This window comes from Suncus etruscus, chromosome 8 (genome assembly GCF_024139225.1).
Source record: "Suncus etruscus isolate mSunEtr1 chromosome 8, mSunEtr1.pri.cur, whole genome shotgun sequence".
In the NCBI taxonomy this organism is placed as follows: domain Eukaryota; kingdom Metazoa; phylum Chordata; class Mammalia; order Eulipotyphla; family Soricidae; genus Suncus; species Suncus etruscus.
In genome coordinates, this window is record NC_064855.1 from 44,640,685 (window position 1) to 44,712,773 (window position 72,089).

The 72,089-nt window shown below is 44.6% G+C and overlaps 2 protein-coding genes and 1 pseudogene across 4 annotated transcripts in view; 2 read left to right on the top strand and 1 right to left on the bottom strand.

Moving 5' to 3' along the window:
* Positions 1-2,380, top strand: part of MTUS2 (microtubule associated scaffold protein 2) — a 584,178-nt gene extending 581,798 nt beyond the window's left edge. For all 3 annotated transcript variants that reach the window (XM_049778747.1, XM_049778748.1, XM_049778749.1), the window contains one exon: positions 195-2,380. In XM_049778747.1, the coding sequence (XP_049634704.1) occupies positions 195-408 (214 nt within the window). In that variant the 3' untranslated portion in view covers positions 409-2,380. The remainder of the gene's footprint in view (positions 1-194) is intronic.
* A 3,186-nt stretch (positions 2,381-5,566) lies between these two features.
* Positions 5,567-39,233, bottom strand: SLC7A1 (solute carrier family 7 member 1). Its single transcript, XM_049778896.1, has 13 exons — positions 39,139-39,233; positions 34,518-34,671; positions 27,363-27,750; positions 24,371-24,529; positions 21,079-21,253; positions 17,120-17,241; positions 16,334-16,556; positions 15,534-15,673; positions 13,240-13,342; positions 11,233-11,450; positions 10,805-10,971; positions 10,095-10,203; positions 5,567-9,326 (listed from the first exon to the last, which is right to left on the bottom strand). Exons 3-13 carry the CDS (start codon positions 27,730-27,732, stop codon positions 9,223-9,225), a joined length of 1,890 nt encoding a protein of 629 aa, XP_049634853.1. The 5' UTR covers positions 27,733-27,750; positions 34,518-34,671; positions 39,139-39,233; the 3' UTR covers positions 5,567-9,222.
* Positions 39,234-41,854: 2,621 nt separating this feature from the next.
* Positions 41,855-43,070, top strand: LOC126015922 (guanine nucleotide-binding protein-like 3-like protein; annotated as a pseudogene).
* The last annotated feature ends 29,019 nt before the right edge of the window (positions 43,071-72,089 follow it).

Consider the following 72,089-nt stretch of genomic DNA (forward strand, 5'->3'; position numbering starts at 1 on the left):
CCCCCTGATTGGAAGACACCCCCCAATAGGTTCCAAAATGATACTGAGGTGAGATCTTGGAAATGATGTCAGTCCAGATTGCAGGTGATTGAGGCTCCAAGAGTTCCTGGTTCCCTGCCTCTACCTCTTTGGATCTAGTGAAAGTATTTTGAGCCATGATTGTTCCTTGATTATTTCTTCTTCACCTCTTTCAGACAACTTTCTGAGGAAAATGCTAATCTCCAGGAATATGTGGAAAAAGAAACCCAGGAAAAGAAGAGACTGAGCCGGACCAACGAAGAGCTGCTTTGGAAGCTCCAAACTGGAGACCCAACCAGTCCCATTAAACTCTCTCCCACGTCTCCAGTTTACCGGGGCTCCTCCTCAGGGCCCTCGTCTCCAGCCAGAGTCAGCACGACGCCCAGATGACGACGCCACTGCTAGCCTAAAGGAGTTGCGGCTCCTCCAGCTCCAGCCGGCCCTGCAGTCGTTGTCAGTCTCCAGGAGACAGACTGGGGCAGGCCGGGCCCGCGCGCATGCTCAGTAGCTGCAGAGCCACCTCCCGGGCGGAGTCCTTCCTGGTCCCTGTCCTAGACTGTTCTGATGTTGGTTGGCACTTAGGAGAGTAACAGTAGTGTCTGGAGTGCAAACGCTTGGCTGTAGATAGTCAAAAGCAAAAGCAAAAACAAAAAACCGAAACCCCACTTGTTCTTGAGCAATGAACTTTCACTGCAGAATTTCAGGTTAGTTACAAAGAGCTCAGTTTTAAGTCTACATTGAATAATTTATTGTGTACTGCACCGCTGTGTGTGTATCATTGGATAGACGCACGCGGCCGATCGGAATTGCATTTTTTTATACCATGAGGTGCTGACATTATTTTGGTAAAGGTCAGCATTTTTTTCTAACTTGTGCCTACGAATTATTGGGAAATGAAAATGCACTTCTATCTAGCTTCCCAGGAATATTTCTACCCAAAATAGAAAAAATGTTTAAAAAAAAAAAAGCAAACAAAAAAGAAGCGCCTTTCAACCTGCCACCAACTGGTGGTACTCTATTTAACACAAGCACCAGCGATTTGTGAACAGTAACTGTCTTTGGAACAATCAACTTCTTAGTCAACATGATGTGAGGTCACTATTATTCCATTTGCAAGTTTTAATTATTAATAATCCTGTCATGAACAGATAAGAGAGCAGTGGGGAGCCTAAAGGGCAGTAGTTTTGCAGATGCTCCTCACATCAGTGAATCGTCTATAATCTCGTAAACAGAAATTTTGCTTTTTTTCCTAAAAGGCATATTGGGATCCATCATTAAGAGCACCTCAGAAAACCATGGACAAGCATGACCTTAGAGGGAAGATAAGGGACCCAGGGGGTTGGCCAAGTCCATGGGTGCTAGCTCCACATTCAAGAAAGAAAATTGATGAGGGTCTGGATTTTGAGCAGTCTGGCAGCATTTTCCACTTGGTCTGCTCTGATGTGGCACTGTAAATGGTAAAACCATCAAAACCACAACCCAACCTCTCCATGCCACAAGTACCACCCCCCTTTACTTTGGTTCTGTAACTCAAGCTCATCCTTATGTATTGAGATAACTCAGGGGTTCTAGCAGGCGCTTCTAGAACAACTTCTTGCATGGTTCTGAGCTGTGTAAGACCATCATATGCCCTCTCAGAAAACCAGGCCTATTTTTCTGATGGATAAGCAAGCAGTGCGTGCCACAGCAAACAGGGGTCCTGCAGACCCAGGAGAGGCTCTACACGGGGAGTCCAGTGAAACAACCCCCCAAGCAGTCTTGGCTAGCGGGCTAAGCTTGTGAGTGAAATGGTAGAATTAGGATGTAAAAGGTTTTCCTATAGTGCTGTGGCTGAGTAGGAGCATGAAACCCACAAAGAAAAAGTAGTCTTAACAATTAATAATGTGGATGGTCCCGATGCTGTTGTTTCCTGTTTATGACAAAGACTCTGCACTTTGCCCCCACGGCCCTTTGAAATGACCCTGCGCTGGGCTGCTTTGGAGCAAACTCAAAGAAGGGCAAAGCACACGGGATGCTCTGTGTGCCAGAGGTGAGGCAAAGGACTGAGACGCCCAGCAGTGGCTCACTGGGGATGGATGTGACCACTCGGCTGATGAGTCAGTGCCACCCTCCAATCTCAGGTGCATCTCAGCCCTAGCATCCTCCTCCAGGGTCTTTGCCAGACATACACAATAGACACACATTGAAGAAACATGTTTATTTCTTTCTTATTTTTGTTTTTCTTTAGAGGCTCTGCATGATGCTATGGTCCCAAGCTGAGCATTTCATTAGATTAGATCATGCCACGTTGACTAAACACACGATTAGTTATTCTCTTAGCAGCCCTCCCCCCAACCCTGTAAACCTGAGTAGGGACAACAGCAATGAGGGCTACTTCCCTCATGACACCTGCTGGATGCAGTGACATAGCAATACAGAGTTCAGTGTTACCTTAGGATGTGGTTAGTGTGTTAGCCTATTGCGGTCCAAGTCATTGTGATTGTTAGAGCTAAGTACCCCCTACCTCTGTGGACCTGAGCCTCACCCTCACTGGCCCTGACCCGCCAACCTGGGCACATTCCCAGCCTCAGGCACGTTTCTACCTTGTCCACGATACCCAACACACCCGCTCCTAGTCCCAACTGAGTGGCACTGGCAGCCCTCCCCACACTCTCGCCCACACCCGGGGCCCTCAGCCTCTGTGGAACCCTGTCCTGACACTACCTTCCCTGGAGTTGTTTCCATATGCAGATGCTGCAACTGGCCTCCTGCAGACCTGGCAAACTTCATCCACCTCAAGTTGGGATCTGGGAGACTGGGGCGGGGGAGTGTCAGGACCTGGAGGGGTGGGGTGGCGGACTGGCACACTTGGTGACTATGTAGATGGGGCACATTTTGATGGCAATTTGTGTTACATATTTGTGTTTGCAGCATATTAAAATGAACTTGAGGAACATTCTGTGAGAACTTGATATGGCTTGACCTGGGGGTTGGGTCTTTTTGCAGCAAGGGGTTCTGACCAGGGAGGAGTCTCTGGCTGTTAATAAATCTCATTTCCCAGACTCTAAAGTTTGGTTTCCTGGGGACTCCAGGAGTGTGGGCCGGACCGCAGCACACAGCATCTCCATGCCAGCTCGGTAGATAGTCCTAAATCAGCCTGGAAAGGTTACTGAAGACAGAGCTCAATCTCTTCACCCCAAATCCAGATTCAGGCCTTGCCGGTGAGGATTTCTACCCCAGAGAAAACTTGTTTTCTCCTCGTTTTGGATGGGATTCTGGGTCTTAAGACTGGACCATGTGCCCATCCCTGTGATTGCTACTGACTTTCTGACTCTATAGCTGGCACTGCTGGCCCACAGGGGTCTATGGCTCAGCAGCGATAACTGTCCCAGTCTCGACTGGGCCTATTAGCAGTCCAAAGGCTGCCTTCCTCTGCCCTGCCCCTGGACAAAAGAAAGGGCACAGGTGAACTTGGAGGAGGAACAAATTAGTGACTCCACTTCTTTCTCACAGGGATGGTGGCACCTCCATTTAACTATATTTATTTACTTATTTTGCAGGCCATCTAGGACTCACTTGGGGCTCAAGCCCTTTGAAAGTCAAGTTATATTCTTTCTCACATGAGCGCCAAAGTAAATTTGCTCAGGGGGATCACAAAGCTAGTTTAAGTCATCTCCACGCTACCTAGCACTTTGCAGCTCAAATCCCATACTTGGGGGATAGAGGAGCTGTGCAGCTGTTTGGTCAGTGATTTGCAGCCCTGGATTCCCCCTCCCTTTGCACAGCTGCGAATGATTCATTGTCTAACTGCACCCCTTTTCCTTTTGTACTGCGGTGCTGCTTGTGACTATTGTTTTCAGGAGTCAGCATTTATTTATATATATATATATATATATATATATATATATATATTGTTTTTTCGGGCCACACCCATTTGGTGCTCAGGGGTTACTCCTGGCTAAGCGCTCAGAAATCGCCCCTGGCTTGGGGGACCATATGGGACGCCGGGGTGGGGGTCGAACCACGGTCCTTCCTTGGCTAGCACTTGCAAGGCAGACACCTTACCTCTAGCGCCACTTCACCGGCCCCAAGGAGTCAGCATTTAAATAGCATCCGCAGGAAAGCCAGGTTCCCTGCTACTGGTTCCATGGGCTGAAGCTCTTGCCAGTAGGCAAGCAACTCAGACTCACTTGCTCAGTTTAGGGCACCTAAATTAGGGCACCCTAAATCTCTATTACTTTCTTGTTTGGATGCCTTTCTTTGTTGGTTAGCTTAATCTGGTCAGACTAAACGGATCCAGTTTGAAAAGGGACACAGGGTAATCCAGGGTTGGCATTCTGAGGCTTGAACACAACCCCTTAGGATTTGGGGGCTTACACAGGCTTATTGCAAGTTTGGGGACTGCTTGAGGACCGAGTCTGGGGGACTGCAGGTGTTTCCTACCAAGCCTGGGGAAAATGTGTTCCCAGATAAGTGACCCCCTCAAGCCTCAAGTTTGGACTCCCCCTCCCCTGCTGGGCAGTCCAGTGGGAACGTAGGGCAACTGGTCTTGCACGCTGCTGACTCAGATTTGAAGTTCAGCATCACATCTAAACCCCCGAGTCCCTCCAGGAGTGATCTCTGAGGGTTCCCTAATGAGGCCGCCAAGATCAATTAAAAATAAAGAGATAAATAGACAAATAAATAAAGACTGCAACCCCTGAAGTTGCTGAGGTGGAGAAGTACCACACTGTCCCACTAGGTGGCAGTGTGCCGCTGCGGGAACGGGGTTCCGAAAGCCTCGCCGCAAACGAAGGCCGCAGCCCCGCACTGCGCCGACATCGGTTCCCAGTTCTGGGGCCCAGTGAGGTCTCCGAGGCGAAGAGATGGACTTCAGGCTCTCCTGAAGATTCGCTGGCGCCCTGCAACAGTCGGCCTTGGGGGTGACTCGGGGATGGAGGCGGGTGTCCGCACAGCACACACTGCATAGGCCTGCCGGTGGCTTAAGCCTGGGAGCTTGCATAGCTCCGTGTTCTGGACCGCAAGGCCGGCTCAAAGGTAGTGGAGCATCGTGTGTCTCCCTACTTAATTCCTTCTCTTAATTCCGTGATCCCGAGAAACCAAACCAAAGCTCTACATTCACAACCCCACATCTCCGTCCTAAGGCCCACACAACTGAACTTCCAGGGCCAAAACAAGCTTTTCTCGAGGAGGAAGAGACCCTACAGGATCACAACTTCCCTCCTTCTACCAGCATCTCCGGGGCTGTGGGCCACTTAAGACATTATTAGCACCCTAAATGCGCAGAGATTGAGGGGGGCTAGCTGCACCACACACACCCCCAATTCTTCCACCAAGAGCATTTAGCAGGTGTCAAGTACCTCTGGGGCTCAAATGCAAGTGAGTCTCAAATAGAAGAGGGGTCTCAGGGCACTCTGGTTGAGAGACCTTTAGAACAGATGGCAGGCATAATGGAGTATTTTCAGCTTTGGGAACCCAGGAAGAGACTGAAGAAACAAAGGGACTCCCTTCATGGGCATCCCCCACCCCAACCTGGGAGTGCTGCTGTAAATCTTGAGGCACAGGCGCATGAAAGGCAGATAGAATTTATTAGAACTCGCAGAGGCATGGGATACTGTACCACAAAAAAATTGATTTAACAACGTAAATTTTGCAACATGTCTGCAAATATGGGATACGAGTTTCACAGTTTTTAAAGACTATGAACATCTATGCTTACTCTGAAAACAAAATACAAACGGAGCAGCAGAAATCAACCTGATCGGCATTTAGCATCAGAAATCTAAATTGAGTAGTACAAGTATAAGAAACTAAGAAAACTATTAGAAAAATAGAACAAGCAAAAAAATTACACAATTTACATAATAAAAAATCCACTCAATTCTTTTAATAACAGCTCCATGTTCAGGAGAAGAAATGCTGACTTCCAAAACCCACAGCTATTCAGGTTTGACAATAAACCATCCCTCAGGGACCATCATGCTTGTGCTCCTCAGACCCGTTGACTTTAAAAGGCACAACTTAAAGCAGGAAATTTATTTAAATATATACATATATATCTAACAACATTTCAGATAAGAAAATGAGTCCCAAACATAAAGGCTTGTCATTAAGAATCATGAATTATTCATATACCCTGTTAATAAATTAACAAAGTCTGAAAGCATCTTTGTGGCACTGCTACCTGCATTGGTGAGCAGTTCAGACCCTGCGGACATCCTGCTGGACTTCAGAGCTCAGTCAAAGGCTCTTCCGGTGGGCTTCAGCCAAGCAGCCCACTCTCGGGGAGCTGTAGAAGGGCTGCACCCGGACACTCCTCTCCCTCCCTCCCACCCTCCCTCCAGAGAACACTGCCACTCAGTGAAGCACCAGGCTCAAAGACTCTGGGCTAGAAAGAATACAAAAATCAGGTTATTTTCTTGCCTTATAAGTACATAAGGCATGAAAGCAATAAGGAAATATGAAGTGTAGCTTTTCAAAAAGTATTTCATTGTAAAAAAAAATCCACAACTTATTTCCATGTAAATCTGACAAAAATGTACATAGAGCTCACTCACCCTAGTCTCACATACAAAACTCAGTTTTATGGCAAATGTACACTTTAAATGATGCAGAACAATTAAACGGAACCAACATAGCTCCATCTCATTAACTCAGAACAGTCCGACACAGCAGCATCGACCCTCATGGCAGAGGGTGGCTGTGCCACATCCTGCAACATCCATCCTAGACCACCTAGGGAATCGGCATGACCTGGAGACCCCTCACTACCATCGTCAGTGGTAGTTCTTGGATGCCAATGGGGCCATCTGCTCTGAATGTGCCAACGTGGGGCCCAACAGAGCCAGGTGGGTTTTTTCGACTAAAGTTGCCCTGGCAAAGTCAAGGAAGGCGTGCCCAGGATGAACAGCACAAAAGGAAATGCTGTGGGCATTGGGGCTCTGTGGCAGGGACTTAAGTTTGAGTGTAGCATGGTGGGAGGTCAGCTGAGTGGTGAAAGATCTGCAGCAGCAAACCCCAAGTCTGGGGATTTGAAACTGTTGGAGCATGGCACATTTTAAGCATCTCTCTTGGATGGACCAGAGAACACGGAATCTCTCACTTCTTCCTCTTGGCTCAAAAAAGCAAATATGGCCAAAGCCAGGCTGAGGAGGTATGAGTAGGTGGGGTGGGGTATACAGAGGGTCCACCAAGATGAGACTCCCCTCACCCCTTTTTCTTCAGTGGAGATTCAGCTTTTGCTTGAGTTTTCATACAAGGTGTGGGGTCATGGAAGCCAGAAAGAGGTGAAAAGGGGTCCTTCCACTAAGAGTCTTTCGTTTGGGAACACAGACATGAAACTATTAAAGGGTGTGTTCTTAGAAATGTGGAACCTCTAATGGTGAAGAAAAACACTGGCCAAGCTGTGAAAGAGAATCCTATTCCTATCTGGGGAAGAGGCTGTTAGGGTGAAGCCAATAGATGCACAAGCATGGGGCAACTTGGGTGCAAGTGTGTGAGGCCATGGGGGTGGGGGTGGGGTAGATTAGTAGCGGGAAAGATGGGTCAAGAGTCCAAACAAAATTCTACCCTACCCTGATATGTGCAAGCAAAGAGCCCTGGGGCAAGCATATGAAAAGCACTGAATGAAAGCATGTCAGCAGGGCTACTGCTTGCCACATTCCCCCCATGCATCCTCTGCTCAGTAGGGTTCTTACTGGGCTCTGGTTGCAGTATAATTGCTGCTGCTTGCTGAAATGTCAACTGTAAACAATCTGCTGGCTGCCATCTTACAGGGAAATTGCAGCCACGAAGAGAAAGTGATAAAGAATTGAAGCTTCTGCTCCTCCACTGCTCTTGGACATAGCCTTCCCCTCAGGCTCTCTTTACCGAGGAAGAAAAAATATCAAGAATATTGAGCAAACAAACGTTAACAGGCAACCAAAGCCATCCCAAAATAAGTTAAGTGTTTGTCAAAATATTGTACAGCACCACTCTGCATAAATTTAATACCTTTCTTTGGGAATCTAAGCTTTGGGTTCTGATTACCTCCCTCTGGAAGATACACCGATTCTGCTGAGAAGGAAGCTTTCAGCAAGGTGATCAGACTGCAGGGAGGGCCAGGCCCCTGGCACTAGTGCATCCACCTACTAATGGCTGATCAGCAGCTTCCTGGCATCTCTGCAAGAACTCTCTGAGAAAGGGAGACATCAGTGCCATCATGGCCTTGAGCTGCTTCCCATCCTTCAATTCCAATGTCTTAGGGGGCTGAAATTCAGCTCAGGTGTTGTCAGGGGCATCCACACACCCATCGCCTCCCAGTCCCTGAGTTTCACTCTGCCCAGAGACTGGACACTTGACTGTTCCTCCGTCTTTCTCCTAGGGCTATAGGCTTTTATTAGCCTCCAGCTCAGGACAACAGTGTGTCAGAAAGTGGCTGAAAACCTAGTTATCCTCACCTCTGACCTAGGGGTCCCAGATACCTTGGAGAACCATGTGTGGGGGCGATGAGCCATAGGAAATGAGTGGTGCTTCCAAGGCTGCCTTGCAGCCTCCCCTCACTCCTCTTCCAAAGACAGAGTCATATTATGGCGAAGATGAAAGCAGCGAGAGCGGGGGTGGGGGGTTTGGGAGAGAGGAAATGTGGGCACAGGAGCCCACCTCCCCAAGCTCAGGCAGGAAGGAGCAGAGGCAGAAACAGACGCCTCATGGGAACACCTGTTCTAGCCCTAAGGTTAAGCCCTGCCTGCAAAGGGAGGGGGAGCACAGTCCCCCCACCTCTGACAAGTCCCAGCGAGGTGAAGCACCCAAGTTCCCCTCTGTGAGGACAGTTGTGTCAAGGACCAGTGTTCTGTGAACATCTTGCACAACAGGCAGCTGTCTGGGGCCAAGCCTCACTGGGCTGAGTCTGGAGTGTGCCGGGGAAGCCTGCAGAAAAGGGGTTCCTTCCTGCCATAGTTTCCGAGCCGGTGAGTAGATCGGAGCAGCTGTTGTCCTGTGTCCAAGAAGAGTGTGGAGAGTGGCCTGGGAGTTGGGGGGTGGTGGTGGTGGTGGTGGCAGACCACTGTGGTCCCCTGTGGAGTGACTCTGAGTGGGACACAGGGCTGTGAGCTAAGCTGCTGCTCACATAGGGGTGTCTGCCACGGTCCCCAAACTGGGCGGGGGTGACCAGGCACCCATAGAGCTTCTGGACAAAGGCAAGGCCCCACCGGGTTTGCTGGCACCACCAGGTCCCAGTGCCGTGGGTCACTTGCAGCGATCCAGATTGTCGTCAGGAGTCCGTGCTGGGTCGGCGGCCAGCGATGCCTCCACACTGTGCCACAGCCCATAGCCAAAGTAAATGGAGAAGCCTGTGAATGAGGAAGAGGTGTGAGAAAAGCAAGCTGGGTGGCAAATCCATGGGCCACTGTCTCCACATTGCATCTACGTGTACCAAGCAGGGAGACAGGACACTCCAGACATCACTGTTCCCTACCAGTGAGGGATTCTCAATGGGCTTGAGGTTCCTACCAGCATTCAGAGCACTGGACATGTCCTAATTGTTTCCTTCCAAGTAACCACCAGATGCAGAAGGCACTGAAACCACAAGGTACTACTGAAGTGCCAAGAATCTAATCTGGGGTCAGGTATTGCAAAGAAGGTGCAGTCCCAGATCTGTGCTGCCACTCCCCACAGCCCCCCATGAGCTGCATGCAGGAGACTGAGCCTTACTGGAAGGTCACACAGAGCCCCAGAGGAAGCACCCCAGAAAGAAACCAGAAGACAGCATGGCGGTCCTCTAGACAAGCTTGGGTGAGAAACAATCAAAGAGGAGCACAGATGATGAAAGTTGGAAACACAGGCTGAGTTGGGGGCTCAGTCAGATTTCCCATTGGGATAAAATCACCAGGCCACATAGATGGTCAACTCAATCTGTTCTCACCCCATGAAATAACTCGCTCAGACAAGATGCTGTGAGAATGAAAGAATTTCACCTTCTCTCTTGGGCAGCAAAAATCAAAAATGAGGACAGTGAGCCACACACTTCCCCTACAGGTAGACGAAGGAGCAGCACAGGAACTGAGTGGATTGGGGGAGAGGAGCTGCCATGAGCCCCCACCATCCTAAACCTGACATACCCATCAGCATCCACACAGCAAAGCGGACCCAGGTGCCACGGTCGAGCTGCATCATGAGGTAGACATTGACGAAGATGCTGAGGACGGGCAGCACTGGCAGGAAGGGCACCTAAGAGGCAGGGGGTGGCAGTGTTTAGAAGTGAGGGTATTACGGGAATTCAGCTGCCTCGTTAGCATGATGATGCCCCAGGAGAAGACATTTCACTCCAAAGAGACCCAGACTTTCAGGGGCAAATGGAGTGAAGGGTGGGTGCCATCTCTGCCACCACAAAACATATAGGCCCTACCCCGGAAAAGCCCGAGATTGAGTCACACTAGCATCTTCCCAAAGGCGAATAACCCTGACCCTAAACTCTCTAGATTCTCCCACTCAAGAAAGCACAGGAGGTGACAGTTCATGGAGGTGCAAGAAAAACTCAATGCAGTAGGAACCTTGGGTGCAATTAGGTGACACTGGGCAAAATCAGGCTGGGACCTCCACAAAATGCACTTAAAAAATGAAGGCACCTCAGTCACTCCCAGGCTTGGGAATGATATGTGATCCACTTGGGTGGACTTAAGGAAAGCCTCAGGGCATGAGATGCCACATACCATCTGAGGACCAGGGTCCAGCTTCCTGAACAGGGGCTGGGGTGGGCCCTATCCACATTTGCCAAGGTGGGCTGGCTGACAGGTCCCTCCCCACAGGCCTGCATGGCCCTGTGACTCACCTTGAATGAGAGCTTGGTCTTGCTCTCAGGCTGCCTCCAGATGATGATGGTGACCATCGAACAGAGAAGGACAGATCCTGCCAGCATAAGGATGGCCCACCACTCGCCTTGGCTCAGAGCATTTCCGCCAAGCACAGCCACAATGCAGAAAGTAATGATAAGAATCGCTGAGAGGATAAGATAGAAGGGAAAAAGAGAAAAATAGAGGATGAAAGAGATTAATCAACTCACTCATTTCTCAAGTTTCCACAAATAACCCCAGTTCTCACCAAAAGGATGTTTCTGGGGAAGGAAGTGTTTTCTGTAGGCATCGCTACAGTCCAGATAAGAGTAACTGATGCCACTATTGTCTCACAGTCCCCCTTGATGCCTCATAGGCCAAAAACCACCCATTTCTATCCCAAACACTTAGAAGTGTATGCTCTTACCAATGAGGCTGGTTGAAATGTTGACAATTAGCCCGGAGAATTTGGTAGGCTCCTTGTTTTGGGGCGAAAGTATCATTTTCAGAGAACAGTTCTGTACTTCTGGTAAGAAGCCAGTCTGGGAATCACTTGTGCTCACCAGTTCATTCTGATCCACTTGATCTATCTCATCAGTGGTTCTGGCCATCTGGTAAACCAGGTTAGGTTGCTCTGGTTGATACCTATAAGAAAGTGTATTTCATGAGCACCAGACTTTTCCTAAACTAAGTGTAACAATATGTTCTTGTTTTGGGGCTATGCCTAGCAAATGCTTAGAGCTTATTCCTAACTCTGTGATTAGGGATCACAACTGGCAGTACTCTCAGAGAGCCATATGGATCGCTGGGGATAGAACTCAGGTCAGCAACATGCATAGCAAAAGCCTGACCTGCTGTACTATCACTCCATCCCTGAGGAACTCAAGTTCTTAGTAGGCCTCTAAAATTCAGTTGGCCAGGACACAGGGATAACTTAGGTAGAATGAAAGTATCAGTGCATTCCATAGCCAGGAAGACATAGAGGAGGTCATCTCTTCTGCTGACCCTGCTTCTAAGCAATAATCTCCTTGATGCTTTTGTTTTGAGCCAACATGAACATAAATTAGCCCAGAGGAATGTTCTAAAACAGGTTTTCTTGCTCTGTCCATTCTAAGAATGCTGAGGATACCAAATATTTCCAATAAAGCTGTTGATGTGAGGATCATCTACAAGGTCAGAAATAGAAAGCAGTAATAATATCTGGTTCCTATTTGGTGCAGAGCAAAAACAAATATGTTTCCAGGTTGATACTGTGTGACTTAGTTAGATCGATTTATTTTTAAAGCTCAGAGTGCCTTGAAATAAATAACTACAGAGTTGAAAGAAAGATGTTGCCTAAAGCATGGTTTCCGAGACACAAGCTTCAAGGAAACCTTTCATTTCAAAGGAGGCTCCTTATCTTCCCACCCCAGGTGAACAAAGGTCAAATCTTTTCCAGCAGCTCTGAAACAGAGTGCTTTATAAATTATTTTACACAAAATGACTACTACAAGTAAGTCTAAGTATATTCAACCATGTTTTTCAGATTCATTTGTGTGATATTATTCAATCCATTTTGAAAGGGGAGTCCTCAGAGGAGAATCCTGTGTTAGGCCCTGGGGAAAGTGATCAAGTGCTCAGGAAACAACCATTAATACCAAAATTACTGAGCCTCGATTAAGACTCAGCCACGCTTTAGCCATAAATTAGCTGCTGGTCACATTAGAAATGGAGACTCTGGCCTTGCAAGAATAAAGTACCCAAAAAGATATAAGAAGGCTCTTGCTAGGTGGTTAGCATTCTCTCCATGAGCACATATTCTCATAAAAAATACTAAATGTTTTTCTGGGTCATCCCCAAGAGAGAACTGGAGCTATGGGGTGATGGTCTGCTTGGGAGGCAGGTAGTACCTCTGAGTCCCAGAACACAAAGGCAAAGAACAGCTTTATTACAACTGACCACAGGCCTTGGCCTGCTCCAACAAGGCTAAAACAAAATGTAAAAGGCCTTCCCTCCCTTACATGGCCACTTAGTGCCCTACAAGAAGCATCACAGAAATCTGCCTCACAGTTGATCACAATGAACTTTGTTTCTTTTGGCCATCCCCATTTCTACCTGGGCCATTTCCCAGTACACTTTGTACTAAGATTAGAAACAGATTGTAATGATGACTCTAAGCCTTCAAAAATTCTGATCTCAAGATCTAGGTCCTATAGTTGAGTTGAGAATCTATCTTTACCCTCCTAACTGCAGCCAGAAAGATGAGACAGAAAGCCTTCACAGAGAGTGAGACCACTGCAGGCCCACTTTGAGGATGCGGTTGATCACAAGATCTGCCCTGTGGCAGTTTCACCAACCTGAAAAATCACACATCATGGAAACTGCTAACTTAAAATGAAAAAGGTCAGCAAGGGGCATTTGTACTTGTGAATGAACCCTGAGAAGTTGTACATACCGTAAGACCAACACACAGGCAGCCACTAAAGAATAAGCCAGGAGAGTGCCAATGGACATGAGGTCGACTAAGTCTTTCAGGTCAAAGAGGAAAGCCATCACCGCTGGGAGAAAACAAAAACCAGATCCATGAGTATCACTCAACACCCCAAAGTAGAGTCACCCCCTCACCACTGACTCAAGTCATTCAAGAACTCAAAAGATGCTGATTTTTACTTGACCCTTTACTCCTTCTTCTGTTTTTGGGTCACACCTGGCAGTGCTCAGGGTTTACTACTGGCTCTGTGCTCAGAGAACACTCTGGGTAGGGCAGAGGGAACAACTGCCATGCTGAGGATTGAACCCAGTTGGCTGCATGCAAGGCAAGTACTACACACTGTACTATACTCTAGCTCCCAAGACCTCATTTCTAGAAAATAAAATTAAGCATAGTATCTAATTGGAAAATCCTTTGTAATTTGACTGAGTATATGTGTGTCTTTTTAATGTGAGTGTTTATATGTCAACTTTCCCATTAGAAAATTAACTTGGTAAACCTACTTTGGAATATATTTAAGTCCCATATGATCCACACAAAATATATAAATACAAAACCATTACACATTCCACAATGACCCCAAGAACCTATAGTTCTCTGCACCCAAAATAAATTTAAATTGAGAAAAAAATAAAGGACTAAAGAACAAGGACCTTCTGTAGAATTAGAACAGTGTCCAAGTGTGCAGGCCACAGATGCTATAGTACCACTCACAGAGGAACTTGAGACAAATTCTCTGCCTGTAAAGTGATCTCAGAAAGCCAAAGACTGATTGACCATTCCCATCAAATGAAAAGATAAGGAAGGGTAAATCCCTGATTTATTGAATGCAGGTATTTTATGGACACTTTAAAGATCATAGCTTAATCTCCTTAATCAACATAGGAAATACGATCAAATGACATGTAAATACTAATGGAAAAAAACTATTTCAATTCCTTAACATCTAAAACATAATTACGTTTTGACATACAGCATTCCATAAACTGATGACTTGCAGTCACTCTTGAAAAGACAGAATCGTGCAGCCAATCCATACAAAATGTTCATTTATAAAACAGGTACTGTTTGCTAAGGGCATAACTACTACTGACAATAATTGATCCATTTACATGGTCAAGTATCTTACCAATGGCAACTTGACAGGTCCCTGTGGTACAAAACAATGGCTGGAATCAAGTGACCCTATTAACCACAAAGACCCACTGCTCTGTGGACACCCTGGAAGGAACCAGCTGTACTGAGAGTCTGCTTGTAGCTTGCTTGTTTGCCCCTTTCTATATGCTCTCTGAGCCTCCACTGCACATCTGTTTTCTGGAAAAATAGTTGCTACCACCTGAGGTTATAAAATCACCTAAGAAGGAAATGTAGAAAACAAATGACAGGTGCGTGTGCATGTTTTCAGACATTGTGGGTCCCTTTCTCTTTAACTGGTGGGTTCTGAAAACCACACAGCTCAAAGTAATCTTCTATCCACTGGTCTCATTGGTCAAAATTGGCTTCTTGTGGAGGAAACATTTAAGTACAGATTTAAAATCATTTTACAACCAGTGATAACCCTCCACTGTTCTGCATTCATCAACTCGGGCTTCCTCAGAAACCCGTTTGACAGCTCCTAGAAAAGTGCAGTCTATGGAATACTGATCAGATGGGTTCTTGGTTACTAGATAAGCCAAGTACGAGGCTACATGGACAAAGAATTTCCAGTCATGACAAAATTTGCCTCTCTTGGCTGGTGTCATACACGAGGATGTCAAGAATGTCACCTAATCTAAGTCTACTCAGGCAAATATTTAGAAAAGGGGAAAAAAAGGGCTGGAGCAATAGTATAGGGGTAGGGTGCTTACCTTTCACAGACAATTAGGATTCAATCCCCAACTTAGGGAATACCATGTGATTCCCTAAGTACCACCAGAAGTGATTCTTGAGAGCAGAACCCTGAGTACCATTGGGCATGGCCCAAAAACAAAACACAAAAACAAAAAACAAAAAATAGAGTGTGATGGGGACAAAGGACTCTGAAGGACTGATGTATATTATATGTCCTCTTCAATGAGATAAAAAGAGAGTTCTCAGAGTGCCTTCTGTGGTCCCTAGGAAAACTGTCTTTCATTTGCAATAAACCAGGTCCCAGTATAAAAAAAAGTTTGAAGGAGACCACATACAACAGTACTTAAGAGATTGGCACAGGTCAAGTTCTATTCTTCAGGAAATATTAGCTCAGTCATTAAAATAACAGCATTTCTTCTATTTCTTACCGGCAATGATCCCAGAAGTTATTGTGGCAATTACTGGAGTCTTGGTTCTATTGTTGATTTTAGCCAAAAACTTAAAAAGCAGCCCATCTTCAGCCATGGCATAAATGACACGAGGCATGGGAAACATGGAGCCTAAAAGACTAGAATGGGAAGCAAAGGAAATTAATTACAAAACCAGATCATAGCTGTAACTCATACTTTTGGACAGGGAACCTCCAATTTTCACCGGATCCTTCCACCTCCTCCAAACTGTGTGAAGCCTAAGACTAAAGATTTCAGAACTGTACAGACCAGCTAGCTCCAAGAATAGTTTACTGTATATATGCAGTGAGAATATTGGTGATGTGATTCATAAACTAGCATGGAATTCTAGTCTTCAGTTTGAGGAAAAGGGAATTCTCCTTTTATTCTTATAATCACTTCTAGCTGAAAACAAGAAATAAAATGCATTCTTTGCCCTTGAGGATTTCTTTGGGATAAGTCAATAGTTAGCAAATATTTCCTGTTTATACAGGCTAAAGGAAATAATAAAAGACATGATATTACCACTCGTCTTTCAAGGTAGCCTTCAGCCTTATTGTCAAACTCAAAACAGTCTTCAGAGAGGCATAGCCCTCTGACCAACACCAGGGACAGAAAATCCACCCAAATCGTCTCTTGACATAACTGAGAGCAACAGCAAAGGAAACCACCCATCAGGGCTTGTTGTAGTCCAAGTGTTTTAATAAGGTCCCAGTAACCACACTCAGCTTTCTGTGGCCCTGACCCACATCTCCCTTCAATAGCCTTAGACTTCTCACCTGGTAGAAAGGGCGCAGAGGGAGCCCACAGCCACTGCATACTTGGCTCCATCCCAGCCCACATGTTTGAAGGCATCAGGTAGTGGACTGTCCTTGTCCAGGCAGAAGTATGGCGTCATGAGCGTGAGGGCGGCTGACACCCCAAAGTAAGCTACGAAGCAGATCAAGAGGGATGCCACGATCCCCACAGGGATTGCCTTCTGAGGGTTCTTGACTTCCTCACCTGCAAACAGCAAGAAGTCATGGAAAGACCACAGGCATCCATAGGGCATCCATAGCAGCCTCACAGACCAGGGTCCTGCAGGCAGACCAGGACTTCCAGGCTGCAACATGGCCCTGAAGGACCAACCACAGGATGCGCGCACCCAGGAACAAAACTCTCTAACCCACCATAATGCTTCAGCCAGGGGAAATAACACATTTACTCTGGCAGAGAAAATCATGGAAGCTCTGTGGTGAGTGACTGCCCCCTGTCAGCCTTCTGACAGTATTTATTCTTTCTTGTCTTCTGCATGTCTTCTGGGGTGACCCTCAGACATGAGCTTGAGTTTTCAGTAGCATTCCCTTTGGCAGCAGACACATTAGTCAGAGCATGGCAGTTTCCTGTCATAAACTGCCAGTTCGGAAGTGATAAAAGGAGGAAAAGACTGGCAGAAAGCTACAAATGACACATCAGCCAAGCATGGAAGAGTGACAACTGGCATATGCCAGAGGAAGGAAATGCATGGCTTATGGTGAAGATGCCCCATCTATTTGGGAGAGTGAAGGGCACATATATGGCCGCACCTGTGGTGGCGATGCAGTCAAAGCCCACAAAGGCATAGAAGCAGGTTGCTGCCCCTGACAGGACACCAGAGAAGCCAAAGGGCATGAATCCTCCAGCACCAGGATCCCCAACTTGAGTGTCACTAGACAAAAACATAAAAACAACAACAACAAAAAAAAACAGTTAAATATCACAGCTCTAACAAGATGCCATTGCAAACATACTCATCCCACTAGGTCCTGGCTTCAGGACCGTAGTCACATCTGACACCTGCCATTTTTGTGGTCCAGAACCAGTAGATCCCTAGAAGCAGTCTCTAAACATAGACAACGCAGGGGCTAAGTGGGGGGAGGAGGATAAAATGTCCAAGAAAAGAGTGGGAAACCCAGGTAATGTGGCTTCTGCCCCAGGATCCCCAGAAAGCTGTCACTACAATGGTCCCTTCCCCTAAATTCTAACAGTGATCACCAGAAACTCAAGTCTCAAACAATGCCAAAGATATGAGGTTGAAACATAAATTCTTTGTTGTTGATATTTTTGTATATTTCGTTTTGTTATTTTATTTATTTATTTATTTATGGTTTTGCTTGGTTTTAAGTCACACCAGTGGTGTCAGGACTTACTCTTGGTTCTGCTCAAAGATATCACTCCTAGTGGGCTTGGAATACCTTTACTAGTGCTGGGGGATTGGTTGTGTCATCCCCCTAAAATTATTGGTCAACCAGACCAGGGGTTCAATTGTAGGCCCAGGGATACAGACCAGCCCTATAATGTTCTGAACCTCCAGGTATATGCTGGTGGTACTTGGGGGGGGGGGGGGGCTTGGTACTTGGTAACTTTGTCATTTCAGGGATCAAACTGGGACAGTGCAAATTCTCTATGCCATTTATCATCTCCCTGGGCACTACAGATACTTCTATGAGCTCTACTGTCTCTGGTCAGATTGGGCATGTCCCCTATAAAGTTATGCATACAGACGGGGTTGTGAGCAGGCTGAAGCACCTAGTGAGTATGGCCCTGACAAGAAGAGCTGGCATTTGTCCTGGTCCACTCCCTACAGCCTGTAATACTCCCTAGAACTGCATACATTCAGCTCCAGTTCGACAGTGTAAGAACAGAAATGAAGGAGCAGCAGAGACAGCATTTCTCAGGCTCAGCTTTCCCCACAGTCTTGTAACTTCTTTACCTGCCACCCACAAAGAGAACATTTGTTGTCTCCTACAGATGCAACATAGAAGGGATAGCAACACTCTGGAGGAGGCACTAGGCCGCGGAGAATACACTTTTATTTCTTGGATGCTAGAGCTCCAAGGAGTAGACATAGTGCATGTCTCCCAAGAAATCCTTCTAATGCATTGAGGAGGCTGAGAGTCATCACCTGGGAACTCAGGTGGCTTAAGAAGTATGGGTCCTGGCCACAGCTGCTAGAGACTTGTCTCACAGAGTGCCAGGTGAGAAGAGCCACCAGTTACACTGCCTGCCTGCTGTGATGCCTGAAGAGAATTTAGCTTTAACTTGTAGAAGCCAACACTATCTGAGATATCCACCCTGCCCAACTGGCACCAGCTGACACCATGTTCTTAGGAGGATGCTGTATAAAACAGATGCTTCCCTCTGATTCTGAGAATGGCCAGTTTATGGGACACTGTGTAGGAAAGCTAGGCATGCCAGGAGAGACTTGTGAGACTTGTTGGCCAGCCACAAAAATGGGCAGCCATACACCACCGCTCTGTGGCCACAGAAACACCTCAGAATCCACCCAGCCTGAGTCCACATGTGGATGGGGTGGGAGGAAATGCCACTATCTCAGAGGGACAGCAATTTCATGTAGGACTTTCAGAAACACATGTTTATGGATAGAAGAAGGGTAGGGAGAAAAAAAAGCAGTTCAGGGTTTCATAAAATCAAAAAGGAAGGTAAGCCCAGTCATGTGATTCTAAAATAGATCTGCTAATTGGAGAGGTAATGCCCCTAAGGTAGAGGCAACTGTAAGCAAAAGGGTCTCACTGAAAATCTGGGAGCCAAGCCACAAATGCCACTCCTCTGGGTGACCAGTCTTGTTCTTCATCACTAGGCCATGATGCCTGAGCACCCAGAAAAGCAAAATATCCTCAGGTGGAAAATCTCTTTATTAAAATAATAAAATCAGATCTCTGCCAGCAGCCAGGAAACAAGAAATGCCCTCTAGCATGAAGCCTGCTCTATAAAAAGAAACCAGTAAAACAGGCCCCGAGGTTTCAAGGGGACTTCAAAGCACACTTTGAATTGGCTTGACTCCAGACACCAAGAAATGTAGAAGAAATAGAACTGGTAAAGGCTTGTGACAGGACGGTGTACCAATACTGTGCTGAAATAAGAGTTTTGTCCCCTAAAGGAAATGACCATTTTGTTTGAGTTGTTAACTGCATGGGATTGAGAGGCTGTAGGCTTTTTGGTCACAAGTTTTATCTTTGCCTCCTAGTGGTGACACATCTGCATGTGATCAGACCAGAAGCTCCTAAACTGGCACGTGACCATCTGGTAATCCCGGATGTAGAACTCTCACTTCTCAGCCTCTCTCAGAGGCATCTGTGGCTCCTCCAGGATTATGGCTGGGAGAATCCAGGCAGAGAGAGTACATGCTCTTACATCCTCCATCCTGTTCTTTTCCTTCCTGGGAAAGTGGAACCAGCTCCACGCACACAGCCTGCACTGTGTGACCTAGTGGATGCAGGAACAACCAAGTGGACAACTAGGTCCCTCTCATCCCAGGACCAGTGACAGCAATCAAAAGTCACTACACTGGAGTGCTCTCTTTATCAGCACCATCAAACCTTTAGCCAGTTAAAAATCCAGGATGCTTTGGGGTCGGAATGGTAGTATAGGGCTTGCCTTGCAAATGACTGACCCAGGTTTGATTCCCAGCACCAGACACAATTTTTTGAGCATGGTCAGGAGTGATCCCTGAGGAAAGATGAGTGTGACCTTCAAGATAAAAAACTCAGCACCCCAGTTTTAAATTTAATTCATCTGAAATGCTGGTAAAGGGTACCAAAGAATTGTTTGGTCTTTACTTCCTAGATAATCTAAGCCTGACCTTGAAAGTTTGTGGTGAAGTACAGGTTGGCAGGCTGTGGGCACCTGCTATTCAGTCAAGGTGCTTTTCCAAGCTAGAGACATAGGGTGACAGGATGTCTACTTTTCATGGCTGAAACAGCCCAAATCTGTGGTTGCCAAGTCTGCCCAAGAAAATAGCCAAAGTCTGCCTGAGAAAAAGTAAACATTAGCACCATCAAGCTATGTTGATACTAGTAGTAGTTCTACAATCCTTCTATTAAAGTCTGCCGAAAGTTTCACATGGTTCTTCTAAGTTATCCAATAGAAATTTCACACTTTAAAATAAAGTGATCACCATAGTATAGAAGAAAAAAAGTGCCTCCAAATACAGAATTTTGAGTTTGGTTATGAAATTTTAAAAAAATGAAAAAAAAAAGGGCTGAATTTAGTGAATCTAATTAGTAACCCTAAATTATATACAATTTTAGATTCAGAATGAGGAGACTTTTCCAGAATACTAGAATACTTTCCTTTGTGATATGAAATTCTGACTGGTTAAGGGCAATAACATAACAAAAACATTCTTACATACTTCAGGGTAAAATAATTTTCCTTTCATGGTTCAGATTATCTTCTTTGATTATGTGGCCTCCCAAGAGGAATGCGGGGAAACCTGATGACCCCTCCTAGCTTCACCCAGTGACCCAAATGAATAGAAACACAAGAGCCCCAGGATGCATCTGATCAGGCCCTGTGCTCCTGGGGAACTGTATACTGCTAGGGATTGAAGTGGTGTCAGCACATACAAAATGAGTACCTAAGTCCTGGACTCCAATCCTCTCCTAGGATCACTGTTTTAGCCAAGGCACATCTTCAGTAGACATGAACGAAGTGCCAGGTCTGACTAAAGGATGGCTGCTACAAAGAGAGTGAAGCTACTCACTTGTTAGAGCAGAACCGACTGGAGCCATTCAGGAAATCTTCTTCTGAGAACTGCCAGTTCTTAAGGGTGCCTTTCACAAACCCTGACACCATGATGAAGCCCAAGACCAAGACATTCACGCAAGTAAAGATCTTACTGACCATGGCTGATTCCTTCACACCAAAAGTTAGAAGACCTAAAAAGGTATAAAAAGAGAAAATCCATCTGAGTTAAACTCATACAAGGCAAGGGAGTGGGGGTGGGAGGGAATGTCACATTAACCCAAGTAGCAAAATCTTTAGGACGTTTCTGAAAGGGGGCTGGACTCATTCTCCTTTCAGGGGCGAGGACAGAAATAAGTCTTGTCCACAGGGCCTTGAACTCAAAGCTACCCAAACTGAGGACATGATCTTGGGGCCACTGGTGAGGACAACAGGCACAAGGATTCAGAAGCTACCTCCCTCTAGGGCAGGGGTCTTCAAATTACGGCCCGCGGGCCACATGCGGCCCACAGAGGAGTCTGATCCAGCCCGCCAGCAGTGAGCGCTGTTTGGTTGCCAAGATACCTGCCAGCATATACACTCAATGTATATCCAAATATCAGGAACCATGCACTCAAAATGGTAACCATCTTTGGTAGCACTTATGACTGTGAACAGACTTTTTCAAGAATGAAACATCTGAAATCTCCAACCAGATCAAGATTAACTGATGCCCACTTGCATCACTTGTTACAGCTGGCAGTGACAAATATGGAACCGGACATTGACCATCTCATTAGCCAAAAGCAGGCCCACAGTTCCCATTGAAATACTGGTGCGTGATCTGTTTATTTATAAATGGCTTTCATTTTATTTATATAAGATATGTGCAGTGTGAGTAGGAATTAGTAGCTCATATAGTCCGGCCCTCCATCTCTCTAAGGGACCATAATCCGGCCCCCACTTTAAAAAGTTTGAAGACCCCTGCTCTAGGGGGAAGAGAGCCACTTGTACCCCAAGCTTCACTAAAGCACAAACTGGGCTTTAAGGCAGAATTTATTATTCCCTCCAAGAAAGAGAGAAATAAAATTTACTTTCTCCATAAATGTGCTTTTTTTCTCTCAGTAAAATGGGAATTTTTAGGTTGGAATGTTATTTAGATTCACACAGAATAATAGAAACATCAGCCATAACAATTATGCTCTGTTGACAATGGCCCCTCTCATTGTCTGAATGACCTTGTCCATGAAGTCTTGAATTGAGGCATGTGAAAGCACTTGCCGTTCAGAAGGAATGCCTCTGGTAAAAACAAAATAGATGGAATGAAGGGGCTGGAAAAGGGAGGGTGCCCGGCATAATCTCTAGGGGAAGAATATTATGGGAGAAAAGTGGCCTTGCATGCCTTGACTTGCGATCCTAAGGAGTGGGGGGACATTAAACAAAGGAACAGGTGTCCTGTAAGTATTCTGCTTTGTTGAGTTCTTATAAATAGAGTGCTTGTCTTTCAGTAAATTGCTGTATGCTGGACATGACAATCTCCCCTCTGATTTGAATACATACATGTTCCAGTTCTTGAATCCACTAGAGATTCACAACTGGAGCCACAAAGAGGGACCTAAAGGAAACTCATACAACGAGGGATGGTGTTGGCTGTGAGTTTACCGGAAGGGGTCAAAAGAATTCCCTGGAGTGAATAAATACAGGAATTCCAGATGGGAGTCTCTACTTCTCTTTCCACTTTTGCTTTGCTTTTTAAACATTTCCTTGCTGAGCATGGTTAGAAGATGCCCCATGCAAAACTTACTGATCGTCAAAATCACTAGAGATTGACAATACACCTTTCTTGGACACATTAAACAAGGTCTGACTTAGCTTAGTTCTTGCATTTAAAACAGAAACAAGAGTAAGCAATAAAAAAATTCATAGAAACACAAGGCAACACTTATCTCTGTGGCTTATGCCATTTGGGTAAATACCATTTGGGGACTTTCATGGTGAAAGGAGATGCTGCCCACTACGTAAGATTTAAGAGTACTACTCTACTACCAGTCATGCACATGTTTTATAAACCATTAAATCAAAGATGCTTACAAATGCAGATGTTTTGTGTGCTGCAGGTTAGGTCCAATTTCTGGACCAAACAGTCCAGGCACAGCACAAGGAATAGCCCTTGAAAGTTAGGTATCCCACTCCTAAAATCCCAATGCTCTCCAAAATAGCTTGAGCTCTGAAATATAGTCGTCTGGAAAGAACTGAGCAATTAATTACAGGGAGCAACACCTCATGCTTCAATGTGCCTTCCCACTGGCATTCTTTCCTCTCATGTTTACGACAAACTCAACAGTTGAAACTTACTTTCTGATACTTGTTCCTGCCAACTGACCATAAATACTGCTCACAGTAACCTCTACATATTAACTGCAATTACGTGATGCATAAAACAAGGCCTCTCCATTTGAAAGCTCACCCACAATGCTCTATCATCAAAGGAGAAATATTTGCATTCAACTTAATGTTTGTAACCCTGAAAATGTCACATAAAACAAAGCCCCTATCCTTGTGACTGAAACAAACAAACAAACAAAAACCCCAGGTCACAAAGAAGCCACTGAACTTCTCAAATTCCATAACTATAATCTTCCTCTGAAACATAGTTGATGTCTTGAAGGCTTTTTGATGTTTGATATCTTGGTGTTCGTCTACTTAATCTGTAGCCCTCCTAGATGGCTGTGATATTCAAGTGCAGGTTGGGGTCTAGTTAGGCCTTATTACTTACTTACTCCACATCTTCCTGGCTCATGAACCATAACCTTTTTTTTTTTCCTAAATACCATCCACTGAGAACTGGATCCCAAAGAAATTAAATTTCTTTTTTTTTTTGGTTTTTGGGCCACACCCGGCGGTGCTCAGGGGTTACTCCTGGCTATCTACTCAGAAATAGCTCCTGGCAGGCACGGATTCGAACCAACCACCTTTGGTCCTGGATCGGCTGCTTGCAAGGCAAACGCCGCTGTGCTATCTCTCCGGGCCCTTAAATTTCTAATGAACAGGAAGACTGAAATTTTATCAAACCCTCACCTCAAAAATCTAAGTGTCTCATTTAATTAAATGGTATATGACTCAACAACTATTAAAGTTTCCAGCCCCTCATAAATCTGTAAAATCCAATCAGATACAAAGGATGAATATATTCATTATAAAAAAAAAAAAAAAACTAGGTGAAGGGGGGGATGAGAAAGAAAAAAAGAGGAAGAAATCACCTTAATGGAAGCCCATCACATATATTGTACTTTGCCCTCTAACCTGATATTTTTTTCCATGTGTGACTTTACCTGTTAAGATAAGAATTATAATCACAGCAAATATGTCTGGGGTTTCAGCCAGCACTCCAGGGGCATTCAGTGTCATGTGTCTTCGAGAAAATTCTCCAATAGGCTTGCCTATCAGCTCATCGAATGTGGCGCTCCAGGATCTCGCCACGCTTGAAGTACCTGTCACAAAACATATGCACCAAAGGAAATGAAAAGAAGACAATATAGTATTGGCCCTCTAGTTCAATGTTTACAGCATCCACATGAGGATTGCATATGGTGCACTGAAACTCCAGGATATCTGACCTCAGAGGCCAGGGTCAACTGGGAAGTGGGAGTAGATGTAGGCTTCCAGGGCTTAGAGTGAAAGGCATTTTCTGTCGCAAACCAAGGTGTAATGAATTCAGTGCCTCTCTAAAGTGCTGTAGACCAAATAATTAAATGCTACAAAACAGTGCTTCCCTGACCAGCTAAGGGAACTCTGATGGTATTTAATCCATTTGGTTTATTTTATTTCATTCCAAAGAGAAACACTAGTGGGCAGTAGGTCAGTTATTAGGAGGACTCCCTCAATTCACCTACTGGTGCCAATCAGCAGATGGAGCTGCACTGCTCAGGAAGCTCCTTTTCCAAACCCACCTGGGTTCAGTGTTGACAGCACCTTCCTAGCCAGTAACACTGTTCTCCCAGCAACAGGAATCAAGAAGACATACAGGGACAGATCTGCCCTCGACTCAAAATTGTCTCCTGTTCATCCCTGAGCAGAAAGCAGCACCTGGAGCTGACTCAGATACATGGATGACAGGGGGCCTCACTACAGATAAAGTCCTTACTTTCCCCTCGCTCCCTCCCTGTCTCATACACATGTCAACAAAACAGCTTATTTGCTCTCGCTTTTAATTGTAATAAAGTCACTGCTTTCCTAGCTGAGTCCTTTGGTTCTCAGAATATCTTCCTCTCTTTTCTATTGACTAGTGACTGCCATCCTGACCATCCATAGAATTTTGCCTGTGTGATCTTCAGAGACACTAATTCTTTCTTCAACAGTACAATATCAAAGTATGTTTTGTCATCCTGAGCAATGAACCTACTAGGCCATCCATCCATCAAGGCCACAACCCAGGGAAAGAAAGTGATCACCCCAAATGCTGATGGGACTCTAAGAACCCACTCAGCTCACACATATGCATCTGCACGCGTGTACAAATGCAGCACACAAAAGCACATAGCACAGTACTCTGGGAGAGAATCTCATATTTGTTGATCTAGAAATAGTGGGCATTTTGTGTTCAGTTTTGGTTTATGCTCATGTAGGTCCTTGGGTACTATAATGGGCAATTAAAATAATTCTGTTCCTTCTTGGGCTGTCACCCCCAGATTCTAGCTTGTGTGAACAGACACTGAAAACAAAGGGGAAGTGTCACTTACAGAGCTGGGAGAAACCTTGTATTCTGATCCTGAAATGTACAGTGATGGTTCCACTGGGGCAAGGGGCCAGAGCCCTGAGCACTGAAAAATGCACACAGCACCAAGTATCAGGTTCCAAGATGGTGCCCTTGGACTGAATGTGACTCACACAGCTCAACTACCATGATCTCCTGCTTGTTGCAGGAAGTTTCTTAAAAGAGCAACAGAATATGTGGTGGTGTTTTACATTGTTCTATGTACGTCTGTGACCTGGCTAGTCACATCTTTAGTTATTCTGTTTAGGTGTTTCTTTTAAGCTAATGTACTCAACTTAAGTTGGATTAAAAATATACCTAACACGAAGAGAAACAAAGTTTTTCACCTACTCAAATGAAAAGATTATTTTTGGTACTGATTGGTTGAGTATTGGGTAGCTGGCTGGAAGAAGAGGCTAAGTTGGGTGGGAGAATGATTGGGTGGTTGGGTGGGCAAGATGGTTAACTGAATTGTTGGATGGTTGATTCAGTGATTGGTTAGGGTAGGTGAATGACTGATTGAAAGACTGGTTGTTTGGTGTGTGGTACTCATAAACAAAGAACAGAAAGACTGTCAGGAGAACAAACTCAAGCACTAGTCACAGAGGAGTTTATTTTCCCTTCTAAATGTATCTACTTGATAGGCTAGAATGTGGATAAAAATACTGTGATAAGCATTTCATACTATTTCACTATCAAAATGGCATTCTATACATCAGAAAATTATGCTAATCATTTCTAAAAAGATGAAATGAAAATGCAGGCACACTGACTAGACTCTGCTTCATAAAGGAAATATTGATCAGACATGAAGTCACTATAGCAACAAAAGAACTAGAAACAGTGTAAATATAAATACTGCACAAGGACATTTAGTAAATTATGCTATGCACATAGGCTTATAAAAAGTATGCAATTGTTACAATCTCACTATGGCAAAATAGTGAGAAACATTTTACCATCTATTTTAAAAATACAACATATGGGACAGGGGCAGAGGGAGCAAGAGATGGAAAGTAGGTTTTTCACATGCTTTAAGCCTGGAGTGCATTTCCCAGCAATAAATGTCTCTTAAACTGCTCTGCATCATTAGCAAAAATAAATACATATTAAAATCAACCAAAATATTCGCATTTACACATCCCTACAAGTAAACTCATTAAAAGGGATGGTCTTGTTCCTGGTCTCTAGTAGAATGCCTAGCATAGAAGTGGTCAATAAGTATTTGTTGAATAAGAAAATTAATTTCTCCGGATTATCAGACTACATATTGCCATGCAGGTGCTTTTCTGAATTCCCAATTATTTCTATATCAGTGATCTACTGGCTTTAGTAGTAGTAATTGATTAGAAACATCCTAGTTTGTTTGCAAATCTCTCCTTGCAAAGATAAACTCAAAGGCATGATTTCCTTGTTCATAAGGGTTGTCCCCATCTAATATCTGATAAACTCATCACTGTAAACAAGGTCAGAGAAGAGGGCACAGAGCCTCCCAGACCATCTCCTCTGAAGAGGCACAATGGGCAGAGGAAGAACTGAGAGAACACAGAAGGTGCAGCCTCTATACTCACCTATGATGTAGGAGAGAATCAAGTTCCAACCAGTGATAAATGCCCACAGCTCACCAACAGTGACATAGCTGTAGAGATATGCTGAGCCCGTCTTGGGCACCCGAGCACCAAACTCGCCATAGCAAAGGCCTGCCAGCACGGAGGCCAGTGCTGCAATCAGAAAGGAGATGACAATGGCTGGGCCTGCATCTACACGGGCCACAGCACCAGCCAGCACATAGACACCGGCACCCAACGTGCTGCCCACGCCCAGGGCCACTAAGTCAAAAGTGTTGAGGCAGCGCGACAACTGGCTCTCTTCCCGGCTGCAGTCCACCACTTTCCGCCGCAGCATCTGCTGCCCAATGTTGAACAGCGTCTGGCACCCCATCTTGCTCTTCAGATCCACCTGTGCAGAAGAAAGAAACAAGGGCCTTTCAGTGCTCTACTTTGTCCTGCCCACTGACCTGCTCCCATCACATGCATGGGGCAACCAGTCCCTCTTGGCCTCTGCTACAAAAATAAAGTGAATTCCTGAACTAGCTAATGACTGCCTGGCTCAGGCTCCACCAGCGTGGGATCTCACACCTCACATCTATTTCAGTTTTCCTGAGCTGAGAGCCTGTGTACACAAAAATGACAAGAGTTGGGACCCAAGCTCAGGGAAGAATTCCTGCCCTGAAGAATCACACAAAATCCAGCAGGAAATGCAAGATATTATTCCAGTCTACAATTACAGATGGCTAACCAAACCATATTTCGGTTTGATTGTTAAAACTCAAAGTCTCTAAATAGCAATGCCAGTTCAGAAAGGCAATGAACTACAACAAATGGGAGCTTTTGGAAGTTACCATGTTTTTCGTACCATAAGATATATTCCCCACACCCCCCAAAAGTGTGTCTAATGGAGTCCATGATGCCTGGAGCTAAAGCATGAGTGCAGGGTAGGAGAGCATCTAAACACTATATGTGTGTCTTATGGTCAGGTTTGTCTTAGAGAGTAAAAAATATGGTAAATCACATCCCTTTTGCCTTCCTGGGAATGCTCCTGGGTTTGGAGCAGGAGAACTGAGTGACATTAACACAAGGCTGTGCCACTCCCACCCCTGGAACTTGCCCATTGCCAACCTATTGTGGGCAGTATCCTGGGCCAGGTGAATGTGTCTCTCTCAAAAAAAGGTCAGTTTTGTTGAGGGGCTTCTTTATCAACCAGGGGTCCTACTGTTCAGTTCAGGGAAACTGACTCCTATTCTGGAGACTCACAGTTGACACCCTCAACAGGGAGAAGAGAGGGCACCTTTTTCCCCTGGGGAAACCCAGCACACGCCTTCTTATCCTCATAGTCAAAGCCACACAAAGCAGCAGCAAGTCCTACTAACCAGAGACATAAAAGGATGACTTAGGTCATGTGGCCTTCAACCCTGGACCCAGAACTCCTATCTAAATCTGCCCTCAGAAATGGCACCCCAATTCTATCAAGTGCCAAGCCACGAAGTACCTCAAAACTTTCTGTCAAAGCCATCAAAAACAGAGCCTGAGAAACAGTCAGATTCAGAAGAGTAGCATTTTTGCAACTTCTCTATAAATATGAAACTGACAAGAGATTTACTTCCAGCAGGAGTGCAGTGGGTAGGGCCCTTGCCTTGCATACAGCCAACCTAGCACTGTATATGGTCCCCTGAGCCCCTCCAGGAATAACCCCTAAGTACTACTGAGTATGGCCCAAAAACAAAATGGGGGGGGGGGGGGAGACTGAACAACTTTCTCATCATCTGCATTCCCTCAACCTCGAATAGCTACTGCCCCAGAGATAAGAGCTTCAGTTCCTTCACATAGGCATCTTCTTCACCAGGATGTTAGGTATCACTACAAATCTTTGTCACCCACCTGTCCATCTTTCTGGTTGCACAGGATGCTGGAACCCAGCCCTGGGAATAGGGGGAACAGCTCAGCAGTACTGCCCAGTTGAAGAAACCTCCCAAAAGCCCTCAGGCAACACCCTTAAAGGCATACTTTCTTCCTTTACTCCAGATAATGGTGATCTTTTTAGTAATATCACCAAAACCCTGCCTCATTTAAGTCAGTGGAAAAGAGACCCAGCTACTATGTCACTGAAGCTAAAGGCATCTTCAAGGAGGAAAACACTGATTAACTGAGATTACATTAAACAAAAGTTTCTGAACCTCAAAGGAATTGATGACCAGGATACAAAAAATCACCAGGTCAAATTTTAAAGCATCACAGAGCCACCATAAACAAATGATTAGATTAAATGAAAGGGAAGGTGTGGTGTTAAGACAACATTTGATGAAGGGCTATGCCATAATGGCTATGGAGTAACTTCGACATCATTGTGCAGGGAGTAAACAGTATTGGTCAGGTACTGGAAGGCAGTTTCAACCACCAGTAAGAGCACTGCAGCTGGTCCACAGGTGCAGAAAGGCTGAAAGCCACCAGTCTAGAGAAAAAGATAGTACAGCACTCAGCTAACCTAAGTTTGATCCCTGGCATCCCATATGTTCCCATGCAAGGAGTAATCCCTAAATGTAGAGTTAGGAGTAACCATTGAGAACATCATTGGATGTGGCCCAAAAATAAAAATCTTTTAAAAAGAGAAGAGGAAAGGAAAGAAAAAGAGCAGAGCAGAGGAGAGGAGAGGGGAGGGGAGGGGAAGAGAGGGGAGGGGAGGGGAAGGGAAGGAAGACAACAAAGATGAGAGCTGGAAGGACTGGCTCTTGGTGTGAAGTTCACCACATAGAGTGGTGAGTTTAGTTAGAGAGATGACTACACTATCATGACAATGTTAATGAGTGAGAGAAGTAGAATGCCTGTCTCAAATACAAGCAGGGAGAGGGTGGTAAGGAGGAAGATGAGGGGCACTGGTGGTGGGAAGGTGGCACTGGTGGTGGGAAGGTTGCACTGGTGAAGGGAGGTGTTCGTTTTATGACTAAAACTCAACTACAATCATGTTTGTAATCAGTGTTTAAATAAAAATATTATTTAAAAAATAAAATATCTGTTCTAGCTTCCCTTCTTCTAAAAAAAAAGGGTGCCACCTAGGAATTCTCTGTTCTGGGAGTAGAAGGGTCTAGAATAACAGCACTGGCCACTGTGGGAGAGGAAGGAGGGAAAGGGAAGAATGTATTGGGATCTATTTGTGGTATATCCCTACTCAGCCCTCAGGATCATCCCAGGGGGCCTAATTCATTATCTTGAACAAGACCCAGAATTTGGGGTCTTAAGTCTGTACATGTGAAAGCATTAGTAGGAGGCATCTTGCCACTGCAGGTGCTGGGATTAGTGGAGGAGATGATACCAGCAAGGGCCAAGCTGAAAGCAAAGCCAACTTGTCGTAACAGTAAAGAATCACTATGATTGGCACACACAGCAGGTGTCAGTTCCATGGTCTAATTTCCAACCTAAATCAGTGAGTAACCACACAAGAGAGCAGAAAATGCCAGTCAGCTTGGCTCCTGCTGCTGTCTTAATTGAGACTCTGACCCGGATACTATTAATGCCACCTACATAAAATCCACTGGCATCTTTTCAGTCCTATTTACACATATCAGATGACGTTTAAGCCAGGAAGCCACTGGAGGAGCTAGTAAGAACCTTGGATCTTTTATCTTTTACTGCACTCACTTCTGCCAGATGTAGCTAGCTCAAGGTTACATGAGGCCCAGTCACCTTCCAAGTCAGCAAGTAAATCCAAGGGAAGAATGGTATCAAGTGATCAGAATGAACCAGGAGCTAGCCTCCATTTCTATCAGCTATAAGTATGTCATTAGGGCAGTGCAAAATGTAACAGGTGAGGTGGCACTAGAGGTACGGTGTCTGCCTTGCAAGCGCTAGCCAAGGAAGGACCAAGGTTCGATCCCCCAGTGCCCCATATAATCTCCCTAAGCCAGGGGCAATTTCTGAGCACATAGCCAGGAGTAAACCCTGAGCATCAAATGGGTGTCCCCCCCCCCCAAAAAAAAAACTGTAACAGAATTGGCCCTGAAATCTCCAATGGAAAAGAACTTAAACATCACCTAAGATTAAAATTTAGATAAAGGGGCTGGAGAGACAGTACACTGTCAACGGGGTACGATTCCCTGGTATACTATGTGGTTCCCCAATATCCACCAGGAATGAGTCCTAAATGCAGAGCCAGAAGTAACCTGTGAGCATCAATGAGTATCACCCAAAACAAAACAAAACTTCAGATGTGTACCAGAACATTGCTTCTTTAATTATTTATCCTGAAGGGTATCAAGTTTTCTATGGCTCTTTCTACAAATGCCTTCCAAAAATTCACAAGGAAAATTAGAAATGTGGAACTAAAGGTCACCAGAGAATTACAGAAAATTTGACCTAATTGTCACAAAACATTCACAGACTGGTATCTTTCCACTTACTCATTAGTCTGCTTACACTTCACCAACCCACACAATCTAGAGATTTATACGCAGTCCTAGGAATACCTTAGTCCTCAAATTCCTGCAAAGCTCCACCCTTCTTGTAGTTTTCCCATCAGCAAAAGCGAACGTGTGAAAAAAGAAAACTTGAAAAACTGAGAAAATGCATAGATTCAGAGGCAGATTTCTACCCCAACCCACTACTAAAGGAAAAACAGAGCAGCAACAATGAAACCTCAAGGGAGTTTCAGAACTAATCTGGAAAACAGGACCTCGGTATGCTGGAGTCAGAGAAATAATCAACATTATATTGCAGGCAGGTGAAGTCTGTTGATGTGGATTAAAAAAGTGTCTTAAACTAAACCAGCCAAAGGCACCGATTTCTCTGATACCACAAATAAACCACTAAGAAGGATGTCCTTTGAGATGCTCAAGTACAACTCAAAGCTCAGGCTGGCAACAAAGAAGAAAGAAGAATAAAGGTTACAATAGGATTATTAAACAAAAACCTAGCAATAGCTCCCAGATCTTTCCTTGACAACACCCTAGAAACAGACTGGGAAGGGGGTGCAGGGTGGACAGCTTGGAAGAATCTATCTACAAAAGTCACTTGACAGGGACAACTATCCTATACTCTTCAAGTTGGCGAATCATCAGCATCTCTGCTTTAGAAGTGCGTTCTTTTTATACTCCCAAATAAACTTCCTAATAATTCATTATTTTTAATAAAAAATCATTTTTAACATTTTAGGTAATATATTATTATCACCTTCTGAAATACTGATCTAGAGATGAGTCAATGAATCAAGTAACTTAGGCAGAGGGAAGTACTATCTTTTCTTTCCTGCAAAGAGCAAAGTCCTCTCTCCAGCCTGAGGTCCACAGCCTCTAGTGAGATCAGCCTATTCCTTTGCCTGGAATATCAAATTAAACTTAGTCCCAGTCTGACTACTTCATGGGCTGATGAGATGCAAGGTGTAGAGCACAGAGGTACTTGTGACTGACTCTTAAAGGACGTGATCCTTTTGAGGCAGTTTAATGGGTGACAGAGGTGAAGCAGGAAGGTTGTAAAACTCTCTTCCCTCAAGACAACTGCTTTACACATGCCACCTTCAGTAGTTATCACCAGTTCTATGCCTAACACACACAAGTTCATCTTCATCAAAGACCAATATTGTTAATAATTATGTCCCTCACAAGAACACAGGTAGCGTTTGGGTAGAGTTGTTTGCATCAGTCACTAACTTGCAAATAGATGTAGAATTTGAATATATCGAACCTACTTCCAGAAGATCTTTCCATGTCAAGTAAAACATTCGACTTGGACTAACCTCACTGACAATCCTAATTTTTTTGTTACCATACCTCAAATTCTACACATAAAAGACTTATATGGGTTAAGTGACAGCCTTTTCCTGAATGCCAATACCTTTGTGAAAAATTTGAAAACTCACTATACACATGGTGGAGTGAACTCAACATTATCCAATCAATAGGAGGGTTATTTGGGACTGAGGAAGGAAGGTAATCTAAGCTGGAGGGCGGCCAATTGGGGTGCCAAGTGTTGAATTCTAAAAAACATCCAGACAGTTCAAGATTAAAAAATATCATGTGAAGAAAAGAACTAAGTAAAGTAGATGAATTAAGTAATATGCAGGCAGTGCAAGGTCTGGTGTAAAAGTGGGGTAAGATCAAAGCTACACACCTAGCATCTCTTAGAAATAATAAGATACTAAATTAATAGAAGAGCATAAAGTATGGTTTGAACAGGGTATTGAAGTAGTATCTAGACAAGAGATTACAGGCATTTAAAGTTTTTCCACAATCTAATGATTTTTCTATAAGTTGCATTGCATCAGAAATTAAAGAGATGGGAACTCTCTTAATAAGCAAATGGTTGGGAGGCATAAGGATCCAAAGAAAAGTTAAGCCCATGGCAAATATATTTAGGGTATATATATATATATATATATATAAAAACAGTATAATGAAAACCCCTGTACTCCACTATATATATATATATAGTGGAGTACAGGGGTTTTCATTATACTGTTTTTCTACCACTGCATAGGTTTGGAAATTTCCAAAAATTAAAAGTGAAAAGAAAGGAATTCATCTAGGGCTGACCCATAAAACAATGAGGAAATTCTTTCCATGATCCTTATCAAGTCCCCTCCACACACACACAAACCAACTTCCAGGACAAAGTAGCCATACAAGGCCATAAGCAAAGACCACATAAGTAAAGACCACAGTTCATTGATTTTTTTTTTTTTTGAGCCTCTCAAGTGGAGGCACCTCCTAGTGGTCCTTGAGCTACTGGGCTAGAGACTCTAGGGGCCCTAGAATGTGGCACTGCTCATGCCCTACAGTGCCAGGAGCTTGTAGGGCTGTACCCATTGATGTTCAAGGGATAAGGTAATGTTGAGAATGGAATTAGGGTCAGCCACATGCGAGGAATTCTCTTTAACCTGTGCACTCTGCTGCCCTGAATGATCTCTTCCATAGGATTACAATAAACTGGAGAAAAATTGTAACTCTCTGGTCACAAAAGTCTTCATAACAGAAAGATATGGTCTAACTTCTTACCAGCTGTGTCACTAGACATTCACCAAGTTCACTTGGAAAAAAAATGCCAGTGATAAATCAGAGAGGCCAATGTGAGTTTCAGAAAACACAGAAGCTGTTCTCTGTCCGTGTCAAGAGGCGGCCCTCTTCTGTGCCTCCTAGCTCTATGATGGGAGAGTTGCAGAAACTGCCTGAGTTAAAAACTTACCTGTCAGCAGGGGTCGTAAGTGGGAGTCAATGTGCAGGCAGCCAGCCAGAACGTGAAACAGGAAGAGAATGAGTCTAAAACCACGTGGTATGGAGAGGCCAACGGGTCAGATCCGACAGCAGCACAGCTCCTTCCAAAGCGTCTTCAGATCCAGCTGCAGGATTTACATTTACTTAGACATGACGGCATTTCAAGCAAAGGAAGGACATCTACACAATATTATCTAAGAGGGTGGACCTGGCCTTATGAAGGCCAGCCTGACAGGAAATGTGGTGTGGGCCTGCCAACTGCTTAGGGATTAGGCATTATTTTTTTGGCAAGGGGAATGAGCAAATCCAATGTTTGCCTTTGAGTACAATATTTTAATCCAATTAATAAAGTCCTTTTACGCAAGCAAACGTCATAACCTTTCATATTTATTTATCCCCAATCCCTGCCTCTCTCCTCACAGTGCTGAGACAAATAATTTACACGTCCATGGTTACCATGGGAATTATCCATGGTACACGTAGTGCATACATGATCCTGAAACAGGAAATGCCACACTTTATGGGGGATCTGCCCATCCTATTTTCAGCTACACTTCACTGCTAACAAAATTTCAGATGCAGAGGCCAAAATAATGTTTCTCAATGTGGAAGAACCACTGAGCCTCACTGGAGTAGTCCAGCACCATCCTCCTGTGGTGCCTCCACCTTGAGCTTCTCTGGAGATGATATGCACGACTCATCCAGAGAGAATATAATTTAATTTACCTGAAATTCCTTGAGGTTTCAAAAGCAAATGGGCAATTTCATCAGGACCCGAGAATACCACAATGTTTGCCCGAGCAGTCAAAAGTCAAAGGATTAATCAAGTGGAAATAAAAGAGAACAAGGCTTTCCTGAAATATTCAAGCCAGGCCTCAGAGGCTCAAAATATACCATGTCCAAGACTCTCTAATCAGCTGTCCAGGTTATGAATGTTCACCCCTATGTGGCTACTAATTTATGAAAATCAAATGTCACATCTCAAAGAACATGGACATATAGCCCAGAGTCCTATTGTTTCTAGGGAATTCTAAATGGCTGGACACAGACTTAGCAGCATGTGCCCCAACAAAGTTCTAAATGGCCCAAGGTCACAGGAACCATAAGGTGAGGGAACGCGTCTTCTGAAGTTTACTAGGGGGTTCTGTAATTGAGTCTCAGGTCTCAATTTCCCTGGACAAGCCATACAACAAAAACACAGTCATAATCTTTTGTTTTATTTTGTTTTGTTTGAATATTATACTAGTGTTCAGAGCTCATTCCTAGCTCTATGTTCAAATATCATACCTGGTGGGTCTTAGAAAATTATATGGGATGCCAGGGATCAAACTCAGGTTGGCTGCATGTAAGGTAAGTGCCTTACTCATTGTACTATCTCTCCAGCCCCAAAACAGCCCTTTTCTAAGGCAATTCATAGAAAGATATTTAACCCAGAAAATTCCTCAGCAGTACTAAGCCCCCTGGAGTCATCAGTGAAGGCACTCAGGGACTTTGGTATAAACTGGATGGTCTGGGGACTAGAAATTTTTAAATCAGTTTTTATTCAGTGGTCGAGAAAGGATGGAGCTAAACAGCTTTCACAGAGGGGAACTATTTCTCATTCCTCTCAAGAGCAAGAATAGGCAATGTGTGATGAGCTTGATGAAGGGACCCCAAATTCCCTGGTTTCCCTGAGGAGTGAATGTGGTTCCAGGAAGGGTATCATTTAGGTGATTCTGAGTATTGTGTGAAGTTCCCTCATACTGGCAGATTCTCTGCATTGGCAATGAATGTGGCTTCAAGTCTGGCCAGCAATGAGTAGATCCCTGAGTCCTCCATACCTCAGGGAATAACTCTGGCCCAAACTACATGTGAGGAAGGTTGGAATATCATCATCAGCTGAATCTCCGGATGGAAACCGAGTTCTAGCCAACAGCCTGACTGTAGGTCCCAAGCATCAAGGATAGCCATTCAACCCCTATGCGAGGGTCACTCTCAAAGGAACAGACAGTGAACACAGGAACAGACAGTGAACACAGAGACTACCCAATTCATTAGTGTCTGTAGGTATGTACAGGATGAACCTGTGACTCAAACAGTGGCAAAAGAGGAAATGAGTTTGCTCCCATCCTCTCATTAAATCTTCTGGGAGCTAAGCAGCAGAGCCCCACTTTTTAAAAACTTTCCATTGATGTATAAAGTTAGATTTTACTTTCCCTGGAACAATTTTTTTCTGGGTTTTGTTTGTCTGTTTGTTTTGTTTTAAGACCTGGCAGCACTCAGGAGTTACTCCTGGCTCTGTCCTCAGAAATCACTCCTGGCAGGCTTGGGGAATCATGAGATATGCCAGGGATCAAATCTGGGTCTGCTCCATGAAAGGCAAATGCCCTACCTGCTGTCATCACTCCAACCCTTGGAACTATTTTTTCTTAATTAGAAGGGTAAATGCTTTGAAAGTAATTTTCACTATCTGGAAAGAAAATAGACATTAAAGGGCTATTATTTCATTTTAAAATATCATGTCTCTATCCTGCCCCACTTCCTTCAAGGAGCAACAAGATCTACAAAGATGGACAACATGTTGTCCCCTGCTCTTGGAGAATTCTTCCTCTGGCAGAGGTGACTGGAGCAATCACCATCCATGCAACAAACGCTGAATTCCCACCAGCGAGTGGTCTGTGATAAGAAAGTGGCAGAGATCGAAAGAGACCAAGCTCTTGCCCAGAGGAGACCGAAGATAGCAACACAAGGAACATGAGGACAACAGAAACCAAAGGCTCTAGGGAGACCCTACCTCTGACACCTGGGACCTGGTCATTATCTCTTCACTGCAGAGATTATGACATAGCACATGGGTGAACCTGACTTTGACAATGACATCTGAAGGCCTATGTCTGAAGACTACAGAATCAACCAAGCCTTTTCTCATGTACTGTCACAGCACTTTGATCCCAGCATGTAATTCTCACTTTTGTGCAGAATAAACACTGACCAGCACCACTGCCACCAGCACCCATATTAGGGAAGAGAGGGAAAAGGTTCTAGAATCATCTGTAGAGAGTGAGGAGAGCAAAGACATAGTTGGCAGTTGCAGCAGGAGAAGAAAGGCAAAATGAACTTGTTCTAATGTAAACACATGGGTTGTTGGAGACTGAACCAGGGTTGGCCCCTGTGCAAGGAAATTACCTACCTGTGTCCTATCACTGGTGCATGCATTCTTAAAAGAGCAATGGCCTCAGAAGTAAAACAATGGCCCAAAGGACAGTAAGAATGTGATAAAGATAGATAAATGTCAAGAGAAAATAGCCCTTTTTTTCCCTTGGGGGCTGAGTTAAACCCAGTGGTGTTCAGAGCTTACTCTTGGCTTTGTGCCTAGGTATCACTCTTTGCAGGATTTGAGGAACCTTATATAGGGCCAAGGACCAAAACAGGCTCAGTTGTGTGCAAAGCAAGTACTTCAATCCCCAGATCTTTTCTTTTTATTTTTTTTTGGCTACACGCGGTGATGCTCAGGGGTTACTCCTGGCTATGTGCTCAGAAATTGCCCCTGGCTTGGGGGACCATATGGGATGCCGGGGTATCAAATCACAGTCCTTCCTAGGCTAGAATGTGCAAGGTAGATAGATGCCTTACTGCTTGCACCATCGCTCTAGCCCCAAATCCCATATCTTATCTTTCCAACCAAGAGGTTGTGTTTGTAAACAAACATACATACAGGCACACACTACTCAACAAAATTTGTCTTTTTATTTTTTGCAAGGAATGAAACGGGAACAATAATGATAAAGTTCTATACTCGAGGACCTGTTATTTTAACTGAAAAATTATTACTCATGTAATATCTTTCAATTATTTTCATAACAAAAATTGTCTTCCTCCTAATTAGAGCTGATGCCAAAACTAAATATAAAAATCAGAGAAGATGGAGCTACTGTTACTTAAAAAGAGACTGGGGATGGAGGGTGATGGGCCTACAGACCCAATAAAACTGATTAGCCTTGACCTTGCTTCCCCTTTCATCCAGTTCTGTTACATACAGCACAGGGCAGGGGCATGGAAAGCCAAGAGCAAGTGACAGGAGGATGCTGAAGCCTAGAAAAGCAAGAGGAAGAAGAGCAAAATGAAAAAGTAAGTCTAGAGCAGGAAGAAAATCAGAACCAGATCATGTACCTCCCATGTGCGAGAATTAAGCCTGGAGCACAGCCCTGCACCTCACTGCACTGCACACATGCGTCTATGGACACCTGGCTATGCACTGAGGCACCTGCACTAGTTCCAGGGGAGCCCTTAGGAAGATCCCATGATGGCTCCCTACTCACAAAGCCCTCACAGGTGGTGTCACTGGTAGGGTATACAGAGAGATGTCAGAAAGAAGCATGTAAATTTAAGAAGCCCGCACAAGGAAAAAAGCAAACCTGCTTTCTGCTGGATCCACAGGGATTGTAGGATGAGGTGAGTTTGAGAAAGCACAGTAGTGTGAGAAGTGTTCTAGAGACAACCATAGTGGGCTAAGTCATCAATCAGTTCTCTTAAAAGGCCAACAGCAGGGCTCAAATACAAATAACATATTCTAACAGCAAAGCAAGTGGCCTGCCATAGGCAGTTGTCCATACCTGGGTGCAGTAGGAAGGGTCTCACTGTCACCTGAAGTTCACCCAGGTCCTGATGTGCATTGGTCTGAGGAATGGTTAGAGGGACTTCTGGCTCCTACAAAGAAGAAAGAGACATGAGACTCCATAACCTCCAAGTCTATGGCTGTTATTGGGAAGACGCTGTACCCAGCTTGCACCTACTGACCACACCCAATTTGGACAGATAAAGGCCAGAAGGGCTAAATGCAATCACCGTAAGACAGGGGAGTGATAAAGGGACTCTGGAAGGTAGAAATGGATGATTCTGCCGCTGGCCCGGAAATTCCACCAAACACCTCTACGAAGGGATGATCCTATCTCAGAACCAGATGACAAAAGAGCATGCCTTTGAAGATAGATTGATAAAGCTGTGAATTAGGTGCTTGACTTGCACAAAAACAATCCCTGCTTCCCATATGATACCCTGGACACAAAGCCAGAAGTAGGCCCTGAGCACAGCTGAGTGCTCAAAACAAAAACTAACAAAAAGAACATGACCCAGACAGGCAAATCAAAGGTCCAGAGGAAAGTACATGAAAGTTCTGAAGCCTTTGGTCAGACAACAGGGGGCCTGCAGTGCTAGACACCAAGCCCAGGGCCTCATGCAAGCAAGGCCTGTGCTCTATTACTTGAGCCATAACCTTGACCTGATAAATGCCTTGAAGATGATTTACCCTTCAATGTGGACTCAGAGAGAATTATCAATATGGCAAAAATATTCAAAATCTAATCAACATTTATAATTCCAACAGCAGCCCTCCAGATCAACAATAGAATAAACACTATCTGGTCATCCCAAGTCACACCTTCTTGCCTTCATTTCACATTATTACTTCATTCTTGACCACTTTCCATTCTGAATCTGTCCATGCTAAGGGAAACACTATCTACTCATACCTTCTTCTCACTTACTATTTACCTAGACTGAACATCTTTCTTTACTCCTGAACCAGATGGGTCAGTGAGTTTTGGTGATTCCAGAGAATGACATTCCCCTACGACACTGATGCAGTGCCACAGTCATAGTGAAGAAACTTAATAAGAATCAATATGTGCTAATAATGATGCAGACCAAGCATCAAGTGTCAAAGATGGTGAGTATCCCATAATTTCCTCTAGTATGAGCTAAATTCAAGGCCAGTGCTCCAGAAATGAATGAGAGGGTAGTCCCAGGCCCACAGGCCCAAGAGCCTTGCTGCCACAAGGGTGCCTCGGTGGGGGTTCTGTCCTGGGAAGGAAGGCAGGCCTTAGAAAGCAATTTGACCCAGACTGAAAACCAATTCACCCCTCCTTCCCTGGGGTTTGGAAAGAATACACTCTACTAGGGGAATTGGGTAAAAGTGCCCTGGCTGAGGCGTGGCAGACAGGACTTACACAGAGAACCTAATGTGACTAGGTGAGGCTGGACCCTTTCAGGAGTCCTTTCTGTGTGTTCACTTTAAAGAAGACACATTTCTGGGTGTCATAGACAGGAGTAGGGTGGGGGATAGGCAGTGAGTATTTTCCTTGAAAAGGGTGATAGGCCAGACAAGTGTAGGAACCTCTGGTAACCTAACTGGCTGACCTTGAGATACTCATCCTAAAAAGACAGGAGTATAGGTGAGGAGACAGTGGGAAGAAGGGCCGTGCCGACTCTGGTTGACCACAAACTCCGAGTGCAGGCGGCTAAGGAAAGCTGGAAAGATGTGGAACTGGGCTCTCAAAGGCTTATGAAGGGAAGCATCAAACTGCGTAAGCATCAAAACAAATAGCTTGAGAACTGCAGCTGATGGAATAAGCTCAATCAAGCTCCCCGTGTGCTCGCCTCTTCAGGTATGACAGAGCAATTTGTGCTCCACTAACATTTTCCTGTTATGGTATAAATATAGTTAATGATCAACCAACAAGCCCTAAGCAAAGCTCTGCCATATATTAATTTAGGATGAATTCATGGAGAGCAAATAGATTCCTTAGTAGCCTGTTCTTTAACCCAAGTGTTCTAGCTTAAAATGCGTTCCTTTCCTCAGATTTTAATGCGATTATCAAAATAGGAGAAGAATCCACTTCTGGTGGATATCAGAGAGAAGACAAGGAAACGACACTTTCTGCCAGGCATTGTGCGGGACGCCGGTTTGTGTCTATTTCCGGATTCCAGCTTCTCCGCACGCAGTTCTGCTCTCTGTGCTCCCCCATGGGACCAGGCTATGATCGATGGCTCATGCCCACCGGTCTCTTCTTCGCTACTGTGCTGGCCCCTCCTTTCAGTCTTGTAGAGTACAGTAGAAGTGGTGATGAAGAATGTGGAGAGGTCTGAGTGGGAAGGCTTCACTCAGTGCTGTAGCTGTAAAACCTGCTGGCCTGTAGGTAGCAGCCTGGGCCTAAATATGTGGATTCTGGAATCTCAATGATCACCAGAACTGTATCAGAAAAAAGTGTGCGTATAAGGAGGTCTGCCTTTGTCTATATGGAAAATGGCAACAGGCACATATGAGAAAATGGCCACCAATGTCATCTGTCTTGTCCACTCCACCCCACCTTCTTGTAGAGCCCCAGACAAATCCTAAGGCAGCCAAATTCTAGCTCTTTCTGCAGAAGCTCAGACTCACAGCTAGGCCCAAGAGTCAGAACTTTTGAAAGCCTCTTGTTTTCCCTCTCCTCCGCCACTCTATTCTAACAAGAAGAAAATCTGAAGACTTGAACTTACCTGCTATAAGCAGTTATGATAAAACTTAGACATAAAACTCCACATAAAAGTTTGAAAGGTTGCGAGAAGGTTGAAAAGATGAGAGTGAAGCAGCAGGCTGCCCAAAACGAGAAATAATGGTGCAGGACCAATGAAAGTTAGTGTCAGGATGTTATGAGACACCAAAAGGAGTTTGAGCAAAAGGACTTAGTTATACAGGAATTAATTCTATTTCCTCAGCTGAATGATGAGGCTACAAGGAAGTCTTATTACAAGGAGTTCTATAAGATGGTATACTCTGATGTGATTCTGGTAGTCCTGGATGCCAGGGATCCACTGGGTTGTAGGTGTTTTCAAATGGAGGAAGCTGTCCTGTAGGCAGAAGGCAACAAGAAACTGGTCCTAATCTTGAACCAGATTGATCTGGTCCCCAAGGAAGTTGTGGAGAAATGGCTGGAATGCCTTCAAAATGAGCTATCGACTGTGGCTTTTAAGACCAGTATACAACATCAGATCAAAAACTTGAATCATTGCAGTGCTCATGTGGAGCAGGCCTGTGAGTCACTGTTAAAAGCAAAGCTTGCTTTAGAGCTGAAAAATCCCATGAAGGTCCTGGGAAACTATTGCCTTTTTGGGGAAGTGCACACCCTTATCTGTGTGGGTGTTGTGGGCCTTCCCAATGTTGGAAAGAGAAGCTTGATCAAAAGTTTGAAATAAAGTTATGCACAGTGTGGAAACTGTTCCTGGGGTTACCAAGTTCATGCAGGAGTTCTATCTGGACAAATTTATCAGGTTACTAGATGTCCCAAGCATTGTTCCAGAACCCAGTTCAGAATTGAGTACCATCCTGTGCAACTGTATCCAGGTGCAAAAACTTGCAGACCCTGTGACCTCCTGCAGCACTGCAACGTGGATAGGATTTCCAACTATTACAGCATCTCTGGGTTCCAGACTACTAAGCACTTTCTGACTGTAGTGGCCCACCAGTTGGGGAAGAGAGGCATATAGAATTTGGAACAGGCAGCCAAAGCTCTATTGGCTGACTAGGTGAGTGGGAAGATTTAGCTTCTACACATCGCCTGCTACCCACACTCTGCCCTCCCATCTCAGTGCTGAAATTGTTAAGGAGATGAATGAGGTCTTTGACATTGAGGATATTGAACAAGCCAATGAAGACACATGGAATGCTTGGCCACTGGAGTCTGACGAGCTGTCGAATGACATTGACCCACTCGAAAATGTGTATGTGTAAGACTGAAGAGCTCACTGATATTGTACCAATTTGAACCATTATCAGAAGGGGTAGACTAAACTCAATGTGGACTATTATTCAATGCTGCATAGGATCATGAATACTGACCTCCTGCTGCAAGGCCATGCTCTGAAGAATAAGAAAATGCTGAAGCATTCAGATAAACTCGCCAGCAAGCTCTCTGATTCTATGATGGATGCTCTCGATCTCGCAGGCAACACGGATGACAATACTAGTGACTGATCAACTGATTGACTGATCAACTGATTGCCCCCTCCACTCTCTTAGCACCAGTTCCAGTGATAGGGAAATACAGTTGAAATTAAAATTTGAATAGCACCCCACTTCATAGAGGAGTGCAAAGCTAAAGAGAATGAAAGTAAGCAGACTCTTAGCTGCCAATTCTTTTTAAAGTTGTTATGTTTTAAAAAAAAAACAAGTTATTCCTTTAGAGTCTTGCTAAGAAAAACAAAACTTCAGTGTTGTGGGGGAACATATCTCTTCCATAGTTTTGAAATAAGAGGAGGTGGGCTCAGGGACTGAAGAGGGCAGCTACTTCATATGCTCCTTCTACTAATGATCCTGATACTGTAATTTAACCAAGTATAAAAAATGGTTTTGTTTTGATTTTTAGGTTTGAAGGCCTATACCCATCATTGCTTACTCCTGCCTCTGTGTTCAAGCATCACACCTATTGGAGATCAGAGATGGGTTGCCAGGGATCAAACCTAGGTTGGCTGTGTGCAAGTCACCTGCCCACTGTACTATCTTGTCTCTCTGTTCCACACTCCTCACAAGTATGAGAACTGGGAGAAAGGAAATCCTAACTTCTAAGAGTCAAAGGGGACCAACCAAGTGCCTAGTATAGAAATGCTCTCAGGGACTAGGACTAAGGCAACAGATGGAGAACTTGCCTTTCACACAGCCAACAGAGCTCAGTCCCTGGCATGCTATATGGGTTCCCCGAGCTCACCAGAAGTGATCCCTGAATGCAGAGCCAAGAGTAATCACCACTGGTCACTGCTGAATGTGGAGAAAAAATATGAAAAATAAATGCTCTAAGATTACACATAAGAAAACAGATTCCTGCAGGAATGGGGAGAATGGGAGGGTGTGTACTGGGGGAAACGGCAAGATACTACACTCATGTCCCTCCTAATATAAACTTCTAATAAGCTTACCAACTATCCTCAGATTTCTACCAATGGTCCATCAACAACAAATACTCACTAAAAGTCAAGTATACACCAACATAATAAATAATGGTACAAATTTATATTAAGTGCCTACTACCTGGCTAGTCTCTCCCAGAATCTCCTTTAATATGCAAGCCAAACCCTTAAAGTATATACAGTATAGAAGTATTACAGTATATATAGTATATAAAGAATATACAGTTTCACAGCAAAACTAGCTATCATGTAAAGTGTGTAGAAATTGGAGGCTGGCTCACACCTCTGTTTCAAATACTAAATCCATTCAAATGGATCATTACTTTTAATACTGCCAAAACGCTAGCTGAGACATACAAAAAGTAGGTGCCCCAAAGCAACGAACCATAAAATCTTAACTAGACACAAAGACAATCCTCTGGCTTGATAAAATGTAACTGAATGAAGTGATATGTTTTAAGAGACTTTGGATTTGATTTTTGCTCAACCACCAGGCAGACTGAATAAACTTGGGCAAAGAAACCTAAATCTCAACTTCTTTCTCCAGTAAGGAACCAACTCATCACACTGCTAAAAAGGCAAGAATAAGTTGAGATTACTGTAAATGAGTATATAAGGCACGTTTTCAAGTAAATCCATCTTGAAAATTCTTTCTGAAATAACTGACGTGGCTTTTTTCTCTTCCTTTCCTAATGTTCATGAACTGCACCAGCTCCGAGGGCATTTTGAAAGACCTCTGCCAAATAGCTAATGAGCAGTACAAATAGACAAAGCAGCTAGGGGAACTGTTATTTAAAGAAACTCTCTGGTTTGGGTGAAGAACTGGGTGACATGTGACCAATCCGCTCATAATTACATGATTCACCAATATTTTAAAAGATCTATCTCCATAACAGACTGCAGGGGCGGACAGCTGCTTCCATAATTTGAACCCTGGAGATGCTCCAGACTTCCAGTTACTTCACTTAGAGAGATTAAGAAAACAGAGGATGCACCAGGGAAGTGACATGTTTCTGGAACACTAAGAGAGGAGCTCATGAAACATGAACATAAAGCAAAACAAAGGGAGCTGTAAAGGAAGGAGGAGACTCCAGGGCAGTACTAACAGAGGTAGGGTGGGGGAATGGGAATAATCAGTGCTGGGAAACAGAGGCATTGCCTGCCAGGAGCTGAGGGCAAAGAAGACCTCTTCTAGTTTTATGATGGTGTTTCTTAAATATACAGGCACACACAAGCATGCACACACAACATACATTTTGTTTCTACACTGCCACATTTCCCAGGACTACACAGCCAAAACCCAGGATGCCCAGTGTGTCTTTAGGGCCCCATCTGGTGGCTGTGGTTTTTGAGTACCATCATGTGCTCTATTCCAGAAGTAAGCCCACTTCACTACTGCCACTATTCTCAATTCTCAGGCAGCCCCATCATGTTACCAATTGTTGTTTTTGTTGTTTTATGTGTTACTCTTGGGACCCTTCCTAGCTCCTAAAAGCCAGTGAGTTGACTCTTTATTAACTAACCTCCTGGCTATGTAAGTCAAAGTCAAAACTGCTTCCTCTTTCTGGGGACCGAGATATGTTATCAGTGATCCTATAATTCCTAACAAGGAGAGGACAAAGAAACAGCTTAAAGGACTGGAGAATCTACTTCACATGTAGAAGATCCAGGTTTAATACCCATCACTGCCAGGAGCAACCACTGAAACTGAGTTAGGAATACTGCTGGATGTGGCCTCAATACAAAACAAAAATATATATAAACCTACAAGGAATGTGGTGATTACTATATAACATTGTGACCTTGTAAATGCATTTAATGCCATGGAAATGTGTGACAAAAGCAACTCATGACACCATCAGAGAAAATCCACGAAAACTACTTGTAGCAGGACAGCCCCTGAAGAGGTTGACTGATGGAGGGATGGAGAATGAGGCCCTTTTCTTCCAGCTCGGAGCACGTGTCTGCCACCCTGTCTAGCCCACGGTTCTGAGGTGAAACGGCGGGTAAACAGCTCGCAGACAATCAGGCTCGTGGAAATATTTGCTTTATTCGGATGGACAAAACTGAAGTCCAAAGACTCAGATTCAGTTCCAGCCAGCAAAAGCCTCTCGCCTTCCACAGACCCTTGCTCTTATAGTCCAGAGTCAGGTCCCACCCAATGGTGGGATCAGATACCAACCAATGGTGGAAGCAGAATCAGGTCCTACCCTAGGGTGGGGGCAGAATGCCAGGTCACACCCTAGGGTAGGGCACAATCACCTAATCAGATTAGGGTGAGCAACATAGTAATCCCCCAAAATATTTACATACACAACACTACTCAAAAAAAAACAAGTTAAATGTTTATCACATGATTACAGAATTACACACCTAAGTATATTCCCAAGAAAATTAAAGCAGAAGTCCCCACAAAAGCATACATACAAGTGTTCATTAGCAGCATTATTCATAACAAATGGTTATAAATAAGCATAAGGAATAGCAAATGCCCATCAACTTATCAGTGGATACAATATTGTATACCTAGACAATGAGAAATTATCAGGTCATATAAGGGGAAAAAAACATCTGAACAAACCTTGAAAACAAGAGAAGTGAAAGATGCTACTCACAAATGAGTACATTCTGTGTTTTTGCCCCCAAAGAAGAAGTTCGGTGGTAATAAGGGGCTGGAGAGAAGGAAATGAATGGGAAGCACCTTTCTAAAATGGTCAACCATCTAAAATATCAAAAAGAAAGAGGGAGGGAGGGAAAGGGAGGGAAGGAGGGAAGGAGGGAGGAAGGTAAAGAGGGAGGGAAGGAAGGAAGGAAGGAAGGAAGGAAGGAAGGAAGGAAGGAAGGAAGGAAGGAAGGAAGGAAGGAAGGAAGGAAGGAAGGAAGGAAGGAAGGAAGGAAGGAAGGAAGGAAGGAAGGAAGGAAGGAAGAAGTTTGCCACACTAAAAAAGTTGAGATTCTTTGCATATGGGTATATTTTCCACGGTCCACAATGAATTTTTCCCATTAACAGCGATTGAGCAGATTCATCAAGTTCAGTTGCTAAAATAGCCCTTTCTCCCACACAGATTCATCTTCCACTCAAAATTCCACTGCCACCTCCCCAAATCAGACATTATGATTGGTGTAGCAGTTGGTGTAAGGCTCTTCACCCTATTTATCCACGTCATCTATTCTATAAGCATCATTTTTTGCTTTGAGTGTCACCAGGTGAAATCAAGAAAACCTCCTGCAAGCCATATCTCTTACTGCTCTGTGACACTAGTTTTATGAGCTCCAGTTCAAACTATTTCATGGTGACAGGGCACAGAAAAAGAGACAGAAGACTATAGGAAGGGGACCACTATGACAATAGAGGAAAGTAGTTATTCTGGGGTTCTAAATATTAAAATGAGGTACTATCTCAGTAACAGTATTGTAATACATGGTGACTCAATAAATAATAAATTTTGAAAAGTGGGGAAAAAAAGACTGCAGTACTTGGTAAAAAAAAAAAAATATATATATATATATATATATATATATATATATATATACTGGCGCTGATAGTACAGCGTGTAAGGTCTTTACCTTGCACAAGGACAACCCAGAGTTGATCCCCAGTATCCCATATAGTCCCCGAAACACCAAGAGTGATTCCTGAGTACAGAGCCAGGACTAAGTCCAAAACAAGGCCAAGTGTGGTTATCTAAATAATGTATATTTAAAAAATGTATAATTGAATTAACATATTTACATGTAACATAACTACTTAACTAAGTTTAAATATCTAAATTGAGTTAAGTTAAGTAGTTAGTTCTGTGGGGTGATGGGTGGAATGAGCAGGGTGTCCTCTAGCCCCTGCTCCCATAGAACTAACTACTTATCCAGAGGTCTTCAAGCTAAGTGTGAAAGAACAGTTAATCATAGAACCCACTTATGTAGATGGCTTGTAAAAACAGGCCTCTATCTTAGCATTTGCTATATGTGCAGATATGAGTCTGGTCTAATGCAAAGCAAACTCTTGGGTTGCAGAGGTCAGATAACTCACTTGCCAGTGTCCTTGGAAGCCTACGCTCACATCCTGTGTGTACCTTGGAGACATTCTCCCTGCCCTGATTATCTCTGTGTGTGTGAGGGGGTCAGGAGGGCTGAAGGGTATTCACACACATAAGGGTAGGAAGGACTGAACTCTAAGTGCTCACAGCTGCCCAATACCCACAACAACTCTGCCCAGCCAGAAGAGAACTGAATTCAACAGAGATCTGCCCAGATGCTTTCAACCTACTGTATCCTGCCTGAGTCCCCTCAATAACTTAGAGATTCTAGCAACATATTAAAACACTGCATTAAAGAACTACATTCTCTGAGCCCTGAAATAGCAGTTAGGGTGGTAGATATTGTTTTGGCTTCACACACGCAAAACAGAGCAACAACCACACCCCATCTAACTAATGAGAACCTGAACCTCAAGTGAGGCTAACCAGGGCCCTAAGTGTCTCTCACCTGGCCCCACTTCCTGCCTCCATGGCCATCCAAGTCAACCAATAGTTCAGTCAGGCTACCATGTAGTCACTCAGGGTCATTCTAGTCACAGTACATAAACTGGCTGTTAAGGGCCAACAGGACACAAACTGGCCAGGATGGGCCAACATGTTCCCCATCAGATCACGGACACTGCCAGGCCTCTGGGGGAAAGTCTGACCAGGGGTCCAAATCACTGCCAAAATCTACTGGCAGTGATTTTGTGGAGCTCATGTTCTATCCACTCAGTGGCATGACTCAGGATCTGCATCCCCATGCTGTGTGATCTTCAGCAACACCCTTGGATTTCTGTTTCAGGATTATCATCAACTAACTGGGTCCTGCCCCATCTCTGCCTTTTTCCTGCTCGAGATTAAAGAAAGAAAAGAGAGGGGCTTGAATCTTGAATGAAACTGAATTCAGGATATAAAGGGCTGATTGAATGAGCTCCTTAAGAGCTTTTATCAGACCTCCAACCCCCAACAAGATTAGTCAACAATAACCACCAAGTTATGTCAGCGTTTGGGAAAAGTAAGAAAGGCCAATCACTAAATGCAACCCATTCTAAGTGCTATATGTTTGCTATTATTCGTGTCAGTTTCTAAATTTCTAAGAGACTTTCTAGCATTAAAGATTTTCTAGAAGATTTATTAAGTGGGATAAAGATGAAATTGTACTCAGAAGTAACAGCTATAATCACAAAAAGGCCATCTATAATCCGGTAAGCACCAAAACAGCCGAGTTTGGAGCTGGGGAGATAATTCAAAGGGTTGCAGCATATGCATTGCAAGGGGGAGGCCTGGACTGATTCTTGGCACCACACAGTCTCCAGAGCACATGACCACTGAGCAACACAGTGGGAAAAGTTAAGCTAAAGAAAATCAGTTGGATTCATTTCCATCTGTACTATGATGGTTTCCCCTCTGAATTTGGTACTGAACCTTCTTTTTACCATCCATTTAGCAGAAACATTGCAGACTGTGCCTGCCTTAGCCCAGAGGTGGTCTCTCTTTCCTTTCCCACTGGGAAGTCTGGCGGAAAGAAAGGCTGGCCCAGTTCAGAGCCACTTCCCTCCTTCCAGGAGGTCTGACTAAACACAAAGCCTATTATTTATTTTATCAAAGTTTGCATCTCCGTTGAGAAGAAGTGTTTGTTTTCTAAGTCCCACTTCACATCTCTTCAGATTAAGGATTAAAGAATCATTTCAAGGGTGTTTCTCTTAGCTCATCCCCTCCAGCTTGGTCCAGTTAGCATCAATGCTTCCTGCCTTTTAACTTGCATCTCTGCCTGCCCATCATCCACTCTTCTTTGTTAACCTTGAGGTGGACAGTGTTGCTTCAGACCACATCTTCAAAGGAAAGTGCAGAGGGAAATGTCACCAGGAAGGATGCCAGATGGCCAGTGGCTATGAGAGCACCCACTAGAGCTGTAACTACAGCCAGCTGTGGGGCATGTGACTCGAGCACAAAATACAGTGTACTGTCAGATGGTCTGGTGCAAAGTTGGGTCACACATTCACTCAGACTCTGCATCCACAACCAGATAGAGCCAGGCCATGCACCCAATACCCTAATTTTCTGTACCTAATCTGTCATGACTTCAGTGACAGGGAGAGGCAGCTCCTGACACAGAAGGGCTGGCAGTTTTACAAGGCAGAAGAAACACAAGACATGGAAGGCAACATCAGAGGAATTCAGAAAGAAGAGCAGGGATGCTGGAAGAAAACATCGAGGAGTTATCTACAGGAAGGAAGCAAGGCTGAGCCAGATGAGCTGACAGATGAAAGAAGGCTGGGCACAGTGCAATCAATTCCTAAGGACTGAGGCAAGAGAAAAGATTAAGTCAAGGACTCCTCTAGAAACTCAAGCCTGACTCAAGAGTCAGGAGGAAACCGTGTTCAGGCAAATTTGGGCAGAGAAATTCTGAGCTCAAGTTCAAAAGGAGCAGGGGGAAGGCTGAGACTCGGCCCTCGTCCACAAGGTCACACCACCATTTGCTATTTGCTCTTTGCCCTCATGTATGATATTCCCATGTTCTGTAAGCCACAAAAGAACAGGAGTCAGCAACATGGCAGGACACTGCTGGTTCCCTACAGTGGCTGCTAAGTATTCATACCAACTAGAAATCTTCCCAACATGGACAGAGGCCTACTGAAGTATTTTCTGAAAAAGCACAAGAGCAAAAAAATGCATCAAGGTGAACTAGAAAGGTGAATGGCACTAAAGCAGTAGCAGCAGCAGAAGCTACAGTCAGTAAGGCAGGAAAATTTCCTGAAAATTAAAATGGAACTTAGCTGGCCCAGGTTTTATCACCATAGTGAAACCTGTCAGGAGTGACCTTTGAGCAGAGGCATAAGTAGGCACTGAGCACAGCTCAGTAAACTCCACAGCCCCCATTTAAAAATAAATGACACCAAAAATGGAAATAAAAAACAATAAATTGATGAGAATTCACAGAAATACATCCTATGAATCTAAACCTCTGCTCTAAAGATATAAGGAAAACTTATCCCAATAAGTCAGTTCATCCAGATAACACTGCCACCATGCCTTCTATCAGGTTCTGGATAAAATAGTTCAACAGTCAGAATGCCATCATATCCTGAGATCAAAACAGTGAGTCTCTTTTCTCTTGTCCCATGCTGGGGTTAAAACAATAATAATACAGCTTACTTGCACACAGCTGACCCACAGTATTACATATGGGTCACTTGAATCCCACCAATCCTGAGTGCCAAACCAGGAGTAAGTAAGCCCTGAGTAACAATAAGTGTGGCCCCACAACAAAACAAACAAGGATGTCCTGTGCTCAGGATTAATGGGTTTCCTAGGCAAGAGAAGAGGACCTGTGGCCCATGCAGACGGGAGTGGCAGGAGTGGGCCCACCAGTGGACAGGAAAATGTTGATCACAGAGCACAAAACAAGTCTCTCTGAAGCCCAGAGTGAAGTGTAACGTGTTTGTCTCCCTCAGGGTTATATTCTCTCTTCAGGCTGTGCAGAGTCAAAAAATGTGAGAGCTGCCTGGCAGAAAGCTGCCACCTCAAATACAAAGACCCAGTTCAACTGGAATTTCATGTGGCCAGCAAGACACAAAGGTTCAGTGTCAGAAGGTACAAAATCTACCACAATGACATCCCAAATATTGCCATGGAAAAGAACTTTATTTTTTTGTTTTGGGGCCATGCAATGCTCAGGATTTACTCCTGGCTCTGCATTCAGGAATCACACTTGGTGGTGCTCGGGGGATCATACAGGTTTGCTAGGATCAAAACAGAGTCAGCTGCATGCAAGATATACACCCTACTCACAGTTTCAAGAACTTTTGGCCCAAAAAAGGAGGGAATATTAAAATTGAATTCATTAAACTTAGTTCTGTACTAAGTTCCTCCCAGTTGGAGAGATTCCTTCCTTTTCCCGTAAAAGATTTATTTTCCCAATAAACCTTTCAGCTTCCAAATGAGTAAGCCAGAACTTTCAGCTATTAAATCTAACAACCCAGCTTTGCACAAGGTTGATAGCAAAAGCCTAAACATCTTGCCCACCATCCACTCATTTCCTGCTTTTGAGCTGACCCTGCAGTGAGAATACAAACTAGTAGGAAGAATAAGACCTTGGCAAGACTGTGCCTATGGCCTCTTGCAACCAGAAAAGGGAGTTCTGTAGGAAAGGGGACTGTACCAACCCTATTAAAGTATCAGAGCCAACTGGAGTGAGGGCTCACCACTGGATCTACTCAGGCTTGAAGGTGACTGTGTGCAGTTTGAGGTATTATCACTGGCAGATGGAGACAGATGGAGGCAGAGAGATCTCGGTCTCTCTCGTCCTCGTGGTCATAAGAAAATGAATTTTGCAGCAATTATGCGCATGTGAGACTGCCAACACCCAGGACTGTATAAGGGCAAATACTGAGTGACAGCCCATAAGTATTCACCATAGTCAAATTCTTCTGCTCAGTAACTGAATGAACAGCAGGCAGCTGGAACAAGGGAGTCTGAAGAATGTATCTGGTGGGGATGCAGTGCTGCAAAGGTCTAAGAAGCAGTTAAGTGAGGACGAGGTTGGGGCATTGGTGGGCAGAAAGCAACCCTGAGGACAACAGAGATCTGAGATCTGACCATTAGAGGAGACTCTCATAGAAGGCTGGAAGGCTCTGTTCTCCTGGGGCCACAATTCACTCCGGGGAGACAGAAAGGAAGTCGAGGGAAACCCAGACACCGAACATGCCTATTCCTTTCTCAAAGGCCATGCATACAGTTACCATAAAAGCATCAAGACATGAAAACTATTATAATATTATCACAGTATTACTTGGTCAAACCCGTCTCCTCAGTCTCAGAGTCTTGTCTGGAGAAGAAAGTCTATTGGTAATGCAAACAAGTTCCACTGTAGCAGTTTCCAAAGATTTTAAAAGATGCACCATGGGGTTCACACGTGCCACAAAACCTGTTTGACCCCAGTAGTTGGGCAGCAATGGGAAAGAACTTCAAACTCATCAAGTCACACTCGAGGGCCAGGGCTATATTTCCCTCTCCTTTACCATGCTGATTAAAAAAAAAAAAAATCCTAAGTCTACACATTGCCCTTCATCACGCCTATAGGGAAAGCAGAGCTGAAACTGGGTGGCACCACTTTCTCACACCCACATAGGTAGTCTTCCTATTTTTATTTTCTCCCCTAGTTGCTCCAATGAACCATCAAGACACACACCTCTGATAAATGGCTTTTTCTACGTTGTCAAAGTGACCAGTGCTATATAAGTGATTATTCATGGGTCCAGAAGTAAAGTCTTACTTCAAGTAAGTAATGCATATCGCTTCTCTTAATGCCTGGTGAGTTTTAAACAATGTGCATGTTTCTAAAGAGTAAAGTGTAAAAACAAACAAGCAAATAAACAAATAAAAGGGAGAGGTGTAAATGTGGCTCTAAGACACACTACATTCTTGCATACATAAAATTTATTTTTTCCCAAGGAACACAAGGCAATGATGAGACTTCGTAAAACAATACACTTAGGGTACATAGTGCAACAGCTACTAAAGGACCTAGAGTAAAAATCAGGCATTAAATCACAACCACCCAATCCATCTACAGACCTCACACACAATGCATGCTGCTCTCTACAAAAGGGATCACAAACCATAGATTTAGAGTTCAAACAGAAATTATATTTCTAATGTCTACTCACCAGAAAGTCACTCAATGAATATAGGAACTAATGAACCAGACAAAAAACAGCACAAATGAAAGTCATACATAACAATCTGCTAACACTGTCTGGCTTTCTCTCTGATTTTTTACCCCAAGAGAAGGTATAAGAATCCCCCTGGAGATCAAGTAATTATGTAAGATTTCTGGACATTTTGACAGAATTTACAGCTAAACTCGGGAAAGCAGGGTCATGTCAAAGCTTTTTCAGACATATCTGCTCTGCTTACTTGCTTTTAAAACTTCCCAAGGCACACAGGGTACCAACACAAAGCTTTTTACACATGCACAAACAACCAAGTTTCCCCGCTAACTATTCAAAGCAAACCTTTCCAACCCCAGGCCAAATTCAACAATTCTGGGAACTCAAGCCACAGCACCCATTTTGTCTGGAGAGCCTCAATTCCTAAACCATCTCTAGAATTAGACATAGGCAAACCGCAAAGAGGATAACTTTTGAAAGATAAATTTCTATGTCACCTGAGTGTCTTTGAAGAGGGAGACCTCCAGAACCTAGCCCCTGGCACAGAGCTGGGGTGCCTCACCCTCCCTTGTACCCATCTGATGAATTAGAAAGCTCTTATCTATGTCTTTCACTTTCCTGACTAAAAGAACAAGTAGCAACTTCTCCAGAGCCCATCTCACCACCCCAGGCTCTCTAGAGGAATCATTTTGCATATTAATTTCCACCAATTCCTTCACATCAGGTCACAACCACAGTTCTGTGCAGTCCCAGGAAGAGGGTTTCTTGTCCGTGTGCAGCCTTGGGAATGAGATTCGCATAGGACAGAGAGAAACTTCCCTGAAAGCCCTGCTGTAACCATCTGTAAACAGAGCCCAACTGAGCTCATATTTACAGACCAACAATGTCCTAAAGGTTTGTTCCCTATATGTTCAGACTACAAAGCAGAGACTATTTCCCCCGTTTTCCAGGTGAGAAAGAGAGGCAGAGTTACACAGGTCAGGCTACCAGACCTGCCTTGTGCTTAAGTTACTTCCACAACAAGAGATCTACAACTCCCACATCTGCATTTAGCTATTCACCCCTCCATTCTACCAGCGTGCCTAGGACCAGGTTATCACTTTCCCCCACTGCTGGGAGCCCCATTTCAGCAGTCACATTGCCATTTGCAGTCAGCTGCAAGAAGATAAGAGGGTGCGGATGAGAAATGAAGGCACAGGAACTCCACAGCCCTCCCATCCTGGGCACTCAAGTAAGTCAAAGAGTTCAGGAGCCTGGGGTCTGTGCATGAGATACTGTCTGGGCACCAATACAGTGACACTGCACAGGCACAGAACTCACCACGTTCCCTAGGGACTCCGTTATCATTCCCAAGTTTCTGGAGGTTCACAGATGTCAGGTTCTGCAGGAGGTGCCAGGAGCTCTCAGACATGCCTTTGGAGAGAGACAGAGACAGAGACAGAGAGACAGACAGACAGACAGACAGACAGCAACAGATAGAGAATCAGAAAGGAAAACAGAACCACAAAATCTGATTTGGGATCTAAGTCATATTTGCATAATGTATAAAATTGTTAAATTTATGCAAATTAGTCTATATACTACATTTCTGTGTTTCTTTTTCTTTCTTGGTGTCTGCCACTGTTCCATCTGTCCAATCCATATGTTTACCTATTAAGTGATTTCTAGTCATGAAGGAGAAACAGAAACTACTATTAGTAAGAGTAATATAAATAACAACAAAAAGAAACATAAATAGTATATGAACAGTAATCATGAAGAGTAAAAAGTAGGGGTGGCGGGCGCAGGGTCAAAAAAAAAACAATAAAAAGTAATAACAAATAGTAATGCAAATAAAAATTAGGTATATCACAAAATTCACCCAATATGCATAACACAACAGTATGTCCTCCTGGGTACCACATTTCCAGAAACAAAATACAATATGCTAAGTTTTACCTCAAGGTATGCATTTTTTATTTTATTTTATTATATGGTCAGTTTGCAACAGGAGATACCTGCCTTCAGTGAGGTTAAACTTGAGCAGAGAGATGCCCCTTGAGCCAAGCAATGTTTATTTTTAAGTCTATGCCCACTGCTCAGGCTCAGAAAGTACTGCCAGTTCATGGGAGTCTAGCAGGGCCCTGAGTAACCACTGAAAAGATTGTATTTGCTATCTAAGCAAAGAGCACAGTGGGTAGAGCCAAGATACTTCACTTCCAGGGTCCACGAGAAAAGGGCCACAAAAGACTCCAACCTCCCAGCAGCCTAAAGGCTCGAGAGAGAATCAACAATCAGCCCCTCTGCAGAGTGACAAGGCAGGACAGTTGAAGGGCAGCTGGACCAATAGCCCCACAAAGCAGAGGCGGCCAGAGCAACAGGCCAGTGCTGGAAGCTATGCTCTGTGTCGTCCCCCCCCCCCACAATGTCCCCAACCCCCAATCAATTCAGCCCAGAACTCTAAGGGGGACTGTGCCCTTATCTGACCCATTACCACAGATTCAGAGCTTTCTCTAACTGGATCAGACCTAATGACACCTGATGATTTTCAAAAATTGGCTGTGTCCAACAGATGAGTTGACATTCTTCCCAATATGCTACTCAAAGAATTAAGGAATGTGACTGTCCAATATTTCCCAAGGTTGCACTCTATTTTTTGTTTGTTTTTGTTTTTGGGTCACACCTGGCAATGCTTAGGGGTTACTCCTGGCTTTATGGTCAGAAATCGCTCCCGGCAGGCTCGAGGGACTATATGGAATGCCGGGATTCAAAACCACTGTCCTTCTGCATGCTAGGCAAATGCCTTACCTCCATGCTATCTCTCCAGCCCTCAAGATTGCACTCTAGACACAAAGTAAGCAAAGAAAGTATATTCCAATAGATCATTATTCAATTAAAGTCAATTAAAGTCAATCTCTCCTATTTCACATACATTAAAGTGTATTAACACATTAAATTTAAATAGAATTATTTTATTGAAAATAATTTTTACAAAGAATCCTTCTCAATTATTAACAGTGTTTGTACTTCATAGAAGAATTCTTCAAATATTAAATTACCCTGAGTTCTTATAATAAATGTATTTTACTAAGAAGCACAAAAAATAAGAGACAAAAGAGAAACAAAAACATATTTGTAAATTGTGTCAATAAACTAAGTTTATTGAGCCACTAAGTTCTTGTTTGACAGAATCAATTCCCTTGATTTATAATCATTAAGAATCATATACACAGACTTGTTAAAGAATATGTCTCTAACCAAAACCAAAAAAATTCAAATACTACTCAAGCATGAAAAATATATGTAAAATGTATTCAACCTTCTAAAGAACTAACTAATCACTAGTGTGATCGTCATATTACATTTTCAGTATTCTGTTAAATTTTAATCCATCAGTCTTGAGTCCAAAAACGCATCTCTAAATATATCTTTTTCCCCTCTTCCCACAAATCTTTATAAAGGATATGGCCCACCTTCTAGACAGGTTCTTCCTCAAAGCCCATCAAATAAAATAAGCCCAAAAAGCAAAGTGCTGAAGTTAAGACATTTCGGCCATTTCAGGAACAGAAACAAAAATCACACACAGACTAGCCAGGACACCTTTTAATGCCAGAGCCTGAGGTCAACTAAGGGCAGAGCTGGTAGAGTTTTTGCACTGGCAGTAACTACATAGGGAATTCATAGTGACCCTTACCCTCATCTGCTTTTTTGTGAATCTTAATAAAAATAAAAATAAAGGGGCCGGAGCGGTGGTGCTAGAGATAATGCGTCTGCCTTGCACATGCTATCTTGGGCCGGACCGCGGTTTGATCCCTTGGAGTCCTATATGGTTCCCCAAGCCAGGAGCAAATTCTGAGTGCATAGCCAAGAGTAACCCCTAAGCATCACTGGGTGGCCCAAACCTCCCCACAAAAAATACAGAAACCTTCAAATCACCTAGAAAAAGTAGCCTGCAACAACCACGACAGACACATAGCAGTGCCTTTGTCTAAGCAAAGTCTGAACAGCAAATTATACTATTAAGTTAGTAGAGGTAACCTGAAACTGACCAACACTTCCCTGAAGAAGTGAGTGGGTGGAGATCCCATCCAACACACCCAGGCCAGCAGTGCCTGCAAACCACCAGTATTTCTTTTTATATAATTTTGTTGTTTTGTGGGGTCACAGCCAGTGGTACTCCAGTGTTATACCTGATTCCGTATTCAAGAATTATTTATTCCTGGCAGTGCTTTGGGACCATATAGGATGCCAGGGATCAAACCCACATCAGCTCCAGATAAGCCCTACCCAACTGTGCTATTGCTCCAGCCCCAATACTTTTTTAAATGGAAAGAAAAATAAATCAGAATGCACTGCAGGTACAAGAATAAGTACTGCTCCCAAAAAACTCATTTTCTTTTGGTTTTTGGATCACACTCGGTGCCACTCAGGGGTTACTCCTGGCTCAGGGAACCATATGGGATGCCGGGATTCGAACCACCGTCAGTCCTGGATCAGCTGCTTGCAAGGCAAAAACACCCTACCGCTGTGTAAGTCCCTATGTTCTGTCTGTCCTATGTTCATATTTAGTCACAGTACTGATTCATCAATTTCTTACCTATGTGTGGCTCTCCACCCGCATCCCCAGTAGCCTGACTCCAGATACAGCTGTAAAGAAGCTCTTATGTGGGCCTTTGAAAGCACAGTTCCTTGAGCTCTGTTAGGCAACTATGAGGTCTGAGTCCCTGGGTCCTGAGGAGCAAAGAATGACTCTGTTGGGAAGGGCAGGCAACTGCAAATTTATCTTCCTTCCACAAACTCACCAAGACCTCATCCGAGCTGAAGCCACACTGTAGATAAAAAGAAGAGGCGTATGTTTCATAGAACTTTATAAATTAGAGATGAGGAAGATCTGTGTGTCTTGGTAATTTGGTGCTCAATGATGAAAACTCCTGGGTATATCAGAAGTGGGGAGAATTTCAGACAGGACAAAAAGTACTTTGGCTACAGAATATGTGAGAAGACACTGTCATTTTATCCTATCTGTGGAAGTGCCTAACAGTCAACCTCCGAGAAACTTCTTAAAATACTTGAATTTCAACAAGTCTGAATTCATCCAAAATTAGAAATGTCAGAGTCATTCACCACATAACTTGTACTGAAGTGAAGAATGTAGTTCACATTTGTACCAAAACCCCAAATCTAGATGCCAGGACCAAATTACAATAGAAACTTAAAATAATTTATGGTTCTTTCCATCCGCTAACATGTTACTATTTAGTCCAACATTCCTCCATTCAAATATATTGCTTCTTACTGCTTATAAAAGCATTCATGCAACAAGTATTTGCTGAGCCCTATTTTAAGGTTCTGCCTACAAAGTAGTGAGCAAGCAGAGTCTAATTTTCAATATTTTTTCCAACATGTACACATACCTTACATCTTCAAATAGTACTGAGTATGGAAAACTACATCGGTTTTTTTTTTCATGCTTACCAATAGTTTTTTCCCATAAGACCATGTTCTGTGACAGTACCCATTTTTATTGGCTACATAATATTCCATTCACAAAGGTCACAATTTAACACAAAGAAGTTTCTAAATGCTTGTCTGCAGCTAAAAACATAAGTTAAATAGAACACATTAGCAGCACAAGTTAAACTTAGGAAGTCCAGGAGGGAAAGAAATTGAGCAGTCTTACCCAGCAGAAACCCAGCGTGGCCATTCAAGTCATACCTTCCTTCACCTTGTGTCCCACTGAGGTCTCACTCACCAAATTTCTGGTTTTATAAACCCCACTCCCTCTTTGATCCAAGAGGACATTGTCTGCATAGAACAATACGTTTTCATTTTAATTTCCCTTCTTTTCAGGAAAGGAAATGTCTGTGCTTCAAAGGGCTGCTTTGAAGAACAGCTCTAGGCCAGCCCAGCCAGGTTGGCGTTCTGTGGCCTCAGTGGGAGTGCACAGTCTGGGCGGCTGCCACCACAGTCCCTCTCAAGGCCAGCTCCTTCCAGGAGAGTCTGAGGCAGAAGGGAAAATAAACACAGGCAAACACTTGAGGCTTTTGATCATGACCTTCTAAAGACCCATCTCACACACAGTAGGACCAAGGCAGCTCAGGGAAACTGAGGTACAAGGCCTGGGCAGCCATGGGTGATGCAACAAGCATTGCTGAGATCAAAGTATCAATCGCAAACTAGAAGCAATTCAGTGAATAGTTGCACAGGCCAGGAAAAATTGGAGGCCTGTCAGGTGCCAAGTGAGAAGAAAGGGGATGGACTTGCAGAAATACATGAAGGCCACACTTCACCTAAGAGTAAAACTCAAAACCGTGAAGATGAGCTCTTCTTCCTTCACTGTCCTCCTGCATAGAGGGGATGGTATTGTGAAGGCCAGTGATTCAGCGAAAGGTAACAATGACCATATTAAATAACCGAAAGCCATGGCCAAGAGAGTACTTGCCTGCTGATTTTCACCCCCTGCTAGGATCAGGAGGCCAGGGAAAGAGTTCCAACAAGAGAGAATCTGCAATGTTTCAAGTTGTGAACAAGTTCTGAGTATTTACTAATGGTCCCCACTCTTCTGCACCCTCAGGTAGTTTGAAGTTTCTATGCAATGGGCAACCCCCCAAGAGTGGGGCAAGGCCAGCCTTCTTCCCACAGCCAAGATGTTGAGGAGGCTGGCCTGGTCCACAGATGAAGTTTCAGCCCACCAGTCTCTAAACTTTTAGCTGACTCAGCGCTAAGCAGTGTGGACATTTTGTAATGCTTTTGGTTGCGGTTTTTATTTTTCAAACTTTTCTGTGGCTTCCAGATTTCTCACCAAAAACATTCAGAAACTTTTTAAAGAGTTTTATGAAATTATGAGAGAGCATATAAGACCATAGCCTTTTCTGGAAGATTCCACAAAGCACACATACATGATATAAAATAGAGGTCATTATTTGGACAAATAAATGTAGAAAATTACCTGAGAATTAGATCCCAATGTTGTATTCATGTTGAATTTCCTCATATTTTAGTGTCCGGTTCTGTTTCGTATGAGAATGTCCTTCTTCCTAGAACAGGGGTCCCTACACTATGGCCTGTGGGACAGATGGAGCCTGCCGAGGACCTTTATCCTGTCTGCTGACTGTTTTTGCCACTAATGTCTGTCCTTATAAGAAGCCAACTCTCCCAGGCCCGCAGTGCACATGCGTGGGATGTGCACAACACTCTCCAACTCCCCTCCTCTCTGTCTCTAGACTCATCTCAGTCTCAGCCAGGAATTCTCAAACTACAGCCAGATAAAAGCAAGCCCAAGTTCCCACTGAAATATTGATAACTTTGTTGATTTAACTTTACTTGTTCTCCATTTTAAATAGTGTACTGGTCTTCATTTTGGTTTTGTACTTCAAAATAAGATATGTGCCGTGTGCATAGAAAGAAATTTGTTCATGGAGCTGGAGCGGAGGTGCAAGCAGTAGGGCATCTGCCTTGCACACACTAACCTAGGACGGACTGAGGGTCAATCCCCCAGTGTTCCATATGGTCCCCCAAGCCAGGAGCGAATTCTGAGTGCACAGCCAGGAATAACTCAGCGTCACCGGGTGTGGCCCCAAAACCAAAATTCAAAAAAAAAAAAAAAGAAGAAGAAGAAAAAAATGTGTTCATAGCTTTTTTAACTATAGTCTTGCCCTCCAATGGTCTAAGGGACAGTGAACTTCCCATCCCCAATTTAAAATGTTTGAGGACCCCATCCTAGTACACACTGCGATCCAGGAGAGATTAGAGCAGTCAGGGTGCATGCTAGACATGGTTCTACCTCCCAGTACTGGAGGTCCCCCAATAGTTCTCAAGCACTGCCAGTTATGCCTCTGGAGGTCTCTAGCACTGCTGAGGTGCCCGCCCCAGGTATCCCCTGCACCACAAACCCTGAGCAGCATGGCATCCTGCATTCTCTGGTCCTCACATTGAACCATTCACCCAGTTGACTGAAAAAATACCAAGTGAGGCCCTTGGGCTTCTTGAGCACTATTTGGAAGCTCCCAACACCATCAAAGGAAAAATTTAAAAAAAGATATACGACACATTAAAGTATGTAGGAAAAGTAAAGGGGAGCGATGTCTTGACTTACCCAAATAATTCACAAAAAATACTAGTGCCCATGTGTATGTATGAGCAGATAGGCAAAGAGAGCACAGTATCACATTGTGAACAATTGCTGAGAGAGAAATGGAAAGCCTGTTTTGTGAACAGTTGTGACCCTGGCATGGACAATACCTCCTGCTGGGAAGGAGATGCTCCTTGCTAAAGCACAGAAACCACTGATCCAGCCTACAGGTAGTTGCCTCAGAAAAGCTAAGGACACTTCCAATCCACACATACACAGACTAGCTCCCACAGGAGCCTCGAGCCTCCACATGGGTCCACCCCCAGGGAAGGCCAACATAGGAAGAACAGTTTATAGGCAGCCTGGATGTGGGCTATGTATGGAGACCTGAGGCCAGTGGTCTTGGAGATCTGAACACCCGAGCAAATTTAGCCAGTCCTGGATACACACGCCCACTCCATGACTGCTCACTGCCCACAGTGATCCTAGCATGCAGAGAGCCAAGCACTGCTGCTGGGCTCAAGACAGGAAGGCCTGCTTTCAAAAAGCAGGGAGGAATCAGGGCAAAGAGGGGAATGGTGGGAAGGGTGTAGCCCGCTCCTATCTGCCTCTCCATCTATCAAAGGGTTCACAGGGCTGCAGGTTTCTGTGCGAACATCTGCCCTCTGCATATATTCTGCCTGACATAACACACCCGGACACATTCTTCATACAGTCTGGAATTCCTGGGTGCTCAGTACAGACCTTGTGTTCAGGGGTCTAGAGAGCAAGCAACCCCTATGAGGGTGCACTTCATTGCTCTGTGACTTTCTATCTACATGCGTACCCATGGGCAACTTACATCACTGCTCTCAGCTTCTGTTTCCACATCCACTAGGAAGCAGTACCAACCCCAGGCTCCTGCATCAAGCCAACGAAAACAAGGTAAGCGCCAAGTGTGCCGTAAGCACTTAGTGCAACTGATTGTAGATACTGTCCGGCCAGCCCCTAGCCCTCCCACATGCTATAGTAGACAAGTAATAAGCACTTGCTTTGTGGCATGCATGCAAGTAAGAAGAGGCAGAGAAAGAAAAACATTTCCAAGTAGACCTCAGCAGAACAATCCCAGCATCCTCACTGGTAAAATAATCCAACAATATGATGCAATCACAGCAGGGCAACCCGACTTCCTTCCCTCCTCACTGCTGCCTTAGGTGACAGATAGCATCCCTGCTTCTGGCTCTCAACAAGAGAAAAGGGAAAAGGAATGACAAGCTAGAAAATGGAAATGGCCCTAAGGGCTTAAAACCCAAGTCTTCATTATATTCGAACAAAAATATTTCAGGTCAAGATATGTTGAAGACAGAATTCCCTCCACAAAAGACACCGTTTCTCTATCTTATACTCACACTCACACACACCCCTCTGCCCCCTGGACCTCACTGAGAGTGAAGCTGGACTCTCTTTCCAGAAGTGTGAGAACAGCAAGGCATAATCTACCATGTGTGGATTTAAGGCCAAAGAACACTTGCTGTCCACTCCCAGAGGCACCTGGTTTCTGAAACTTTGATATCCAGGAAGTCAGAGCCAGAAGGCCCCAAAGTTGAGTCCTCTCCCACTCACCATGTCTTTCTGCCGCAACTGTGAAGAGAACAGGGGTAAAGTGAGCCAACCAGGCAAAGGGGGACACCCACAAATTCTAGTCTCAAATGGCCAGCTACTGCCTCTTCCTAATCCCCTATGCCCACCCCTGCCATAACTACAAGGAAAAATGACCACATTTTAACATTTTGGTGGAATAACAAAATCTCTCATGAGTCAGACTGTATTTCCCAAACCTAACCAAACAACTGAACTTCCAGTATAGTGGAGTAGATAATATTTACAATAAGCCATTTGTATGTTCAAAAGAAGCTGTGGTAAATGCCTAACTTGGTTCACTCATTAAAATCCTCTTGGTCTTATGTCAGAAATATGGGGCATGGGAGGAAGAGACATAGCTCAGAGACAAGAGATTCTGGGTGGAGGCCAGGCTGAGCACCCACACATCTCCCCTGGGCTGCATACTATAGGCCTTCAGCCAACAAGGAGGTTCTTGGGGTACTGTTCAGAGCATAGGATGTTCCCCATGAGCACAAGCAGACAGTGTCCCCGAGCTGGGTGCACAAATAGAGTAGGCGCCACACATGTGGGAGTGATACAGTTATTCTCCTTCAGAAATCTTATCAAAACAGATACTCACTTCCAGGAGAGCACTAGGGTAGGACTCTGGAGGAAAAATAGGTGATGATGGGGTCAAGGAAAGGGGAGAAACAAAGTAGCAATATACAGCCATGCCACTAAAGGGATAGGATTTCTCCCTGCAACAAACCCACCTTTTGAAGCTTTTCACAATTTACAAACAGTGTGTAAACCTAGCAAAAGAACTTCTTGAAAGAAACTCATTGGTATGGTTCTCTCAAAAACTAGAGGGGAGCTCATGAAGGGTCTTAGGGACAGTGCCCCTTTCACTGACAGAGCTAGTACAGGTAACTTGGGAAATCCATGCAACTTTCTGGAGGGTGAGAAACGGAGTCTCCAGAAGCTCCATGTGGGGCTTGTGCCAACATGGGCATGATGGCCCATTCTTCTCCTCACATCAGCCCATCCATCCAGGGCAGATCCAATATGTCAACTACAACACCAGCACTTGACAGCTGAGGCCAACCATCCCCTCAGGCTGTTCTCACTGCTGCTGAGTGACCAGAGGAGAAATGCCAATCAAAGGACAAAGTGGATGCCAGGTGGGTGCACCCTATCCTCAATTGTCCCAGTGCTCCAAAACGTCTTTCTTGGGGGCTGTGACCTGTGAAGAAATCATTTCTGCTCAGCGGGTAAAGATAACAGCTTAACCCACATAACCACAATTCTGCCTCAGTAGCAACAAGAATGCGCTGAGCAAGTCCCCAAATTTCTTCCTTTCCCAATTTGTGCCTGTGGTCCTAGAAGATTCTCAGTGGCCACATGCTCTGAACTTCCATTGATAAGTTAGAAGACGAGTGGAGATGGAGGGTGCAGTTAGGGAACAAAGAAGCCCCTAAAATTAAGCAACAGACCTGTAATTTGCCATGGAAGGGACCCTGAAATTGGACTGGTTGATATCCAATACCACTGGCCTAATGCCCAAGAAATTCCTAGGCAATAAATGGGCCTGAAGACACCAAGTAAAAAAGCAAGTGGGTGCCCAAGGCTTTACAATTTAGAACTACTGGTGGCAGAGAGTCTCATTCCCAGACACAGGACAACCCCACCAGAGGCTGCACAGGCTTTAAGAGACATCTCAGGATAGGAGTCAAAAGACTAGAAGGGCCGTTGAGAGAAAAGGCTCTAATCCAGGAGAAGGTATAGGCTGTGGTCACACACCTGGTCAGGGTCTCCAAGAGGGGAGAAATACTTCAGCCCTGTCCCCTAAGGATGAAAAAGTCTAAATAAGGGAACTGGGACATTTCAAATGCCTTTCTGACTGTCCCATTTCTCATGGATACCGCAACTCCACCCTTGAGATTGATCCCATTCTTTTATATACACCTCACTGGCCAATGTTGTTGGTTCTAACCCTAACCTCTAGATCTCACCCACAGATGGAATGAGGATATGAGGCAAAATTCAGTGACCTCACAACTCTCTCTCCTTCCCACCCATCAGAGCAGGCATGGCATGTGGTCACATGCTCACGCAGAAATCACATAGAGCTGGGTCTGACTTCCATTTAGCAATTTTTGAACTCTGTTGCTACATCTATGACCCCAACCTCTTACTCCCTTTCTACCCAGCATTAGGTTTTGAATCATCCTTCAGTGCTTCCCTGCATCACTAGAAGCAAAAATCTCCAGGATCTGCCTTCAACTGAAAGAGGCCAGTGGCAGAGAGGAAGGGGAAGAACCAGACAACAAAAGTAGTAAGTACTAAGTACTAAGTTCCTAGATGCAGGTTGTTACAACCCCAATAAGATGGATTCTGCAGGGCCAGAAAAACAGTAAAGGGGTTAAGCACATACCTTGCATTCTGCCGACCTTTCAATCACCAGCACACAGTTGCCCAGCCTTGCGAGGTAGTCCTGGAGGTCCCTGAACACCAGCAAGTGGCCGGGGCACCCTCCCACCCTTGCCTGCTTGCCTGAGAATCACCAAAAGTGGACCCTGGGCATCCTGAGTACCACTTGAGAGACCTCCCCTCAAAACAACGACATAGCTGACCCAAATGATTGCTGCTACTGAAAGAAAATGTTTCTCTCCGTAACAAAAATTTATTTTTTGGGTTGGAGATATAAAGCACAGCAGGTAGGGCACTTGCCTTGTACGTGCCTGGACCAGGATTCAATCAATCCCCGGCCCCACATATAGTCCTCCACGCACACCCCCGGAGGGATACCAGAACACAGAACTAGGAGTAAACCCTAAACATCATCGGTGTGGTGTGGCCAAAGCAGCAACAGCAACAATAAACCAAAACATTTACTTTCTTTTATTTCCATTTCCTCTCTGGGATCAACATTTACTTTCTTGTATTTCCATTTCCTCTCTGGGATCAGTAAGCCAGTACCTACCAATTACATGTTAATAAAGAAAAACAACTTAGACTTAATGCTGGATCCTCTAATGTTATGAGGACAGATTTTCACTGGACTTAGCAAGCAACTAGACTATTAATAAACATATATACACATATATTTAATTCCACCAAACAGAACCACCTCTCAAATATAATTAACATGGTCTTGGATTTCTTTTTTTTGGTTTTTGGTTTTTGGGCCACACCCGGTAATGCTCAGGGGTTACTCCTGGCTTGGATGACCATATGGGACACCGGGGGATCGCACCTCGGTCCGTCCAAGGCTAGCGCAGGAAAGGCAGGCACCTTACCTTTAGCGCCACCGCCCGGCCCCGGTCTTGGATTTCTAATTCCTTGAAGCCAGCAATCTAATCTTTCAAGGTTTTTCTTTTAATTTTACCCTTTCAAGCAAATAATTATAAGCATCAAGTACATCCCATGTGGCTCAAATCCAGATTCAAACATTTCCGACCTTCAAAGAGTCTTCTGTCTAGTAAAATCACCTCTGCCATCTTTTATATTCACCTGTAATGATGATACATGATCTGAATGCTCTAAAATCTTTTTTAAACTACTTTAATCCAATTTTCACTTTGTTTAGCTTTGAGGGTCACATCTGTCTGTGCTCAGCACCGGGCTTACTCTGACAGGGTTTAGGGGACCAAATACCAGTATAAGCCCGAATCAGCTGTGCATATCAGGCAGGAGCCTTACCCCTGCACTATCGCTATTCAAAATCACTAGTGTTCACTCTCACATCATAAAATTTCTATTCTCAATGATGACTTAAATAAGCCCATTAGTTTGTCTAGGATCAAAATAATCATCATGTCCACTGAGACCAACTAAAAATATTAGGGGGATAAGGCATCCTGGGTTTCTATTATCTGAACCAAACACAAAGGGCAAGCGCATGTTCAAGGTAAGACCCAAATAAAACTATGGTGTGTACTCAACACAATTCACCAAGTCACCTGGAGGATGACCTCGTAAAGTTGTGCAGGTCATGTCTTAAAGAAACACACCTAGGACTGAAATCCTAAACCTCTCCTCTGGGAACTAAGACTGGAATACAATCCATTCCCGGGCCACTTCTGTCCCAGGAAAGCCTGATGATGCCAAAGTGTAGATATTCGGTGGTTCAGGGCTGGCGCCCCTAACCCTAGAATCCACACACCACTGAAAGGAGAACCACATGGCCATTGAGTCTGACTAATACACAGGTGTTGGGGTTCCAGCTGGGAAAGTTTCTCCTACTCAGAAAGAAACACGCGGAAACCAAAGTCTGCCTTTATTCCGACGGAAGAACTTCCTCCCACATGCTGCTTTAAACCATCTGGAAGGCTGAAAAGCACCCTCAGTCCCTTTCAGGCCAAAGCGAGTCACAAAACAGCCCACCCCGAGAGTGGGATGAGTGGGGAGAGGGGGGAAAAACTGGCTCCAGAATTCCTGGACAAGAAGTGTCGGTGGGCAGGCCCCTCTGGAGAGGTGGGCGCTGTCCCCAAGGCCGGCCACCTGCCAGGACCCGGGCTCCCAGCCTGCCCGCACACTTCCGAGAGGCGGCCGATGACACATCGCAAACCTCGTGGCGGGGTGGAGTGGGGGTGCCCGGCCCCGCGCCACAGTGAGCCAAGGTCTCCTCCCCTGCCTGCAAGTGCGTCCCCCGCGCGGCGCGACCTCCACGTGCGTCCTAGCGCGCGGGTGTCCGTCCCGAGGTGCGGGCGAGCCTCCGCGTGGTGCCAGGTTGCCCACGGTGGCTTCCTCCCGCGCGGTGTTGCATCATGCACCACGCCGCGCCTGCAGGGAACCAAAATGGACTCCGGGAAAGGAGCCGACCGCATGGGTACCGGCCCGCGCGCGCACACACCCCCGGCCTGCCCGGGCCCTCGCCCGCCCTGGGTGGGGAAAAACCGGCGTGTCCCCCACCCCCAGTGCGGGATCCACGCCGCATAATCACGCGGCGCCGGGGTCCCCCGCCAAGGTGACTCGGGAGCCAGGCAAATGCCTGGCACGGCGGGCGGGCGGGCGGGCGGGAGCCGGGCACTCACCGAGCGGCAGATGCGGGCGGCACCGCGCGTGGACTGGACAGGCAGGCGCACGGACGCACGCAATGAAGCCCGCGCGTGCCGGGAGCAGGCGTGGATGGCGACGCGATGGTGACTCCGACTAACGGACGCCGCTGGCCGCGTGCCTCGCCCGGCAGCTGCCCCGCCGCTCGCACCTGCCTGCGCGCGCTGAATGGGAACGTCGCGGGCTGACGAGCGGGCTCCGGCGCGGGGTTTCATCAGCCGCGCGCGCCCGGCCGCCCCGCCCCGCCCCGCCCGCACCCGGCCCCGGCCCCCGCCGGTAGCTCTGGTCACGCGCGAGCGACAGCGACGAACACCAATTGGAGTGCGCTAGGCGGGTGGGCCGGCCCGGTGGGTGGGGCGCGCGCGGGGCGCTTGGCGCGCGAGACCCGCGCCCTGGGATTTCCCCCCGTGGGCGTGTGCGCACGCGGGGTTCTCGGACGCTTTCGGGGGTGTTGCGTGGATATCTTTTCTCTGCCACTAGAGACCCCCCTGAACCTCCGCCGTTAAAAGCCCTAGCCTGGGTTCTGAGCTAGTGCGACCGGCTCCACGAAGCCATCCCCGATTAAGAATTGACATTAGTTTCCATTTACGAAAGTTAAGACTTGGGTTGCATTTCCAGAGCGCTTTTGTTTTGCTAAGCACTCTAGATCTCTGGTTTATTGTTGTCTTTGGATTACTTGACTGCCCCTCCCTTGTCTTTTTTTCTTCTGCATTTTTTTTTTATTGTAGTTTAGGTGACAGAGATATCTAGTCAAGTGTTATCGGTTAAGATTTTCTTGAAGGAAGTTTTGACACCTCACCACTTCCAAAGTGCCGGTAACCCTCCACCATGTCCTTAGGTAATTTTAACCTCCACCATGCCTTTAGGTATTTTCTAGTCCTCCTAGTTCCCCATTCATTCCCAATGTTTGGCAATCTCCGTTTCCAAAGAAACACAAAGGCCTGCCCTCTTGTTTTTGAATAGACTGTTAATCTTTGCCCTTCTCAGGAAAAAAGCATCATAATGCCTGGCCTTCCTGGCAAGGTGCCAGAGGCGTGTTAGTTACCATCCCAAAGGTAATGGAAATGTCAGAGCCAGAAATTCCAACTTGGCAGTAACCCTTTGCTCCATTCTTTTTTTTGTAGGGAGGGCACACTCGGGGATGCTCAGGGGTTACTGCTGGCTCTTCGCTCAGAAATCGCTCCTGGCTTGGGGGACCATATAGGATCTCCGTGGGGGATCCAACTGGGGTCCGATCTAGGTGAGCCTCACGCAACGCAAACACCCTACCACTGCGCCACTGCCCCGGCCCCATCCTTTGCTCCATTCTTGACCTTGCAAGAACCACCATCTGTAGAGAGAGCCAAGGACCTGGCATGCGAGAGCAGATCACTACATTAAACCAGCCCAACCCGAATTTGAAAACCAACAGAAAAGTGGAAGAATTGTGTGATATTCACGCTCTTCTACCCCTTTTCTCATCTCTAAGCCACAAATGTCATGGGTAAATAGTGCATAGTATTCCCTAAACATCAGCAACCGGGTGGCAATCTAAAATTACACCAGCAATATAGAAAGTATCATTTCATGATTCATTTTAGGACTGGAGAGATAATACAGCAGGTAAGGTGCTTGTCTTGCAAATCCCTAGCAGCACAAATGGTTCAATGAGCACCACCAGGAGTGATCCCTGAGCTCAGAGCCAAGTGTATGTCCTGGGTGCTACTGGATATACTGGATATACATAAACAAAACAGAAAAAGAAACAAAAAAAAGAAAAGTAAACCTTTTGGTTTTGGTTTTGTTTTTGGGTCACACCCGGCAGGGCTCAGGGGTTACTCCTGGCTCTACATTCAGAAATCGCTCCTGGCAGGCTCGGGGTTTGAACCACTGACCTTCTGCACGTGAAGCAAATGCCTTACCTCCATGCTATCTCTCTGGCCCTGAAAAGTAAACTTTTTAATGAACATGTAGAAGTGAGCAAATAAAAATTTAAGTACTTGGAACAGTGCTTGGCATCCCAATAATCAATAGAAACCTTGTTTTGAAACTACCTCTACCTGGGAAGAGGACACTTTCATCTTGCACAAGTTAGTCCTGCTCTGGGACTTTCCCTGAATCCCATGCAGCCTGCGTGCACTGCCACTGAAGGTTGTCCTTGCTTCTCAGAGGCAAGCCTGTTCTAACTCAAGGCCCAGTTCCTTGATCTCTAACACTGCACCTGGATTTGGAAGATTTTACAACTCAAAGTGTCTGCTCACTGAGCTTCTGCATGTTTTTTTTTTTTTAGGGGGACCACACCCATTTGATGTTCAGGGTTACTCCTGGCTAAGAGCTCAGAAATTGCCCTTGGCTTGGGGGGACCTTATGGGACGCCGGGGGATTGAACTGCGTCCTTCCTTGGCTAGCGCTTACAAGGCAGACACCTTACCTCTAGCGCCACCTCGCTGGCCCCGCTTCTGCATGTTTTGCTACTTCTCTTTGAAGTTTATAAACTTTGATTCTTACCAGATAATTCTCCTTGGTATTAAAATAGAATTATAAAATTTTACTTCAAGATTTTCAGACACAAGTTATAGTTTAATAAATTTTAGAGATACACTAATTGGAAATATAGAGAATAGAATATTAATAATACAAGATGACAGTATACAAATGTAATATTTGTCAGTTCTGAGACCCAGATCTCCACACACTGAATGTATTTTTGTTGTTGTTGTTGTTTTAATGCAGAATTTATTTTCCACAGAAATTTCTAGTACTCTGCTCAGTTTAGCTATTCCACATAACAGTCAGGAAGATGATAAACCCTTTAGTGGCAAAGTCCATAAGGATATGACTTTCTGTTTAAAAGGATTCATTGTGAACTCGGGGGAAAAATTATGTCCAATGTCTTAGAAAAATAAATAATTAAAAAAAGCTGAGAAAAACTAGCTGAATATTTTACATAGAATTCAATTTCAGGCTGATTCAGATTCACATTGTAGAACCAGAAAGTCCATAGAGATAAGCAATCTTGAAGAGAATCAAAGAAACTCTTGCATCAACTTTCCAAAGACAATACAGAAAATGGAGCCACAATTAGATCCAAAGGGACATCCTCAGAGCTTCAGGTTATCACCATTTGGTAGAAAATACATGAAGTGAATCAGGCAGATGTGGTTTTTTAACTCTTCTGTCTGCCAACTACTAACCTGGAGCAATTGTGTTTTTCTTTTCCAAAACCAAGTTTCTATCTTCAAAACAAGGGGTTTACAACCTGTTGAATAGTTACAAACAGCGTGGTGGGTGCGAGCTATATAGTTCAGTAGGCAGGGCACTTGTTTTCCAGGCAGCCAACCCAGGTTTGACCCCTGGCATCTCAGATGGTCCCCCAAATACTGCCCAATACTGCCAGGGATGATTCTTTTATGCAGGGTTAGGAATAATGCCTTAGCACTACTGGTTGTGATCCAATAACAAAACAAAACAAAACAAAAAGCATCATAGTA

Coding starts and splice junctions, on each gene's coding strand:
- SLC7A1 (XM_049778896.1), bottom strand. CDS start 27,732: ATGGGGTGCCAGACGCTGTTCAACATTGGGCAGCAGATGCTGCGGCGG. Junction 21,254..24,370: donor TATAATTCTTATCTTAACAG/GTAAAGTCACAC, acceptor ATACCTTTTTAG/GTCTTCTAACTTTTGGTGTG. Junction 10,204..10,804: donor AGACCAAGCTCTCATTCAAG/GTGAGTCACAGG, acceptor CCTGCCTCTTAG/GTGCCCTTCCTGCCAGTGCT.